At 43.2% G+C, this 72,089-nt stretch overlaps 2 protein-coding genes across 5 annotated transcripts in view; one reads left to right on the top strand and one right to left on the bottom strand.

Annotated features, from left to right (window-relative positions):
- LOC128701743 (regulator of G-protein signaling 7) overlaps positions 1-4,947 on the bottom strand; it is a 114,470-nt gene extending 109,523 nt beyond the window's left edge. The window contains exons 1-2 of one of the 3 annotated variants that reach the window (XM_070105005.1): positions 4,767-4,947; positions 4,562-4,665 (exon numbers count right to left, since the gene is read on the bottom strand). The gene's annotated coding sequence lies outside the window, so the exon portion shown is untranslated. Of the gene's footprint in view, positions 1-4,561 lie in introns of all 3 variants that reach the window. The other 2 variants (XM_070105006.1, XM_070105004.1) reach the window with 2 other exon arrangements.
- Positions 4,948-20,247: 15,300 nt separating this feature from the next.
- On the top strand, positions 20,248-67,823 carry LOC128701745 (golgin subfamily A member 2). 2 transcript variants are annotated; one of them, XM_053795647.2, is made up of 18 exons: positions 20,248-20,303; positions 24,152-24,229; positions 25,883-26,810; positions 27,665-27,783; positions 29,749-29,953; positions 32,626-32,791; positions 43,497-43,638; positions 44,978-45,172; positions 45,839-46,039; positions 50,965-51,183; positions 53,708-53,814; positions 54,742-54,946; positions 59,910-60,042; positions 60,818-61,000; positions 64,109-64,282; positions 64,934-65,061; positions 66,857-66,959; positions 67,199-67,823. In XM_053795647.2, the coding sequence occupies exons 1-18, from the start codon at positions 20,256-20,258 to the stop codon at positions 67,513-67,515; spliced, it is 3,651 nt and encodes a 1,216-aa protein (XP_053651622.2). In that variant the 5' UTR covers positions 20,248-20,255; the 3' UTR covers positions 67,516-67,823. The 2 variants fall into 2 exon arrangements, with proteins under 2 accessions (XP_053651622.2, XP_053651621.2); XM_053795646.2 differs by having other exon boundaries at positions 27,665-27,795; positions 67,199-67,664.
- The last annotated feature ends 4,266 nt before the right edge of the window (positions 67,824-72,089 follow it).

Below are 72,089 nucleotides of genomic sequence, written 5' to 3'. Positions count from 1 at the left end.
CTGGTGTAGTAGATAGACTTTAAACCCCATTAACCAACCTTAATGACCCTGGTGTAGTAGATAGACTTTAAACCCCATTAACCAGCCTTAATGACCCTGGTGTAGTAGATAGACTTTAAACCCCATTAACCAACCTTAATGACCCTGGTGTAGTAGATAGACTTTAAACCCCATTAACCAACCTTAATGACCCTCGTGTAGTAGATAGACTTTAAACCCCATTAACCAACCTTAATGACCCTGGTGTAGTAGATAGACTTTAAACCCCATTAGCCAACCTTAATGAACCTGGTGTAGTAGATAGACTTTAAACCCCATTAGCCAACCTTAATGACAATAGTGAAGTAGATAGACTTTAAACCCCATTAACCAACCTTAATGACCCTGGTGTAGTAGATAGACCTTAAACCCCATTAACCAACCTTAATGACCCTGGTGTAGTAGATAGACTTTAAACCCCATTAACCAACCTTAATGACCCTGGTGTAGTAGATAGACTTTAAACCCCATTAACCAACCTTAATGACCCTGGTGTAGTAGATAGACTTTAAACCCCATTAGCCAACCTTAATGACAATAGTGAAGTAGATAGACTTTAAACCCCATTAACCAACCTTAATGACCCTTGTGTAGTAGATAGACTTTAAACCCCATTAACCAACCTTAATGACCCTTGTGTAGTAGATAGACTTTAAACCCTATTACTCAAGCTTAATGACCCTCGTGTAGTAGATAGACTTTAAACCCCATTAACCAACCTTAGTGACCCTCGTGTAGTAGATAGATTTTAAACCCCATTAACCAACCTTAATGACCCTCGTGTAGTAGATAGACTTTAAAATCCATTAACCAACCTTAATGACCCTTTGTGTAGTAGATAGACTTTAAACCCCATTAGCCAACCTTAATGACAATAGTGAAGTAGATAGACTTTAAACCCCATTAACCATCCTTAATGACCCTTGTGTAGTAGATAGACTTTAAACCCCATTAACCAACCTTAATGACCCTTGTGTAGTAGATAGACTTTAAACCCTATTACTCAAGCTTAATGACCCTCGTGTAGTAGATAGACTTTAAACCCCATTAACCAACCTTAATTACCCTCGTGTAGTAGATAGACTTTAAACCCCATTAACCAACCTTAATGACCCTCGTGTAGTAGATAGACTTTAAAATCCATTAACCAACCTTAATGACCCTTGTGTAGTAGATAGACTTTAAACCCCATTAACCAACCTTAATGACCCTCGTGTAGTAGATAGACTTTAAACCCCATTAACCAACCTTAATGACCCTGGTGTAGTAGATAGACTTTAAACCCCATTAACCAACCTTAATGACCCTGGTGTAGTAGATAGACTTTAAACCCCATTAACCAACCTTAATGACCCTCGTGTAGTAGATAGACTTTAAACCCCATTAACCAACCTTAATGACCCTGGTGTAGTAGATAGACTTTAAACCCCATTAGCCAACCTTAATGACCCTGGTGTAGTAGATAGACTTTAAACCCCATTAGCCAACCTTAATGACAATAGTGAAGTAGATAGACTTTAAACCCCATTAACCAACCTTAATGACCCTGGTGTAGTAGATAGACTTTAAACCCCATTAACCAACCTTAATGACCCTGGTGTAGTAGATAGACTTTAAACCCCATTAACCAACCTTAATGACCCTGGTGTAGTAGATAGACTTTAAACCCCATTAACCAACCTTAATGACCCTGGTGTAGTAGATAGACTTTAAACCCCATTAACCAACCTTAATGACCCTGGTGTAGTAGATAGACTTTAAGCCCCATTAACCAACCTTAATGACTCTGGTGTAGTAGATAGACTTTAAACCCCATTAACCAACCTTAATGACCCTGGTGTAGTAGATAGACTTTAAACCCCATTAACCAACCTTAATGACCCTGGTGTAGTAGATAGACTTTAAACCCCATTAACCAACCTTAATGACCCTCGTGTAGTAGATAGACTTTAAACCCCATTAACCAACCTTAATGACCCTGGTGTAGTAGATAGACTTTAAACCCCATTAGCCAACCTTAATGACCCTGGTGTAGTAGATAGACTTTAAACCCCATTAGCCAACCTTAATGACAATAGTGAAGTAGATAGACTTTAAACCCCATTAACCAACCTTAATGACCCTGGTGTAGTAGATAGACTTTAAACCCCATTAACCAACCTTAATGACCCTGGTGTAGTAGATAGACTTTAAACCCCATTAACCAACCTTAATGACCCTGGTGTAGTAGATAGACTTTAAACCCCATTAACCAACCTTAATGACCCTGGTGTAGTAGATAGACTTTAAACCCTATTACTCAAGCTTAATGACCCTCGTGTAGTAGATAGACTTTAAACCCCATTAACCAACCTTAATGACCCTGGTGTAGTAGATAGACTTTAAACCCCATTAACCAACCTTAATGACCCTCGTGTAGTAGATAGACTTTAAACCCCATTAACCAACCTTAATGACCCTGGTGTAGTAGAGAGACTTTAAACCCCATTAACCATCTTAATGACCCTCGTGTAGTAGATAGACTTTAAACCCTATTAACCAACCTTAATGACCCTGGTTTAGTAGATAGACTTTAAACCCCATTAACCAACCTTAATGACCCTGGTGTAGTAGATAGACTTTAAACCCCATTAACCATCCTTAATGACCCTCGTGTAGTAGATAGACTTTAAACCCCATTAACCAACCTTAATGACCCTAGTGTAGTAGATAGACTTTAAACCCCATTAACCATCTTAATGACCCTCGTGTAGTAGATAGACTTTAAACCCTATTAACCAACCTTAATGACCCTGGTTTAGTAGATAGACTTTAAACCCCATTAACCAACCTTAATGACCCTGGTGTAGTAGATAGACTTTAAACCCCATTAACCATCCTTAATGACCCTCGTGTAGTAGATAGACTTTAAACCCCATTAACCAACCTTAATGACCCTAGTGTAGTAGATAGACTTTAAACCCCATTAACCAACCTTAATGACCCTCGTGTAGTAGATAGACTTTAAACCCCATTAACCAACCTTAATGACCCTAGTGTAGTAGATAGACTTTAAACCCCATTAACCAACCTTAATGACCCTGGTGTAGTAGATAGACTTTAAACCCCATTAACCAACCTTAATGACCCTGGTGTAGTAGATAGACTTTAATCCCCATTAACCAACCTTAATGACCCTGGTGTAGTAGATAGACTTTAAACCCCATTAACCAACCTTAATGACCCTGGTGTAGTAGATAGACTTTAAACCCCATTAACCAACCTTAATGACCCTGGTGTAGTAGATAGACTTTAAACCCCATTAACCAACCTTAATGACCCTGGTGTAGTAGATAGACTTTAATCCCCATTAACCAACCTTAATGACCCTGGTGTAGTAGATAGACTTTAATCCCCATTAACCAACCTTAATGACCCTGGTGTAGTAGATAGACTTTAAACCCCATTAACCAACCTTAATGACCCTGGTGTAGTAGATAGACTTTAAACCCCATTAACCAACCTTAATGACCCTGGTGTAGTAGATAGACTTTAATCCCCATTAACCAACCTTAATGACCCTGGTGTAGTAGATAGACTTTAATCCCCATTAACCAACCTTAATGACCCTTGTGTGATAGACATACTGCTAGGTGAACAGTGACAGCAGGTGTAAGGTGACTAACACCCAGGTACCTACTTACTGCTAGGTGAACATGGACAGCAGGTGTAAGTTAACTAACACCCAGGTACCTACTTGCTGCTAGGTGAACAGTGACAGCAAGTGAAGATTTCCCCAAATTATATTCACAGGAAAGCTCTAAGCCCGTATGTGTCATACAGCACCTGAGTAATGGGATCAGGTTTAATCCGAGGAAAGGGGTTGGTAGCATCAATTCCTAGTATCAAGTTCCCATCCTAAGCATCAAGGTACCTACCTCGAAAGGCATATAATGCCTAAATGATTAATTCTAGTGGCCTTATGGGTATGCCTGATGCCCCAGGTCTTATTAAAGGGGTTTAAAATAGGAGTGTGGTGTAAAATAATGAAAATAGGAGCCTTCTGGGTATACCTTAATGGCCGAGGTCTTATTAAAGGGGTTTAAAATAGGAGTGGGGTGTAAAATAGGGAAAATAGGAGCCTTCTGGGTGTACCTTATGGCCCAGGTCTTATTAAAGGGGTTTAAAATAGGAGTGTGGTGTAAAATAGGGAAAATAGGAGCCTTCTGGGTATACCTTATGGCCCAGGTCTTATTAAAGGGGTTTAAAATAGGAGTGTGGTGTAAAATAGGGAAAATAGGAGCCTTCTGGGTATACCTTAATGGCCCAGGTCTTATTAAAGGGGTTTAAAATAGGAGTGGGGTGTAAAATAGGGAAAATAGGAGCCTTCTGGGTATACGTTATGGCCCAGGTCTTATTAAAGGGATGAATTATAGGAGAGGGATGTAAGATAGGACGGTAAAGAGAGAATAATAGGAATAGGTAGGGTGCGCAGGGTGATGGAGTGAAGGGGTTAGCGAGGGAGATACTGCAAGCTCCCTACCAGCTTCCTTGGAGTTGTTTCAGGGTTGTTGGTGATGTTGGAGGGATGTGATGCAGAGGAATCACGCTGTGAGTGCACCTCTCACCGTCGGGAACACGCGCACACTGCGCAGGAACAAGGTAAGATGGGGCCAAGAAATCAGAGTGCTTGTATTACAGGCTATCATCCTGGAGTCAGATATTGACCCTCTGCGCCATTATCTTACCTGATGGCGCAGGTGTGTGGGTAGTGGGCGTGCGGGTATGTTGAAGGGCGTGATAGGGGCACTGTTATACTAGGGGCAGGAGGCCAGAAGGGCCCTGGATCACAGTTTAGAAGTAACTGTGTGTGGCAGGAAAGGCTAGACCAGCGCTCTGTAGCGATCAATGTTCCGCGCAGCCGCTACCACTGCGCTCTACTGTCCCCCTTCCCTGCACTGCCCCCTGCACTGCCCCCTGCACTGCCCCCTGCACTACCCCCTGCACTACCCCTTGCACTACCCCCTGCACCACCCTCCTGTTGCTGCACCCCCCGTAACCCCCTGTACACACACATATACACATATGCATAGCTTTAAGGAGAGGTACGATAAGCCTCTTGGAGCAGGGAGAGAGAGAGTGGACCCAGTAGCAACCACCGAAGAGGCGGGGCTAGGAGCTGTGGCTCAACACCTGCAACCACACATAGGTGAGCACACACACACACACACACACACACACAGGGATGTTAGGAAGTATTTCTTCAGTCACAGAGTTGTCAGAAAGTGAAACAATCTGGAGAGTGATGTAGTGGAAGCAGGATCCATACATAGCTTTAAGAAGAGGTACGATGAAGCTCATGGAGCAGGAAGAGAGTTGACCTAGTAGCGACCAGTGAAGAGACGGAGCCAGGAGCTGTGATTCGACCCCTACAACCACAAATACATGGGTACAAATAAGTGAGTACAGTCTAGGTGTTCCATATATTGCATGGTAATCATACTGATAATCCTGTTAATTCCTCTTGAGATTTTCTATGTCGTAATCAAGTCTCCCCTTATCCTCCATTCCACCAAGGTCGTCATACTCACTCCTTTCAACCTTCCAGTTCTGGCACCAGTATGACTGCACATGTTTGCACCTCTGCAACCTTAGGTTAGGTAAGGTTTGTCAGGAAACAGGACAAGTGTTTCCTGACTCGGGTCTTAGTCATGTGATGACCTACAGCTGGAGCTTTTGGTCATCTGACCGAGGCCTTCCGCTAGCTTACCAGTCCACCCCTTTAAATATTGTGGTTATGATTATAGCCAAATTTTGCGACCTGTATACGTCTGACTAGGTGTGGGTTGCATGGTGGGGCTGTGTACTCGGTAACTGACCTATGTCGTATATAAAGTTCTGAAGGATTCCGTGTTTAAGTTCCTGAATGCTGTTTTCAATTGTGAGAAAGTTGTATATGCTGATGATGTTGTATGATTTATGTGAATTTCTGGTGATATGCTTGGTGTCATGTTCACCCCCAGGTCTTCCTCTGATATTTGCATCTCTCCTCTCATGATAAGCTGTGTGTGTGTGTGTGTGTGTGTGTGTGTGTGTGTGTGTACTCACCTAATTGTACTCACCTAATTGTGGTTGCAGGGGTCGAGACTCAGCTCCTGGCCCCGCCTCTTCACTGATCGCTACTGGATCCTCTCTCTCTCTGCTTCCCGAGCTTTGTCATACCTTTTCTTAAAACTATGTATGGTCCCTGCCTCCACTACTTCACTTGCTAGGCTATTCCACTTGCTGACAACTCTATGACTGAAGAAATACTTCCTAACGTCCCTGTGACTCGTCTGAGTCTTCAGCTTCCAGTTGTGACCCCTTGTCCCTGTGTCCCCTCTCTGGAACATCCTATCTCTGTCCACCTTGTCTATTCCCCGCAGTATCTTGTATGTCGTTATTATGTCTCCCCTGACCCTTCTGTCCTCCAGTGTCGTCAGTCCGATTTCCCTTAACCTTTCCTCGTACGACATTCCCTTGAGCTCTGGGACTAGCCTTGTTGCAAACCTTTGTACTTTCTCTAACTTCTTGACGTGCTTGACCAGGTGTGGGTTCCAGACTGGTGCTGCATACTCCAGTATGGGCCTAACATACACAGTGTACAGTGTCTTGAACGATTCCTTATTAAGGTATCGGAACGCTATTCTCAGGTTTGCCAGGCGCCCGTATACTGCAGCGGTTATTTGGTTGATGTGTGCCTCCGGTGATGTGCTCGGTGTTATGGTCACCCCAAGGTCTTTCTCCCTGAGTGAGGTCTGTAGTCTTTGTCCACCTAGCCTATACTCTGTCTGTGGTCTTCTTTGCCCCTCCCCAATCTTCATGACTTTGCATTTGGCTGGATTGAATTCGAGAAGCCAGTTGCTGGACCACATGTCCAGCCTGTCCAGGTCTCTTTGCAGTCCTGCCTCATCCTCGTCCGATTTAATTCTTCTCATCAACTTCACGTCATCTGCGAACAGGGACACTTCAGAGTCTATTCCTTCCATCATGTCGTTCACATATATCAAAAATAGCACTGGTCCTAGAACTGACCCCTGTGGGACCCCGCTCGTAACAGGCGCCCACTGTGATACCTCTTCGCGTACCATGACTCGTTGCTGCCTCCCTGTCAGGTATTCTCTTATCCATTGCAGTGCCCTCGCTTTTACGTGCGCCTGATCCTCCAGCTTCTGCACTAATCTCTTGTGGGGAACTGTGTCAAAGGCCTTCCTGCAGTCTAGGAAAACGCAATCTACCCACCCCTCTCTCTCGTGTCTTACTTCTGTTACCTTGTCATAAAACTCCAGGAGGTTTGTGATACAAGATTTGCCTTCCATAAACCCATGCTGGTTTTCATTTATAATCTTGTTCCTTTCCAGGTGTTCGACCACTCTCCTCCTGATAATCTTCTCCATGACTTTGCACACAATACATGTCAGAGACACAGGTCTGTAGTTTAGTGCCTCGTTTCTGTTTCCTTTCTTAAATATGGGGACTACATTAGCTGTCTTCCATTTCTCAGGTAGTTGCCCAGTTTCAAGGGATGTGTTGAAGATTGTGGTTAGAGGCACGCACAGTATCTCTGCTCCTTCTCTAAGGACCCATGGGGAGATGTTGTCCGGTCCCATCGCCTTTGAGGTATCAAGGTCACTTAAGAGCTTCTTCACCTCCTCCTCAGTTGTTCGTATGTCATCCAACACTTGTTGGTATATTCCCTCTTGATGTTCCCTTCTGTGCTGTCTTCCCACAGCCCTTCCTGTCTCTACTGTAAAAACTTCCTTAAATCTCCTGTTCAGCTCCTCAAATACCTCCTGATCATTTCTTGTGAGTTCTCCACCTTCTGTCCTTAATCTGATCACCTGGTCTTTGACTGTTGTCTTCCTCCTGATGTGGTTATACAACAGTTTCGGGTCAGTCTTGATTCTCGATGCTATGTCATTTTCATACTGTCGCTGGGCCTCCCTCCTTACTTACCTGTGCGTACTCATTCCTGGCTCTGCGACTGATCTCCCTATTTTCGTGTGTTCTCTGCCTTCTGTACTTTTTCCATTCTCTATTGCACTTTGTTTTTGCCTCCTTACACCGTCGGGTAAACCAGGGGCTCGTTCTGGTCTTCCCGTTGTTACTGTTGCCCTTGGGAATAAACCTTTCCACTGCCTCCTTGCATTTTGTTGTTACATATTCCATCATTTCATTTACTGGCTTTCCTGCCAGTTCTCTGTCCCACTGGACCTCCCGCAGGAAGTTCTTCAACCCTATGTAGTCCCCTCTTTTATAGTCAGGCTTTTCCCATTCAACTCCTGTTATTCTCTCCACTTGCAGCTCTACTATGTATTCAAAGTGTGTGTGTACTCACCTATTTGTACTCACCTATTTGTGGTTGCAGGGGTCGATTCACAGCTCCTGGCCCCGCCTCTTCGCTGATTGCTACTAGGTTCTCTCTCTCCCTGCCCCATGAGCTCTATCATACCTCGCCTTAAAACTATGTATGGTTCCTGCCTCCACCACATCACTTTCTAGGCTATTCCATGGCCTGACTACTCTATGACTGAAGAAATACTTCCTAACATCTCTTTGATTCATCTGAGTCTTCAACTTCCAATTGTGACCTCTTGTGTCTGTGTCCCATCTCTGGAACATCCCGTCTTTGTCCACCTCGTCTATTCTGCGCAGTATTTTATATGTCGTTATCATGTCTTCCCTGACCCTCCTGTCCTCCAGTGTCGTCAGGCCGATTTCCCCCAACCTTTCTTCATAGGACAATCCCCGTAGCTCTGGGACTAGTCTTGTTGCAAACCTTTGCACTTTCTCTAATTTCTTGACGTGCTTGACTCGGTGTGGATTCCAAACTGGTGCTGCATACTCCAGTATGGGCCTGACGTAGATGGTGTACAGAGTCTTAAACGAATCCTTACTGAGGTATCGGAACGCTATCCGTAGGTTTGCCAGGCGCCCGTATGCTGCAGCAGTTATCTGATTGATGTGCGCCTCAGGAGATATGCTCGGTGTTATACTCACCCCCAGATGTTTTTCCTTGAGTGAGGTTTGCAGTCTTTGGCCATCTAAACTATATTGTGTCTGCGGTCTTCTTTGCCCTTCCCCAATCTTCATGACTTTGCATTTGGCAGGGTTAAATTCAAGGAGCCAGTTGCTGGACCAGGCTTGTAGCCTGTCCAGGTCTCTTTGTAGTCCTGCCTGATCCACGTCCGATTTGATTCTTCTCATTAACTTCACATCGTCTGTAAACAAGGACACTTCTGAGTCTATCCCTTCCGTTATGTCGTTCACATATACCAAGAACTGCACAGGTCCTAGGACTGACCCCTGTGGAACCCCGCTTGTCACAGGCGCCCACTCTGACACCTCGTCGCGTACCATGACTCGTTGTTGCCTCCCTGTCAGGTATTCTCTGATCCATTGATGTGTGTGTGTGTGTGTGTGTGTGTGTGTGTGTGTGTGTGTGTGTGTGTGTATTCACCTATTTTATGGTTACAGGGGTCGATTCACAGCTCCTGTACTTACCTATCCTGCTGGCAAGCCACTACTCTCTGTTTGTTATTCCTTCTAGGTCACTCCTTCTAGGTCACTCCTTCCAGGTCACTCCTAGGTCACTCCTTCTAGGTCACTCCTAGGTCACTCCATCTAGGTCACTCCTTCTAGGCCACTCCTTCTAGGTCACTCCATCTAGGTCACTCCTTCTAGGTCACTCCATCTAGGTCACTCCTTCTAGGTCACTCCATCTAGGTCACTCCTTCTAGGTCACTCCTAGGTCACTCCTATGTCACTCCATCTAGGTCACTCCATCTAGGTCACTCCATCTAGGTCACTCCTAGGTCACTTCATCTAGGTCACTCCTTCTAGGTCACTCCTAGATCACTCCTTCTAGGTCACTCCATCTAGGTCACTCCTAGGTCACTCCTAGGTCACTCCTTCTAGGTCACTCCTTCTAGGTCACTCCATCTAGGTCACTCCTAGGTCACTCCTTCTAGGTCACTCCATCTAGGTCACTCCTGGGTCAATCCTTCTAGGTCACTCCTTCTAGATCACTCCATCTAGGTCACTCCTTCTAGGTCACTCTTTCTAGGTCACTCCTTCTAGGTCACTTCTTCTAGGTCACTCCATCTAGGTCACTCCTTCTAGGTCACTCCTTCTAGGTCACTCCTTCTAGGTCACTCCATCTAGGTCACTCCTTCTAGGTCACTCCATCTAGGTCATTCCTTCTAGGTCACTCCTAGGTCACTCCTTCTAGGTCACTCCTAGGTCACTCCTAAATCACTCCTTCTAGGTCACTCCATCTAGGTCACTCCTAGGTCACTCCTTCTAGATCACTCCTTCTAGGTCACTCCTAGGTCACTCCATCTAGGTCACTCCTTCTAGGTCACTCCTTCTAGGTCACTCCTTCTAGATCACTCCATCTAGGTCACTCCTTCTAGGTCACTCATTCTAGGTCGCTCCTTCTAGGTTACTCCTTCTAGGTCACTCCTAGGTCACTCCATCTAGGTCACTCCTTCTAGGTCACTCCTAGGTCACTCCTGGGTCACTCCATCCAGGTCACTCCTTCTAGGTCACTCCTTCTAGGTCACTCCTAGGTCATTCCTAGGTCACTCTTTCTAGGTCATTCCTAGGTCACTCCTAGGTCACTCCTAGATCACTCCTTCTAGGTCACTCCATCTAGGTCACTCCTAGGTCACTCCTTCTAGGTCACTCCTAGGTCACTCCATCTAGGTCACTCCTAGGTCACTCCTTCTAGGTCACTCCTTCTAGGTCACTCCATCTAGGTCACTCCTAGGTCACTCCTTCTAGGTCACTCCTTCTAGATCACTCCATCTAGGTCACTCCTTCTAGGTCACTCTTTCTAGGTCACTCCTTCTAGGTCACTTCTTCTAGGCCACTCCATCTAGGTCACTCCTTCTAGGTCACTCCTTCTAGGTCACTCCATCTAGGTCACTCCTAGGTCACTCCTAGGTCACTCCTTCTAGGTCACTCCTTCTAGGTCACTCCATCTAGGTCACTCCTTCTAGGTCACTCCTTCTAGGTCACTCCTAGGTCACTCCTTCTAGGTCACTCCTTCTAGATCACTCCATCTAGGTCACTCCTTCTAGGTCACTCCTAGGTCACTCCTAGGTCACTCAATCTAGGACACTCCTTCTAGGTCACTCCTAGGTCACTCCTAGGTCACTCCTAGGTCACTCCTAGGTCACTCTTTCTAGGTCACTCTTAGGTCACTCCTAGGTCACTCCTAGGTCACTCCTTCTAGGTCACTCCTAGGTCACTCCATCTAGGTCACTCCTTCTAGGTCACTCCTTCTAGGTCACTCCTTCTAGGTCACTCCATCTAGGTCACTCCTAGGTCACTCCTTCTAGGTCACTCCTTCTAGATCACTCCATCTAGGTCACTCCTAGGTCATTCTTTCTAGGTCACTCCTTCTAGGTCACTTCTTCTAGGTCACTCCATCTAGGTCACTCCTTCTAGGTCACTCCTTCTAGGTCACTCCATCTAGGTCACTCCTAGGTCACTCCTAGGTCACTCCTTCTAGGTCACTCCTTCTAGGTCACTCTATCTAGGTTACTCCTAGGTCACTCCTTCTAGGTCACTCCATCTAGGTCACTCCTAGGTCACTCCTTCTAGTTCATTCCTTCTAGATCACTCCATCTAGGTCACTCCTTCTAGGTCACTCCTTCTAGGTCACTCCTAGGTCACTCCTTCTAGGTCACTCCATCTAGGTCACTCCTTCTAGGTCACTCCTAGGTCACTCCTTCTAGGTCACTCCTAGGTCACTCCTTCTAGGTCACTCCTAGGTCACTATTAGATCACTCCTTCTAGGTCACTCCATCTAGGTCACTCCTAGGTCACTCCTTCTAGGTCACTCCTTCTAGGTCACTCCTAGGTCACTCCATCTAGGTCACTCCTTCTAGGTCACTCCTTCTAGGTCACTCCTTCTAGATCACTCCATCTAGGTCACTCCTTCTAGGTCACTCCTTCTAGGTCACTCCTAGGTCACTCCTAGGTCACTCCATCTAGGTCACTCCTTCTAGGTCACTCCTTCTAGGTCACTCCTTCTAGGTCACTCCTAGGTCACTCCATCTAGGTCACTCCTAGGTCACTCCATCTAGGTCATTCCTTCTAGGTCACTCCTAGGTCACTCCTAGGTCACTCCATCTAGGTCACTCCTTCTAGGTCACTCCTAGGTCACTCCTTCTAGGTCACTTCTAGGTCACTCCTAGGTCACTCCTTCTAGGTCACTCCTAGGTCACTCCTTCTAGGTCACTCCTAGGTCACTCCATCTAGGTCACTCCTAGGTCACTCCTTCTAGGTCACTCCTAGGTCACTCCTAGGTCACTCCTAGGTCACTCCATCTAGGTCACTTCTTCTAGGTCACTCCTAGGTCACTCCTAGGTCACTCCATCTAGGTCACTCCTTCTAGGTCACTCCTTCTAGGTCACTTCTAGGTCAGCAGAGGTGCTAGGGAGCAGGAGAGTAATGTCCTGCCTCCAGACTTGACATCGAACCCAACACCTTTCGGCTGTGAGTCGAGGAAAGACCTCATTAACCAGGGTATATTGAAGACAAGAGAACTAGCCAGGGTATACTGAAGACAAGAGAACTAGCCAGGGTATATTGAAGACAAGAGAACTAGCCAGGGTATACTGAAGACAAGAGAACTAGCCAGGGTATAGTGAAGACAAGAGAACTAGCCAGGGTATATTGAAGACAAGAGAACTAGCCAGGGTATATTGAAGACAAGAGAACTAGCCAGGGTATACTGAAGACAAGAGAACTAGCCAGGGTATAGTGAAGACAAGAGAACTAGCCAGTGTATATTGAAGACAAGAGAACCAGCCAGGGTATATTGAAGACAAGAGAACTAGCCAGGGTATATTGAAGACAAGAGAACTAGCCAGGGTATACTGAAGACAAGAGAACTAGCCAGGGTATATTGAAGACAAGAGAACTAGCCAGGGTATATTGAAGACAAGAGAACTAGCCAAGGTATATTGAAGACAAGAGAACTAGCCAGGGTATATTAAAGACAAGAGAACTAGCCAGGGTATACTGAAGACAAGAGAACTAGCCAGGGTATAGTGAAGACAAGAGAACTAGCCAGGGTATATTGAAGACAAGAGAACCAGCCAGGGTATATTGAAGACAAGAGAACTAGCCAGGGTATATTGAAGACAAGAGAACTAGCCAGGGTATATTGAAGACAAGAGAACTAGCCAGGGTATATTGAAGACAAGAGAACTAGCCAGGGTATATTGAAGACAAGAGAACTAGCCAGGGTATAATGAAGACAAGAGAACCAGCCAGGGTATATTGAAGACAAGAGAACCAGCCAGGGTATATTGAAGACAAGAGAACCAGCCAGGGTATATTGAAGACAAGAGAACCAGCCAGGGTATATTGAAGACAAGAAAACCAGCCAGGGTATATTGAAGACAAGAGAACTAGCCAGGGTATATTGAAGACAAGAGAACTAGCCAGGGTATATTGAAGACAAGAGAACTAGCCAGGGTATATTGAAGACAAGACAAGAGAACTAGCCAGGGTATATTGAAGACAAGAGAACTAGCCAGGGTATACTGAAGACAAGAGAACTAGCCAGGGTATATTGAAGACAAGAGAACTAGCCAGGGTATATTGAAGACAAGACAAGAGAACTAGCCAGGATATATTGAAGACAAGAGAACTAGCCAGGGTATATTGAAGACAAGAGAACTAGCCAGGGTATATTGAAGACAAGAGAACTAGCCAGGGTATATTGAAGACAAGAGAACTAGCCAGGGTATATTGAAGACAAGAGAACTAGCCAGGGTATATTGAAGACAAGAGAACTAGCCAGGGTATAGTGAAGACAAGAGAACTAGCCAGGGTACATTGAAGACAAGAGAACTAGCCAGGGTATATTGAAGACAAGAGAACTAGCCAGGGTATATTGAAGACAAGAGAACTAGCCAGGGTATATTGAAGACAAGAGAACTAGCCAGGGTATAGTGAAGACAAGAGAACTAGCCAGGGTATATTGAAGACAAGAGAACTAGCCAGGGTATATTGAAGACAAGAGAACTAGCCAGGGTATATTGAAGACAAGAGAACTAGCCAGGGTATATTGAAGACAAGAGAAGAGAACTAGCCAGGGTATATTGAAGTCAAGAGAACTAGCCAGGGTATATTGAAGACAAGAGAACTAGCCAGGGTATATTAAAGACAAGAGAACTAGCCAGGGTATATTGAAGACAAGACAAGAGAACTAGCCAGGGTATATTGAAGACAAGAGAACTAGCCAGGGTATATTGAAGACAAGAGAACTAGCCAGGGTATACTGAAGACAAGAGAACTAGCCAGGGTATATTGAAGATAAGAGAACTAGCCAGGGTATATTGAAGACAAGAGAACTAGCCAGGGTATATTGAAGACAAGACAAGAGAACTAGCCAGGGTATATTGAAGACAAGAGAAGAGAACTAGCCAGGGTATATTGAAGACAAGAGAACTAGCCAGGGTATATTGAAGACAAGAGAACTAGCCAGGGTATATTGAAGACAAGAGAACTAGCCAGGGTATATTGAAGACAAGAGAACTAGCCAGGGTATATTGAAGACAAGAGAACTAGCCAGGGTATACTGAAGACAAGAGAACTAGCCAGGGTATATTGAAGACAAGACAAGAGAACTAGCCAGGGTATATTGAAGACAAGAGAACTAGCCAGGGTATATTGAAGACAAGACAAGAGAACTAGCCAGGGTATATTGAAGACAAGACAAGAGAACTAGCCAGGGTATATTGAAGACAAGAGAACTAGCCAGGGTATATTGAAGACAAGACAAGAGAACTAGCCAGGATTATTGAAGACAAGAGAACTAGCCAGGGTATATTGAAGACAAGAGAACTAGCCAGGGTATATTGAAGACAAGAGAACTAGCCAGGGTATATTGAAGACAAGAGAACTAGCCAGGGTATATTGAAGACAAGAGAACTAGCCAGGGTATACTGAAGACAAGAGAACTAGCCAGGGTATATTGAAGACAAGAGAACTAGCCAGGGTATACTGAAGACAAGAGAACTAGCCAGGGTATATTGAAGACAAGAGAACTAGCCAGGGTATATTGAAGACAAGAGAACTAGCCAGGGTATATTGAAGACAAGAGAACTAGCCAGGGTATATTGAAGACAAGAGAACTAGCCAGGGTATACTGAAGACAAGAGAACTAGCCAGGGTATATTGAAGACAAGAGAACTAGCCAGGGTATATTGAAGACAAGAGAACTAGCCAGGGTATATTGAAGACAAGAGAACTAGCCAGGGTATATTGAAGACAAGAGAACTAGCCAGGGTATATTGAAGACAAGAGAACTAGCCAGGGTATATTGAAGACAAGAGAACTAGCCAGGGTATATTGAAGACAAGAGAACTAGCCAGGGTATACTGAAGACAAGAGAACTAGCCAGGGTATATTGAAGACAAGAGAACTAGCCAGGGTATACTGAAGACAAGAGAACTTGCCAGGGTATATTGAAGACAAAAGAACTAGCCAGGGTATATTGAAGACAAGAGAAGAGAACTAGCCAGGGTATATTGAAGACAAGACAAGATAACTAGCCAGGGTATATTGAAAACAAGAGAACTAGCCAGGCTATATTGAAGACAAGAGAACTAGCCAGGGTATATTGAAGACAAGAGAAGAGAACTAGCCAGGGTATATTGAAGACAAGAGAACTAGCCAGGGTATATTGAAGACAAGAGAACTAGCCAGGGTATATTGAAGATAAGAGAACTAGCCAGGGTATATTGAAGACAAGAGAACTAGCCAGGGTATATTGAAGACAAGAGAACTAGCCAGGGTATATTGAAGACAAGAGAAGAGAACTAGCCAGGGTATATTGAAGACAAGAGAACTAGCCAGGGTATACTGAAGACAAGAGAACTAGCCAGGGTATATTGAAGATAAGAGAACTAGCCATGGTATATTGAAGACAAGAGAACTAGCCAGGGTATATTGAAGACAAGAGAACTAGCCAGGGTATATTGAAGACAAGAGAACTAGCCAGGGTATATTGAAGACAAGAGAAGAGAACTAGCCAGGGTATATTGAAAACAAGAGAACTAGCCAGGGTATATTGAAGACAAGAGAACTAGCCAGGGTATACTGAAGACAAGAGAACTAGCCAGGGTATATTGAAGACAAGAGAAGAGAACTAGCCAGGGTATATTGAAAACAAGAGAACTAGCCAGGGTATATTGAAGACAAGAGAACTAGCCAGGGTATATTGAAGACAAGAGAAGAGAACTAGCCAGGGTATATTGAAGACAAGAGAACTAGCCAGGGTATATTGAAGACAAGAGAACTAGCCAGGGTATATTGAAGATAAGAGAACTAGCCAGGGTATATTGAAGACAAGAGAACTAGCCAGGGTATATTGAAGACAAGAGAACTAGCCAGGGTATATTGAAGACAAGAGAACTAGCCAGGGTATATTGAAGACAAGAGAACTAGCCAGGGTATATTGAAGACAAGACAAGAGAACTAGCCAGGGTATATTGAAGACAAGAGAACTAGCCAGGGTATATTGAAGACAAGAGAACTAGCCAGGGTATACTGAAGACAAGAGAACTAGCCAGGGTATATTGAAGACAAGACAAGAGAACTAGCCAGGGTATATTGAAGACAAGAGAACTAGCCAGGGTATATTGAAGACAAGACAAGAGAACTAGCCAGGGTATATTGAAGACAAGACAAGAGAACTAGCCAGGGTATATTGAAGACAAGAGAAGAGAACTAGCCAGGGTATATTGAAGACAAGAGAACTAGCCAGGGTATATTGAAAACAAGAGAAGAGAACTAGCCAGGGTATATTGAAGACAAGAGAACTAGCCAGGGTATATTGAAGACAAGACAAGAGAACTAGCCAGGGTATATTGAAGACAAGAGAACTAGCCAGGGTATATTGAAACAAGAGAACTAGCCAGGGTATATTGAAGACAAGAGAAGAGAACTAGCCAGGGTATATTGAAAACAAGAGAACTAGCCAGGGTATATTGAAGACAAGAGAACTAGCCAGGGTATATTGAAGACAAGAGAAGAGAACTAGCCAGGGTATATTGAAGACAAGAGAACTAGCCAGGGTATATTGAAGATAAGAGAACTAGCCAGGGTATATTGAAGACAAGAGAACTAGCCAGGGTATATTGAAGACTAGACAAGAGAACTAGCCAGGGTATATTGAAGACAAGACAAGAGAACTAGCCAGGGTATATTGAAGACAAGAGAACTAGCCAGGGTATATTGAAGACAAGAGAAGAGAACTAGCCAGGGTATATTGAAGACAAGAGAACTAGCCAGGGTATATTGAAGACAAGAGAAGAGAACTAGCCAGGGTATATTGAAGACAAGAGAACTAGCCAGGGTATATTGAAGACAAGAGAACTAGCCAGAGTATATTGAAGATAAGAGAACTAGCCAGGGTATATTGAAGATAAGAGAACTAGCCAGGGTATAGTGAAGACAAGAGAACTAGCCAGGGTATATTGAAGACAAGAGAACTAGCCAGGGTATATTTAAGACAAGAGAACTAGCCAGGGTATACTGAAGACAAGAGAACTAGCCAGGGTATACTGAAGACAAGAGAACTAGCCAGGGTATACTGAAGACAAGAGAACTAGCCAGGGTATATTGAAGATAAGAGAACTAGCCAGGGTATATTGAAGACAAGAGAACTAGCCAGGGTATATTGAAGACAAGAGAAGAGAACTAGCCAGGGTATATTGAAGACAAGAGAACTAGCCAGGGTATATTGAAGACAAGAGAAGAGAACTAGCCAGGGTATATTGAAGACAAGAGAACTAGCCAGGGTATATTGAAGATAAGAGAACTAGCCAGGGTATATTGAAGATAAGAGAACTAGCCAGGGTATAGTGAAGACAAGAGAACTAGCCAGGGTATATTGAAGACAAGAGAACTAGCCAGGGTATATTGAAGACAAGAGAACTAGCCAGGGTATACTGAAGACAAGAGAACTAGCCAGGGTATACTGAAGACAAGAGAACTAGCCAGGCTATACTGAAGACAAGAGAACTAGCCAGGGTATACTGAAGACAAGAGAACTAGCCAGGGTATATTGAAGACAAGAGAACTAGCCAGGGTATAGTGAAGACAAGAGAACTAGCCAGGGTATATTGAAGACAAGAGAACTAGCCAGGGTATATTGAAGACAAGAGAACTAGCCAGGGTATATTGAAGACAAGAGAACTAGCCAGGGTATATTGAAGACAAGAGAACTAGCCAGGGTATATTGAAGACAAGAGAACTAGCCAGGGTATATTGAAGACAAGAGAACTAGCCAGGGTATGTTGAAGACAAGAGAACTAGCCAGGGTATACTGAAGACAAGAGAACTAGCCAGGGTATATTGAAGACAAGAGAACTAGCCAGGGTATATTGAAGACAAGAGAACTAGCCAGGGTATAGTGAAGACAAGAGAACTAGCCAGGGTATTTTGAAGACAAGAGAACTAGCCAGGGTATTTTGAAGACAAGAGAACTAGCCAGGGTATATTGAAGACAGGACAAGAGAACTAGCCAGGGTATATTGAAGACAAGAGAACTAGCCAGGGTATACTGAAGACAAGAGAACTAGCCAGGGTATATTGAAGACAAGAGAACTAGCCAGGGTATACTGAAGACAAGAGAACTAGCCAGGGTATATTGAAGACAAGAGAACTAGCCAGGGTATATTGAAGATAAGAGAACTAGCCAGGGTATATTGAAGACAAGAGAACTAGCCAGGGTATATTGAAGACAAGAGAACTAGCCAGGGTATATTGAAGACAAGAGAACTAGCCAGGGTATACTGAAGACAAGAGAACTAGCCAGGGTATATTGAAGACAAGAGAACTAGCCAGGGTATACTGAAGACAAGAGAACTAGCCAGGGTATATTGAAGACAAGAGAACTAGCCAGGGTATATTGAAGACAAGAGAACTAGCCAGGGTATATTGAAGACAAGAGAACTAGCCAGGGTATATTGAAGACAAGAGAACTAGCCAGGGTATATTGAAGACAAGAGAACTAGCCAGGGTATATTGAAGACAAGAGAACTAGCCAGGGTATATTGAAGAGAAGTATACATTAGAATCGTGGGAGGTTATAATAGAAGATTTCTTAAGTCTAAATAAGTATATTTAGTATACTTATCATACATAGTGTAAATTACCTAAGATAACTCCAGAAGATCTGGTCATGGACCGGGCCACGGGGGCGTTGACCCCCGGGATACCCTAGGTATATTCCCTCATCATGAGAACAACTATGTGGCTGGCCTGATGTATACATTTAACAACCTACAGGTATACATGGTATACTCCAGGTATACGTGGTGTATTCTACCTGTACACAAATAACCCGCACATAAAAGACAGAAGCTTACGACGACGTTTCGGTCAGACTTGGACCATTGACGTAAGCTTCTCTCTTTTATGTGCGAGTTATTTGTGTATCGTTCCAGTCACCCACACCAGTCCACTAACACCCAGGTACCTATTTGCTGCTAGGGTGAACAGGACAACAGGTGTTAGGAAACGTGCCGAAATGTTTCCACCCGCCGGGAATCGAACCCGGGCCCACCCTCCGTCAGGTAATTGAAGCGGGAGGGGCTTTAGCCACCAGGGCCACCCGGGCCACCCAGAAGTAGTAGTAGTGAGTAGTAGTGGCAGCGAGGGACCAGTGTGAGTAGTAGCTTGGATGGTAGGTGGCAGGAGCACGGTAGGTAGTAGGTAGGTAGTAGGCAGGACAGGGCAGTGGTGGTGGTGGTAGGTGGTAGGCGAGGACGGTGGTGAGGTGGTGGTAGGTGGTGAGGTGGTGGCCGGTGGTGGTGGCCCAGGGACGGTGGGGCCCAGGTGGTGGTGGTGGTGGCCAGGGACGGTGGTAGGTGGTGGTAGGTGGTGGTGGTGGTGGCCCAGGGACAGGCCGGTGGTGGTGGTGGTGGTGAGTGGTGGCAGGGCCCAGGCGTAGTAGTAGTAGTAGTAGTAGTAGTTGCAATAGTAGTAGTAGCAGTGGTAGTAGTAGTAATCGTACTAAGAATTGTAGTAATAGTAAAAGCACCCACCACCACACATCCTCCCAAAAAAATAAATAATCCCCAGCAACAAACTCAATATAAACAAAAAAATGTTCATAATAATTACAAAAATAATATTTTAGTACTGTTTCCCCCTTAAGTTCCAACATGGCAGACTCTGAGAGGAAGCACAAGCTCGCTGCCGCCAGGAAAAAGGTGGAAAATAACCTCAAATTGCTCTTGAATTGGGTAGTTTGCAACGGGAAATGATAGTTTGGTGACTGGTTGTTAGTGGTGTGGTTGGTTGTTGGTGATTTAGGGTGATTCGTGGCTGTTATGATGGAAATAACTAGAGGTGTTTTGGGATGTAAACATTGAGGGGGGGGGGAGATCAGCTGATGTTGACATGCTGGGTCGCCCCTGCGGGTTTGCCGCTTTTTTCTTCGTTGTTTGAAATAAGGCAGAAAATCCTTGATGATACACTGGCTTTCCTGGTTATCCTGGGTGGCTAACACCCCCTACCCTGGGTTATCCTGGGTGGCTAACACCCCCTACCCTGGGTTATCCTGGGTGGCTAACACTCCCTACCCTGGGTTATCCTGGGTGGCTAACACTCTACCCTGGGTTATCCTGGGTGGCTAACACTCCCTACCCTGGGTTATCCTGGGTGGCTAACACTCCCTACCCTGGGTTATCCTGGGTGGCTAACACCCCCTACCCTGGGTTATCCTGGGTGGCTAACACTCCCTACCCTGGGTTATCCTGGGTGGCTAACACTCTCTACCCTGGGTTATGCTGGGTGGCTAACACTCCCTACCCTGGGTTATGCTGGGTGGCTAACACTCCCTACCCTGGGTTATGCTGGGTGGCTAACACTCCCTACCCTGGGTTATCCTGGGTGGCTAACACTCCCTACCCTGGGTTATCCTGGGTGGCTAACACTCCCTACCCTGGGTTATCCTGGGTGGCTAACACTCACTACCCTGGTTTATCCTGGGTGGCTAACACTCCCTACCCTGGGTTATCCTGGGTGGCTAACACCACCTATCCTGGGTTATCCTGGGTGACTAACACTCCCTGTATTGGTTATCCTGGGTGGATAACACTCCATATCCTGGGATATGCTGGGTGACTAACACTCCCTACTCTGGGTTATCCTGGGTGGCTAACGCTCCCTATCCTGGGTTATCCTGGGTGGCTAACACTCCCTATCCTGGGTTATCCTGGGTGGCTAACACTCCCTACCCTGGGTTATCCTGGGTGGCTAACACTCCCTACCCTGGGTTATGCTGGGTGGCTAACACTTCCTAGCCTGGGTTATGCTGGGTGGCTAACACTCCCTACCCTGGGTTATGCTGGGTGGCTAACACTCCCTACCCTGGGTTATGCTGGGTGGCTAACACTCCCTACCCTGGGTTATGCTGGGTGGCTAACACTCCCTACCCTGGGTTATGCTGGGTGGCTAACACTCCCTACCCTGGGTTATGCTGGGTGGCTAACACTCCCTACCCTGGGTTATGCTGGGTGGCTAACGCTCCCTACCCTGGGTTATCCTGGGTGGCTAACGCTCCCTACCCTGGGTTATGCTGGGTGGCTAACACTCCCTACCCTGGGATATGCTGGGTGGCTAACACTCCCTACCCTGGGTTATGCTGGGTGGCTAACACTCCCTACCCTGGGTTATGCTGGGTGGCTAACACTCCCTACCCTGGGTTATGCTGGGTGGCTAACACTCCCTACCCTGGGTTACCCTGGGTTACCCTGGGTGGCTAACACTCCCTACCCTGGGTTATGCTGGGTGGCTAACACTCCCTACCCTGGGTTATCCTGGGTGGCTAACACCCCCTACCCTGGGTTACCCTGGGTGGCTAACACTCCCTACCCTGGGTTATCCTGGGTGGCTAACACTCCCTACCCTGGGTGGCTAACACCCCCTACCCTGGGTTATCCTGGGTGGCTAACACTCCCTACCCTGGGTTACCCTGGGTGGCTAACACCCCCTACCCTGGGTTACCCTGGGTGGCTAACACTCACTACCCTGGGTTATCCTGGGTGGCTAACACTCCCTACCCTGGGTTATCCTGGGTGGCTAACACTCCCTACCCTGGGTTATCCTGGGTGGCTAACACTCGCTACCCTGGGTTATCCTGGGTGGCTAACACTCCCTACCCTGGGTTATCCTGGGTGGCTAACACTCCCTACCCTGGGTTATCCTGAGTGGCTAACACTCCCTACCCTGGGTTATCCTGGGTGGCTAACACTCCCTACCCTGGGTTATCCTGGGTGGCTAACACTCCCTACCCTGGGTTATCCTGGGTGGCTAACGCTCCCTACCCTGGGTTATCCTGGGTGGCTAACACTCCCTACTCTGGGTCATCCTGGGTGGCTAACACCCCCTACCCTGGGTTATCCTGGGTGGCTAACACTCCCTACCCTGGGTTACCCTGGGTGGCTAACACTCCCTACCCTGGGTTACCCTGGGTGGCTAACACTCCCTACCCTGGGTTATCCTGGGTGGCTACCCCTCCCTACCCTGGGTTTGGGTGGCTAACACTCCCTACCCTGGGTTATCCTGGGTGGCTAACACTCCCTACCCTGGGTTATCCTGGGTGACTAACACTCCCTACCCTGGGTTATCCTGGGTAGCTAACACTCCCTACCCTGGGTTATCCTGGCTGGTTAACACTCCCTACCCTGGGTTATCCTGGGTGGCTAACACTCCCTACCCTGGGTTATCCTGGGTAGCTAACACTCCCTACCCTGGGTTATCCTGGGTGGCTAACCCTCCCTACCCTGGGTTATCCTGGCTGGCTAACACTCCCTACCCTGGGTTATCCTGGCTGGTTAACACTCCCTACCCCGGGTTATCCTGGGTGGCTAACACCCCCTACCCTGGGTTATCCTGGGTAGCTAACACTCCCTACCCTGGGTTATCCTGGGTTGCTAACCCTCCCTACCCTGGGTTATCCTGGGTGGCTAACATTCCCTACCCTGGGTTAGCCTGGGTGGCTAACACTCCCTACCCTGGGTTATCCTGGGTGACTAATACTCCCTACCCTGGGTTATCCTGGGTGACTAATACTCCCTACCCTGGGTTATCCTGGGTGACTAACACTCCCTACCCTGTGTTATCCTGGGTGGCTAACACTCCCTACCCTGGGTTATCCTGTATGGCTAACATTCCGTACCCTGGGTTATCCTGGGTGGCTAAGACTCCCTACCCTGGGTTATCCTGGGTGACTAACACTCCCTACCCTGGGTTATCCTGGGTGGCTAACACTCCCTACCCTGGGTTATCCTGTATGGCTAACATTCCCTACCCTGGGTTATCCTGGGTGGCTAACACTCCCTACCCTGGGTTATCCTGGGTGACTAACACTCCCTACCCTGGGTTACCCTGGGTGACTAATACTCCCTACCCTAGGTTATCCTGGGTGGCTAGCACTCCCTACCCTAGGTTATCCTGGGTGACTAACACTCACTACCCTGGGTTATCCTGGGTGGCTAACACTCCCTACCCTAGGTTATCCTTGGTGGATAACACTCCCTACCCTGGGTTATCCTGGGTGGCTAACACTCCCTTCCCTGGGTTATCCTGGGTGACTAATACTCCCTACCCTGGGTTATCCTGGGTGACTAATACTCCGTACCCTAGGTTATCCTGGGTGGCTAACACTCCCTACCCTGGGTTATCCTGGGTGGCTAATACTCCCTACCCTAGGTTATCCTGGGTGGCTAACACTCCCAACCCTAGGTTATCCTGGGTGGCTAACATTCCCTACCCTGGGTTATCCTGGGTGGCTAACATTCCCTACCCTGGGTTATCCTGGGTGGCTAACACTCCCTACCCTTGGTTATCCTAGGTGGCTAACCCTCCCTACCCTGGGTTATCCTGGGTGGCTAACACTCCCTACCCTGAGTTATCCTAGGTGGCTAACCCTCTGGGGTTAAAAATCCCACCAGAATCTTGTCATATTCATTACCCTGCTAGTTTGTCAATTTAAATTTTAAAAGATATAATGTTTGTATTCTTCTAATACACATTTCTTCCAAATTTCTTGCAGCTAAGGCAATTCCAAAAGAAAAAAGGCACAAAGCATATGATCGAAGGCGGCAGCAAGGATGGCACTTCAGAGGTGGAGGTATTGTATGTTGCTGCGGCAACCTTAAGTGTGTCACAGCATGCACTTTGCTGATAAATTTCCTTTAGGTGCCTTGATGCCAGTGAGGGAGTTTTGATCCAAGGAACCAGAGCTATCCTTCCCTTCATTGGATTGAACCTGAATGCCTCCCATTTCCCAGGCACTGTATTACCCCTACAGGTTTAGCACTTTCTGTTGCTTATAATTATAATTTGTGTGCACTTGCTCATGCAAGCAAATTACAATGGTACCTTGAGTTTCGAACAGTTCCCAAATTACAATGGTACCTTGACTTTCGAACAGTTCCCAAATTACAATGGTACCTTGACTTTCGAACAGTTCCCAAGTTACAATGGTACCTTGAGTTTCGAACAGTTCCCAAATTACAATGGTACCTTGAGTTTCGAACAGTTCCCAAATTACAATGGTACCTTGAGTTTCGAACAGTTCCTAAATTACAATGGTACCTTGAGTTTGGAACAGTTCCCAAGTTACAATGGTACCTTGAGTTTCGAACAGTTCCCAAATTACAATGGTACCTTGAGTTTCGAACAGTTCCCAAATTACAATGGTACCTTGAGTTTCGAACTGTTCCCAAATTACAATGGTACCTTGAGTTTCGAACAGTTCCCAAATCAAATAATTATGTAAGTGTATTTTTGGGGGGTCTGAAATAGACTAATCTAATTTACATTATTCCTTATGGGAACAAATTCGTTTGGTATCGGCACCTGAACAGCCTTCTTGAACGAATTTAATTCGTAACTCGAGGTATCACTGTATAATTATAATTATTATAATTATAATTATTTTTTACGGGTTTAGCGCTTCCCCCTTGATTATAATAATAATCCATTTATTTAGATTTTAAGAAACTCTGTTTGATAGAGTTCCTCATAAATGATAATTTAGAAACTGAAGTGGATCAGTGTTTTTTTATATTGATTCACATAAATGCTATGTTAGTTACAGTATTTATGTGTAAAATAGTGTTTGTTTAGTAAATTAAAATATACAAAATAACTGTATATTTCTATAAGTAACTGTATATTTCTATAAGTACAAAAATAACAAAAATAATAGTTGGTTGTATAATGGCTAATGTTCTTTGAGATGAGATATGCTAGATAAAAATGGTTTAAACTAGGGCTGTAGAGTCAGTACATAAAACCTTCAACTCTAGTTCCTTTATTTATGGCACCCCCATGTCTGATGCCTTTAATTTCATTTTACCAACTCCAAAAAAAAAACAATGGTTATAAATGAACATAATTTTTAAAGGGGTGGACCGGTAAGCCAGCGGAAGGCCTCGGTCAGATGACCAAAAGCTCCAAAGGCGGGTCATCATCTGACTAAGACCCGCGTCAGGAAACATTTGTCCTGTTTCCTGACGAACCTTACCTAACCTAACCTAACCAACTCCAACTCTGACTCCAGTAACTCAAGAATTGCTTCCAACTCTGTCTCCACAGCTCAGGTTTAAGCATTGGTTTTTTCAGCTTAAATTTATATCGGGTGATCCTGGAAAGTGCTATTTTCTGAAGAATTTCATTTTTGGGGCTTTTAATATTGAGCATTTGCTCTACCTTTGTTTAGAAGATTTTTGTATGATAGGTCAGATTTCTGTTTAATGCATATTGTGATCATTTACAGGGAAGTCTGACAGAAGAGTCAAGTCTACAGTCAGAATCAGGCACCCTCTCTTCACGTGCATCGTCAGTTGATCTGGTGTCAGAGGAATTTACAGAAATTATGGAGGATGATTCTCTTGTCTCATCTCATGATTTACAGTCATATCCTCAGACTCTGATCAGTGAAGAGAATGGGAGCTGTATGACACAGATACATCCTCCTGGTGGCTATGACCCAGGAACACACATTACAGAAGGGGAAACAGAGACAGGAGTGTCATCACCTCCTTCGGCAATAGAAGATACAGTACAAGTGACACAGAATAGGATTAAATATACAGAAGTAGTGTCAACTATGGAAGTCGAAAATGCAAGGTATGATGTCGCGGCCAACAGAACTGTCTCAGCGGATGATGAACAAGCACAGGAGGAAGAAAATACTCCTTTAAACAACATTGATTATTCTTTTCAACCTCTGGTGGTAGAAAGTGAAGTTACTAACCATGATTCATGTTCAGTAGCCTCTGATAATACAGACTCACCTGATTTACTGCAAAATGAATTGTTTACTTTAAAACAAGAGGCCGTCACAAATGCTGCATTTATCCAGATACCTGAACCAAATGAACAGAATACATATGTAAATAACAGGAAAGCTGCTAGGCAGCAAGTAAGTTTTTCGAATCCAATCATACCAGAACTCCCCAAAGATGAACCGGATACTGAGGCTCTTCCCAGTGACCTTGATTCTGTATCTGAACAGACAAATGCCCCTGATGTGTTTGAGAGAGAAGGTTCAGTCAGCTCTGAAACTACCGCAAGTGTAACAACAGCGATACATGTATCTACGGGGGAGACTCAAGGTGAACCTCTTCTGAAATCTTCTTCGGAGAGTTTGCGACAGATCTCCCTGCAACTCAGCGGCCTTATGAGTGAAAGTGAGGGATCAGGTAAAGTAATATGTTTTAAAAAATATAGATAGGAGTGAGTGGAGACGAATGGTCTTTGGGATTTAATGAGCTGTTGGAGTATGAGCAGGGTAATATTTTGTGAAGGGAAGCATGGAACCTGGTTAGCTGGACTTGAGTCATGGAGGTGGGAAGTACAGTGTCTGCACTCTAAAAGGTGGGGGGATATTTGCTGTTTACAGGGACATGTAAATTGCCATATCTGCATGCCTCTGGCAAGACAGAAGACAGTGATAGTTTAAATGATGGTGAAAGTGTTTCTTTTTTGGTCATCCTGCCTCAGTGGGAGACAGCCAGTGTGTTTATTTTACACCACGGAGTAATAAGGTACGGTGTTCAATAAATTACGAGTGGTAGCTTGGAATGAGATGCAGAACGTTAATAACCTGATTATAATGTAGAAATGGGTATTAGAAAATTAATGAAAGGATGACCCCTTGAACCTGCTGCTGAATCATGATCCACTTAGATCAAACCTGATTATCTCCCATTCCTAGGCACTGTATGACCCTCATGGGTTTAGAGCTTCTCCATGAATAAAATAAGAATGAAAGTCATAATTACAGAAAAGTATAGGAAAATACAGTGGACCCTCACATAACAATATTAATTGGTACCTGAGAACGAATATCGTTAAGCGAGTTTTTTAACGTTATCCGAGGGAAAATGTTAGCGTTAAAAGTATCGTTATGCGAATTTAACGTTATGTGATGCCAACGTTATGCGAGGGTCCACTGTATCTTGTAATATTTTTGGATATTTTTGTCATTGCTACATTGTACGATTTTACACAAAACTTTAAAGCGATGAATTATACAATTTTTGTTTTTCCTCAGCGCCAGGATTGCCTGACTTGACAATCTCTGAACTAGAGCGACGGAACGCTGAGTTGGCAGCACTGCTTCAGAAGGAGTGTGAAAACTCACAGCAACAGACACAGCACACCATTCAGCTGGCGAGTTGTAATGTAGAGAACCTGGTGCACTGCTTAACTTTGTACCTGGTGCCCTTTTTTGTGTGTGTGTGTGTGTGTGTGTGTGTGTGTGTGTGTGTGTGTGTGTGTGTGTGTGTGTGTGTGTGTGTGTGTGTGTGTGTGTGTGTGTGTGTGAGAGTGTGAGAGAGAGAGAGAGAGAGAGTGAGAGAGTGAGTGCGAGTGCACGCACCTTGTGGCATGTTGAGTTTTAACTTTTCAGCAGACGCTAGATGGTCACGTGACTTGTAATATTGTTGCACTTCTGGAAAGCTTGTATGGTAACGTTCTCACTTCACACTTAGTGTCCGTGGTTCGATCCCTGACACGGGTGGAAATGTTGAGCATATTTCCTTGCATCTGCTGTCCCTGTTTACCTAGTAGCAAGTAGGTACCTGGGTGTTAGTCAACTGGTGTGGGTGGCATCCTGGGGAACAAGACTGAAGGACCACAATGGAAATAAGACACATGCCTCAATGGCGCACTGAATTTTTCTTGGGTTATCATGGGTGGCTAACCCTCCATGTTAAAAATCTGAACAGATCTTATTTTCTCTTATCCTTCTTTTGGGCCATCTTACCCCAGTGGAAAAATGGCTGATGTAATAAAAAAAAATGTAATTATGGCTAAATAAAAGAATCTTCCCTGTTAGAAGGTCTGTAGCTCAACGGTATAGTGTTGGAGCTGTCCATCCCAGGACCACAGTTCAAGCTTCCTGTCCATCATTCTGTTTATTCATAAGATAATAAAATTACTGAGAGAAGCCTATTATAGATGTTACAGCATTATGACGATAAAATTTTAACTATGGTAAATTTATTGCAAATAAAGACATTTAATATTGGGTCACCCTGCCTCAGTGAGAGACAGCCAATGTGTTAAAAAAAGAGCTTGTATGGTAATAAGATACTTGAGACATTGATGTGTAATAACACATTGCTTCCCTATCCACCCTATCATGTGCCTTTTTTAAATCCATAAAAACAATGAAAATTCTGTACCTTTATCTCAATTTATTTTATTTTATTAACACACTGGCTGATTCCCACCAAGGCAGGGTGGCCCGAAAAAGAAAACCTTAAACCATCATTCACTCCATCACTGTCTTGCCATAAGGGTGCTTTACACTACAGTTTTTAAACTGCAACATTAACACCCCTCCTTCAGAGTGCAGACACTGTACTTCTATCTCAATATTGTTCACTTATATGCTTCAATAAGTGTACAATATTGTTCAGTTATATCCTTCAATAAGTGTACAATATTGTTCAGTTATATCCTTCAATAAGTGTACAATATTGTTCACTTATATCCTTCAATAAGTGTACAAGTCCTGGAGGTGGGAAGTACAATGCCTACACTCTTAAGGAGGAGTTTGGGATATTTGCTGTTCAGAGTGACATCTAAACTGTCATATCTGCACGCCTCTGGTAAGACAGTAACAGTGTGAATGATGGTGAAACTGTTTATTTTTCGGGTCACCGTGCCACAATGGGAGATGGCCGATATGTTGAAAAAAAAAATTTGCACTTAAAGGGGAAAGGTGCTTTAATGCTGGAAAATTTGATGAAAAAAAATTTCAGCTGCTCTCCCCTGATTACCTCCCATTTCCCTATAGGTTTAGTGCTTCCTCATGAGTATAATAATCTGCACATTCTGTATCTGAAAAAGATATACAGTGGACCCCCGACTTACGATCAGCTCCCTACTCGAACAACTATTTAAGTGTATTTTTGTAAGTGCTTTTGTAAGTGTATTTTGGGGGGTCTGAAACGGACTAATCTAATTTACAATATTCCTTATGGGAATAAATTTGTTTGATAACGGCACCCGAACAGCCTTCTGGAACGAATTAATATCGTAAGTCGGGGATCCACTGTATAATAACAGTAATGTTTTGCAATAATAATAATGTTTGGCATGTAATAAAATCCTTCCACAACCCCGTAGAAAGCCCAGCTGGAGAGGCTGGAAGCGGAGTTAGCTGCTGCCCACGCTGTCTTGAACTCTGCTGCCGGTGGAGGTGCAAGGGAGGTAGAAAGCTTGAGGGAGCAACTGCAGGTGCACATTCAGACTATAGGCATCTTAGTGTCGGAGAAGTCCGAGCTGCAGTCCAACCTTACTCATGCCAATTATGCTCTTAAACAGAAAGCAGGTGGGTATAATAAGTTTTTGTAAATAGGCTTTATGCTTAACAGTATTTTATGACATGTAAGTTACATGTTGTATACTGTGCAAAAGAAATAAAAATTTTAATTTTGAATTTGAATTAAAAACTCAGTACTACTTCCTCCATAAGCCATGTGTGTGATAAGAGGTGGCTAAAATGCCAGGAGCATTTTTTCTTTTTTTGGGTCACTCTGCCTTGGTGGGAAGTGGCCAGTGTGTTAGAAAAATATATAAAAAATTTAAACAAGCTGGCATCTGCTGAGGTGGGGGTGACCCCAAAAAGATAATACACATTGTCCATCATATCATAGCTATTACATTAATGATAATGAATACATTTCCACTTCTTTTAGGTCAACCTGCTTCAGTGGGAGACAGCCAACGTGTTAAAAAATATATATTAAAATATCCAGTAGCTAGTTGAGTTCCACTGAGCTTTGGAAGTCAAATTATGCTATCTTCTTCCCATTGCAGTTTTAACGTCTACATGTGGGATACTCTTCAACATTAACAAATGTTCATTACACTTATCAGTCAGGGAAATGAATAAGATTTTTTGAGAATAAAGAATAAATTATTTACTGATGTATACAGCAATTCATTTTGATAAATCTCTCCCCATTTCTGTTTGACCAGATGTCTTACTATTCTCACATCTATAAAATGGTGTGGAAGAAGACACTTAAGTACAGATCAGGACATTTATTAAAGGAAACGTTTCGCCACGAGTGGTGAAACTAATAGTGTTGTTCGGTACCTTATTAGATTTGATTTTCTACAGTGCTCTTCTTCTTTATAATGCACATTTCATTACACAAACCTAATTTAATATGGAATTTACTAACTATGAATAACAAAATCTAGGTAGTAGGTTGGTAGACAGCAACCACCCAGGGAGGTACTACCGTCCTGTGGTAGTAGGTTGGTAGACAGCAACCACCCAGGGAGGTACTACTGTCCTGTGGTAGTAGGTTGGTAGACAGCAACCACCCAGGGAGGTACTACCATCCTGTGGTAGTAGATTGGTAGACAGCAACCACCCAGGGAGGTACTACCGTCCTGTGGTAGTAGGTTGGTAGACAGCAACCATCCAGGGAGGTACTACCGTCCTGTGGTAGTAGGTTGGTAGACAGCAACCACCCAGGGAGGTACTACCATCCTGTGGTAGTAGGTTGGTTGACAGCAACCACCCAGGGAGGTACTACCATCCTGCCAAGTGAGTGTAAAACGAAAGCCTGTAATTGTTTTACATGATGGTAGGATTGCTAGTGTCCTTTTTTTCTGTCTCATAAACATGCAAGATTTCAGGTACGTCTTGCTACTTCTACTTACACTTAGGTCACACTACACATACATGTACAGTGGAACCTAAAATATCAAACTTTCTTCGGTCCAGATGTCTGTTCGAGTGCCTTTACCGAATGAATTTATTCCCATCAGGAATAATGTAAATTAGATTAGTCCATTTCAGACCCTTAAAAATACACTTATAAAAGCACTTACAAAAATACACTTACATAATTGGTTGTGTTGGGAGCAGTTCGATTTTTGAGGTTCCACTGTACAAGCATATACAGTGGACCCCCGGTTAACGATATTTTTTCACTCCAGAAGTATGTTCAGGTGCCAGTACTGACCGAATTTGTTCCCATAAGGAATATTGTGAAGTAGATTAGTCCATTTCAGACCCCCAAACATGCACGTACAAACGCACTTACATAAATACAGTGGACCCCCGCATAACGATCACCTCCGAATGCGACCAATTATGTAAGTGTATTTATGTAAGTGCGTTTGTACGTGTATGTTTGGGGGTCTGAAATGGACTAATCTACTTCACAATATTCCTTATGGGAACAAATTCGGTCAGTACTGGCACCTGAACATACTTCTGGAGTGAAAAAATATTGTTAACCGGGGGTCCACTGTACACTTACATAATTGGTCGCATTCGGAGGTGATCGTTATGAGGGGGTCCACTGTATATACACACCCCTCTGGATTTTCTTCTATTTTCTTACTAGTTCTTGTTCTTGTTTATTTTCTCTTACCACCATAGGGAAGTGGAACAGAATTCTTCCTCCGTAAGCCATGCGTGTTGTAAGAGGCAACTGAAATGCCAGGAGCAAGGGGCTAGTAACCCCTTCTCCTGTATGTATTACTAAATGTAAAAGGAGAAACTTTCGTTTTTCCTTTTGGGCCACCCTGCCTTGGTGGGATACAGCCGGTGTGTTGAAAGAAAGAAAGAATAACTAAATAACAAAAAAGCACAATACCGTGACTGGAACAATTGTCCAACTCAAACCGAAGCATTGTCATAAGCTCCTCTCTTCTATGTGTGGGTTAATTGTGTACTAACTATGGTTATGTTGAAGAACAAAAAGGAACATTACTATGACCGGAACAAAATACAAATAACCAGCACATAGGAGAAGGAAATTTATTACAATGTTCCCGTCCAACTTGGAGTAGTTAATGGTCTAAGTCAGACTGAAACATCGTCAGAAGTTTCTTTCTATGTGCTGGTTATTTGTGTATGCTATGTTATTTTGAAACCATGATAAAAAAAAAAAGTTTGTAATCCTTACAAAATTTTGGTTTGATTACAATGTACATTCCATCCTAAGATGAATATTTGACATGTATGCTTGCGTTCAGGAGAGGTAATAGAACTGGATGGGCGACTGAGTGCTTCTCGCCAGCGAGTGGGAGAGCTGGAAGCTAGCCTTAAAGATCTAACCTCCCAGTGCACAGCTGCCAAGTCACTACAGGACACACTTTCAAAGGAACTGGATGCTACCAAGATGACAAATTTCAAAACAAAGTAAGCAGAAATGCATATTTTTTTTAAAGTATGTAAGCCATTAAATTAAGTCTGCCCATAATGCCTAGGCATGGTAGTAGCTCTCTTTGCACTGTATCTCATTGTAATTTCATAATCTAATTGTAACCTTGCAGAGGAATAAAATTTTGTTTGTTTTGTTTGTTTGTTTAAAAATTTAATGAATAACATTGAATGACGAGTGATTACAGTGGACCCCCGGTTTACAATCACCTCCCAATGCAACCAATTATGTAAGTGTATTTATGTAGGTGCATTTGTACGTGTATGTTTGGGGGTCTGAAATGGACTAATCTAATTCACAATATTCCTTATGGGAACAAATTCGTTCAGTACTGGCACCTGAACATACTTCTGGAATGAAATAATATCGTAAACCGGGGGTCCACCGTATTTGGATTGTGAAGCCTGTGCACTTCTGGCCACACAGCTATTGAATGAGTGATCATGAATGTGTTTTCTTCTCTCTGGAACACCCTACCTTGGTCTGAAATGACCTATGAAATAAAGTTAATGAGTTATAGACATCCTTAAAAAAAGGTAGATGCTGGTTTTAAAGAAAAGGAAATAGACTATTATAGCTATGTTTTATGGCTTGGCTTTTTAAACATGTTTCAGGTATTTATTTACCACTTTTATATTGCAGATATTTAAGGAGTTGTAGGTAGTAGGTTGGTAGACAGCAACCGCCCAGGGAGGTACTACCGTCCTGTGGTAGTAGGTTGGTAGACAGCAACCACCCAGGGAGGTACTACTGTCCTGTGGTAGTAGGTTGGTAGACAGCAACCACCCAGGGAGGTACTACCGTCCTGTGGTAGTAGGTTGGTAGACAGCAACCGCCCAGGGAGGTACTACCGTCCTGTGGTAGTAGGTTGGTAGACAGCAACCACCCAGGGAGGTACTACCGTCCTGTGGTAGTAGGTTGGTAGACAGCAACCACCCAGGGAGGTACTACTGTCCTGTGGTAGTAGGTTGGTAGACAGCAACCACCCAGGGAGGTACTACCGTCCTGTGGTAGTAGGTTGGTAGACAGCAACCACCCAGGGAGGTACTACCGTCCTGTGGTAGTAGGTTGGTAGACAGCAACCACCCAGGGAGGTACTACCGTCCTGTGGTAGTAGGTTGGTAGACAACAACCACCCAGGGAGGTACTACCGTCCTGTGGTAGTAGGTTGGTAGACAGCAACCACCCAGGGAGGTACTACCATCCTGTGGTAGTAGGTTGGTAGACAGCAACCACCCAGGGAGGTACTACCGTCCTGTGGTAGTAGGTTGGTAGACAACAACCACCCAGGGAGGTACTACCATCCTGTGGTAGTAGGTTGGTAGACAACAACCACCCAGGGAGGTACTACCATCCTGTGGTAGTAGGTTGGTAGACAACAACCACCCAGGGAGGTACTACCATCCTGTGGTAGTAGGTTGGTAGACAGCAACCACCCAGGGAGGTACTACCGTCCTGTGGTAGTAGGTTGGTAGACAACAACCACCCAGGGAGGTACTACCGTCCTGTGGTAGTAGGTTGGTAGACAACAACCACCCAGGGAGGTACTACCGTCCTGTGGTAGTAGGTTGGTAGACAACAACCTCCCAGGGAGGTACTACCGTCCTGTGGTAGTAGGTTGGTAGACAACAACCACCCAGGGAGGTACTACCATCCTGTGGTAGTAGGTTGGTAGACAACAACCACCCAGGGAGGTACTACCGTCCTGTGGTAGTAGGTTGGTAGACAACCACCCAGGGAGGTACTACCGTCCTGTGGTAGTAGGTTGGTAGACAGCAACCGCCCAGGGAGGTACTACCATCCTGTGGTAGTAGGTTGGTAGACAACAACCACCCAGGGAGGTACTACCATCCTGTGGTAGTAGGTTGGTAGACAACAACCTCCCAGGGAGGTACTACCATCCTGTGGTAGTAGGTTGGTAGACAACAACCACCCAGGGAGGTACTACCATCCTGTGGTAGTAGGTTGGTAGACAACAACCACCCAGGGAGGTACTACCATCCTGTGGTAGTAGGTTGGTAGACAACAACCACCCAGGGAGGTACTACCGTCCTGTGGTAGTAGGTTGGTAGACAACAACCACCCAGGGAGGTACTACTGTCCTGTGGTAGTAGGTTGGTAGACAACAACCACCCAGGGAGGTACTACCATCCTGTGGTAGTAGGTTGGTAGACAACAACCACCCAGGGAGGTACTACCATCCTGTGGTAGTAGGTTGGTAGACAGCAACCACCCAGGGAGGTACTACCGTCCTGTGGTAGTAGGTTGGTAGACAACAACCACCCAGGGAGGTACTACCGTCCTGTGGTAGTAGGTTGGTAGACAACAACCACCCAGGGAGGTACTACCGTCCTGTGGTAGTAGGTTGGTAGACAACAACCTCCCAGGGAGGTACTACCGTCCTGTGGTAGTAGGTTGGTAGACAACAACCACCCAGGGAGGTACTACCATCCTGTGGTAGTAGGTTGGTAGACAACAACCACCCAGGGAGGTACTACCGTCCTGTGGTAGTAGGTTGGTAGACAACAACCACCCAGGGAGGTACTACCGTCCTGTGGTAGTAGGTTGGTAGACAGCAACCGCCCAGGGAGGTACTACCATCCTGTGGTAGTAGGTTGGTAGACAACAACCACCCAGGGAGGTACTACCATCCTGTGGTAGTAGGTTGGTAGACAACAACCTCCCAGGGAGGTACTACCGTCCTGTGGTAGTAGGTTGGTAGACAACAACCACCCAGGGAGGTACTACCATCCTGTGGTAGTAGGTTGGTAGACAACAACCACCCAGGGAGGTACTACCATCCTGTGGTAGTAGGTTGGTAGACAACAACCACCCAGGGAGGTACTACCGTCCTGTGGTAGTAGGTTGGTAGACAACAACCACCCAGGGAGGTACTACTGTCCTGTGGTAGTAGGTTGGTAGACAACAACCACCCAGGGAGGTACTACCATCCTGTGGTAGTAGGTTGGTAGACAACAACCACCCAGGGAGGTACTACCATCCTGTGGTAGTAGGTTGGTAGACAACAACCACCCAGGGAGGTTCTACCATCCTGTGGTAGTAGGTTGGTAGACAACAACCACCCAGGGAGGTACTACCATCCTGTGGTAGTAGGTTGGTAGACAACAACCACCCAGGGAGGTACTACTGTCCTGTGGTAGTAGGTTGGTAGACAACAACCACCCAGGGAGGTACTACCGTCCTGTGTAGTAGGTTGGTAGACAACAACTACCCAGGGAGGTACTACCGTCCTGTGGTAGTAGGTTGGTAGACAGCAACCACCCAGGGAGGTACTACCGTCCTGTGGTAGTAGGTTGGTAGACAACAACCACCCAGGGAGGTACTACCATCCTGTGGTAGTAGGTTGGTAGACAACAACCACCCAGGGAGGTACTACCGTCCTGTGGTAGTAGGTTGGTAGACAACAACCACCCAGGGAGGTACTACTGTCCTGTGGTAGTAGGTTGGTAGACAGCAACCACCCAGGGAGGTACTACCGTCCTGTGGTAGTAGGTTGGTAGACAACAACCACCCAGGGAGGTACTACCGTCCTGTGGTAGTAGGTTGGTAGACAGCAACCACCCAGGGAGGTACTACCGTCCTGTGGTAGTAGGTTGGTAGACAGCAACCACCCAGGGAGGTACTTCCGTCCTGTGGTAGTAGGTTGTTAGACAACAACCACCCAGGGAGGTACTACCATCCTGTGGTAGTAGGTTGGTAGACAGCAACCACCCAGGGAGGTACTACCGTCCTGTGGTAGTAGGTTGGTAGACAACAACCACCCAGGGAGGTACTACCATCCTGTGGTAGTAGGTTGGTAGACAGCAACCACCCAGGGAGGTACTACCGTCCTGTGGTAGTAGGTTGGTAGACAACAACCACCCAGGGAGGTACTTCCGTCCTGTGGTAGTAGGTTGGTAGACAACAACCACCCAGGGAGGTACTACCGTCCTGTGGTAGTAGGTTGGTAGACAGCAACCGCCCAGGGAGGTACTACCGTCCTGTGGTAGTAGGTTGGTAGACAACAACCACCCAGGGAGGTACTACCATCCTGTGGTAGTAGGTTGGTAGACAACAACCACCCAGGGAGGTACTACCGTCCTGTGGTAGTAGGTTGGTAGACAACAACCACCCAGGGAGGTACTACCATCCTGTGGTAGTAGGTTGGTAGACAACAACCACCCAGGGAGGTACTACCATCCTGTGGTAGTAGGTTGGTAGACAACAACCACCCAGGGAGGTACTACCATCCTGTGGTAGTAGGTTGGTAGACAACAACCACCCAGGGAGGTACTACCGTCCTGTGGTAGTAGGTTGGTAGACAACAACCACCCAGGGAGGTACTACCATCCTGTGGTAGTAGGTTGGTAGACAACAACCACCCAGGGAGGTACTACCATCCTGTGGTAGTAGGTTGGTAGACAACAACCACCCAGGGAGGTACTACCATCCTGTGGTAGTAGGTTGGTAGACAACAACCACCCAGGGAGGTACTACCGTCCTGTGGTAGTAGGTTGGTAGACAACAACCACCCAGGGAGGTACTACCGTCCTGTGGTAGTAGGTTGGTAGACAACAACCACCCAGGGAGGTACTACCGTCCTGTGGTAGTAGGTTGGTAGACAACAACCACCCAGGGAGGTACTACCGTCCTGTGGTAGTAGGTTGGTAGACAACAACCACCCAGGGAGGTACTACCATCCTGTGGTAGTAGGTTGGTAGACAACAACCACCCAGGGAGGTACTACCGTCCTGTGGTAGTAGGTTGGTAGACAACAACCACCCAGGGAGGTACTACCGTCCTGTGGTAGTAGGTTGGTAGACAACAACTACCCAGGGAGGTACTACCGTCCTGTGGTAGTAGGTTGGTAGACAACAACCACCCAGGGAGGTACTACCATCCTGTGGTAGTAGGTTGGTAGACAACAACCACCCAGGGAGGTACTACCGTCCTGTGGTAGTAGGTTGGTAGACAACAACCACCCAGGGAGGTACTACTGTCCTGTGGTAGTAGGTTGGTAGACAACAACCACCCAGGGAGGTACTACCGTCCTGTGGTAGTAGGTTGGTAGACAACAACCACCCAGGGAGGTACTACCGTCCTGTGGTAGTAGGTTGGTAGACAGCAACCACCCAGGGAGGTACTACCGTCCTGTGGTAGTAGGTTGGTAGACAACAAAGTAGGTTGGTAGACAGCAACCACCCAGGGAGGTACTACCGTCCTGTGGTAGTAGGTTGGTAGACAACAACCACCCAGGGAGGTACTACCGTCCTGTGGTAGTAGGTTGGTAGACAGCAACCACCCAGGGAGGTACTACCGTCCTGTGGTAGTAGGTTGGTAGACAGCAACCACCCAGGGAGGTACTTCCGTCCTGTGGTAGTAGGTTGTTAGACAACAACCACCCAGGGAGGTACTACCATCCTGTGGTAGTAGGTTGGTAGACAGCAACCACCCAGGGAGGTACTACCGTCCTGTGGTAGTAGGTTGGTAGACAACAACCACCCAGGGAGGTACTACCATCCTGTGGTAGTAGGTTGGTAGACAGCAACCACCCAGGGAGGTACTACCGTCCTGTGGTAGTAGGTTGGTAGACAGCAACCACCCAGGGAGGTACTTCCGTCCTGTGGTAGTAGGTTGGTAGACAACAACCACCCAGGGAGGTACTACCGTCCTGTGGTAGTAGGTTGGTAGACAGCAACCGCCCAGGGAGGTACTACCGTCCTGTGGTAGTAGGTTGGTAGACAACAACCACCCAGGGAGGTACTACCATCCTGTGGTAGTAGGTTGGTAGACAACAACCTCCCAGGGAGGTACTACCGTCCTGTGGTAGTAGGTTGGTAGACAACAACCACCCAGGGAGGTACTACCATCCTGTGGTAGTAGGTTGGTAGACAACAACCACCCAGGGAGGTACTACCATCCTGTGGTAGTAGGTTGGTAGACAACAACCACCCAGGGAGGTACTACCGTCCTGTGGTAGTAGGTTGGTAGACAACAACCACCCAGGGAGGTACTACCATCCTGTGGTAGTAGGTTGGTAGACAACAACCACCCAGGGAGGTACTACCATCCTGTGGTAGTAGGTTGGTAGACAACAACCACCCAGGGAGGTACTACCATCCTGTGGTAGTAGGTTGGTAGACAACAACCACCCAGGGAGGTACTACCATCCTGTGGTAGTAGGTTGGTAGACAACAACCACCCAGGGAGGTTCTACCATCCTGTGGTAGTAGGTTGGTAGACAACAACCACCCAGGGAGGTACTACCGTCCTGTGGTAGTAGGTTGGTAGACAACAACCACCCAGGGAGGTACTACCGTCCTGTGGTAGTAGGTTGGTAGACAACAACCACCCAGGGAGGTACTACCGTCCTGTGTAGTAGGTTGGTAGACAACAACTACCCAGGGAGGTACTACCGTCCTGTGGTAGTAGGTTGGTAGACAGCAACCACCCAGGGAGGTACTACCGTCCTGTGGTAGTAGGTTGGTAGACAACAACCACCCAGGGAGGTACTACCATCCTGTGGTAGTAGGTTGGTAGACAACAACCACCCAGGGAGGTACTACCGTCCTGTGGTAGTAGGTTGGTAGACAACAACCACCCAGGGAGGTACTACTGTCCTGTGGTAGTAGGTTGGTAGACAGCAACCACCCAGGGAGGTACTACCGTCCTGTGGTAGTAGGTTGGTAGACAACAACCACCCAGGGAGGTACTACCGTCCTGTGGTAGTAGGTTGGTAGACAGCAACCACCCAGGGAGGTACTACCGTCCTGTGGTAGTAGGTTGGTAGACAGCAACCACCCAGGGAGGTACTTCCGTCCTGTGGTAGTAGGTTGGTAGACAACAACCACCCAGGGAGGTACTACCATCCTGTGGTAGTAGGTTGGTAGACAGCAACCACCCAGGGAGGTACTACCGTCCTGTGGTAGTAGGTTGGTAGACAACAACCACCCAGGGAGGTACTACCATCCTGTGGTAGTAGGTTGGTAGACAGCAACCACCCAGGGAGGTACTACCGTCCTGTGGTAGTAGGTTGGTAGACAGCAACCACCCAGGGAGGTACTTCCGTCCTGTGGTAGTAGGTTGGTAGACAACAACCACCCAGGGAGGTACTACCGTCCTGTGGTAGTAGGTTGGTAGACAGCAACCGCCCAGGGAGGTACTACCGTCCTGTGGTAGTAGGTTGGTAGACAACAACCACCCAGGGAGGTACTACCATCCTGTGGTAGTAGGTTGGTAGACAACAACCTCCCAGGGAGGTACTACCGTCCTGTGGTAGTAGGTTGGTAGACAACAACCACCCAGGGAGGTACTACCATCCTGTGGTAGTAGGTTGGTAGACAACAACCACCCAGGGAGGTACTACCATCCTGTGGTAGTAGGTTGGTAGACAACAACCACCCAGGGAGGTACTACCGTCCTGTGGTAGTAGGTTGGTAGACAACAACCACCCAGGGAGGTACTACCATCCTGTGGTAGTAGGTTGGTAGACAACAACCACCCAGGGAGGTACTACCATCCTGTGGTAGTAGGTTGGTAGACAACAACCACCCAGGGAGGTACTACCATCCTGTGGTAGTAGGTTGGTAGACAACAACCACCCAGGGAGGTACTACCATCCTGTGGTAGTAGGTTGGTAGACAACAACCACCCAGGGAGGTTCTACCATCCTGTGGTAGTAGGTTGGTAGACAACAACCACCCAGGGAGGTACTACCGTCCTGTGGTAGTAGGTTGGTAGACAACAACCACCCAGGGAGGTACTACCGTCCTGTGGTAGTAGGTTGGTAGACAACAACCACCCAGGGAGGTACTACCGTCCTGTGTAGTAGGTTGGTAGACAACAACCACCCAGGGAGGTACTACTGTCCTGTGGTAGTAGGTTGGTAGACAGCAACCACCCAGGGAGGTACTACCGTCCTGTGGTAGTAGGTTGGTAGACAACAACCACCCAGGGAGGTACTACCATCCTGTGGTAGTAGGTTGGTAGACAACAACCACCCAGGGAGGTACTACCGTCCTGTGGTAGTAGGTTGGTAGACAACAACCACCCAGGGAGGTACTACTGTCCTGTGGTAGTAGGTTGGTAGACAGCAACCACCCAGGGAGGTACTTCTGTCCTGTGGTAGTAGGTTGGTAGACAGCAACCACCCAGGGAGGTACTACCATCCTGTGGTAGTAGGTTGGTAGACAGCAACCACCCAGGGAGGTACTACCGTCCTGTGGTAGTAGGTTGGTAGACAACAACCAACCAGGAAGGTACTACCATCCTGTGGTAGTAGGTTGTAGAGAGCAACCACCCAGGGAGGTACTACCGTCCTGTGGTAGTAGGTTGGTAGACAGCAACCACCCAGGGAGGTACTACCGTCCTGTGGTAGTAGGTTGGTAGACAGCAACCACCCAGGGATGTACTACCGTCCTGCCAAGTGAGTGTAAAACGAAAGCCTGTAATTGTTTTACATGATGGTAGGATTGCTGGTGTCTTTTTTCTGTCTCATAAACATGCAAGATTTCAGGTATGTCTTACTACTTCTACTTACACTTAGGTCACACTACACATACATGTCTTCTTTCTTTCAACACACCGGCCGTATCCCACCGAGGCGGGGTGGCCCAAAAGGAAAAACGAAAGTTTCTCCTTTTACATTTAGTAATATATACAGGAGAAGAGGTTACTAGCCCCTTGCTCCCGGCATTTTAGTCGCCTCTTACAACACGCATGGCTTACGGAGGAAGAATTCTGTTCCACTTCCCCATGGAGATAAGAGGAAATAAACAAGAATAAGAACTAGAAAGAAAATAGAAGAAAACCCAGAAGGGTGTGTATATATGTGCTTGTACATGTATGTGTAGTGTGACCTAAGTGTAAGTAGAAGTAGCAAGACGTACCTGAAATCTTGCATGTTCATGAGACAGAAAAAAGGACACCAGCAATCCTACCATCATGTAAAACAATTACAGGCTTTCGTTTTACACTCACTTGGCAGGACGGTAGTACCTCCCTGGGCGGTTGCTGTCTACCAACCTACTACCTATAACACATACATGTACAAGCATATATTACCTGGAGTTTACCTGGAGAGAGTTTCGGGGGTCAACGCCCCCGCGGCCCGGTCTGTGACCAGGCCTCCTGGTGGATCAGCGCCTGATCAACCAGGCTGTTGCTGCTGGCTGCACGCAAACCAACGTACAAGCCACAGCCCGGCTGATCAGGAACTGACTTTAGGTGCTTGTCCAGTGCCAGCTTGAAGACTGCCAGGGGTCTGTTGGTAATCCCCCTTATGTGTGCTGGGAGGCAGTTGAACAGTCTCGGGCCCCTGACACTTATTGTATGGTCTCTTAACGTGCTAGTGACACCCCTGCTTTTCATTGGGGGGATGGTGCATCGTCTGCCAAGTCTTTTGCTTTCGTAGTGAGTGATTTTTGTGTGCAAGTTCGGTACTAGTCCCTCTAGGATTTTCCAGGTGTATATAATCATGTATCTCTCCCTCCTGCGTTCCAGGGAATACAGGTTTAGAAACCTCAAGCGCTCCCAGTAATTGAGGTGTTTTATCTCCGTTATGCGCGCCTCTGAGTTTTCTTCTATTTTCTTTCTAGTTCTTATTCTTGATTATTTCCTCATATCTCCATGGGGAAATGGAACAGAATTCTTTCTCCGTAAGCCATGCGTGTTGTAAGAGGCGACTAAAATGCCAGGAGCAAGGGGCTAGTAACCTCTTCTCCTGTATATATTACTAAATGTAAAAGGAGAAACTTTCGTTTTTCCTTTTGGGCCACCCCGCCTCGGTGGGATACGGCCGGTGTGTTGAAAGAAAGAATTGTATTTAAAGAGCAGTAGAAAGATATAATAAAAAAAGTTTTTATTTTTGTGAGGTTTCCCCCATGGGATTTTTTGTGAAGTACACTGAGCTTCATACACTGAATTAGCACTGTACAGTGGAACCTCAAAAATCGAACTGCTCCCAACTCAACCAATTATGTAAGTGTATTTTTGTAAGTGCTTTTATAAGTGTACTTTTTAGGGTCTGAAATGGACTAATCTAATGTATATTATTCCTGATGGGAATAAATTCGTTCTTTAGCGACACTTGAACAACCTTCTGGACCGAAGAAAGTTCTATGTTTGAGGTTCCATTGTATGAAGTCCACAGTGGATGAAGGTTAGGTTAGGTTAGGTAAAGTTTGTTAGGAAACAGGGCAAGTGTTACCTGACGTGGGTCCTAGTCATATGATGACCCGCCACTGGAGCTTTTGGTCATTTGACCGAGGCCTTCTGCTGGCTTACCCGTCCACCCTTTAAAAATTATGGTTATAATTATAACTATTAGGAATTAATTGAAACCTTGTTTAAATAAAAGGGTTTTATTATAAGGATCTTTCTGTTATCATTTGATATCTTACACACATTATTCCACAAAACTGCATTTCAAAATGATCTTCTTCTTCTTTCAACGTACCAGCTGTATCCCACTGAGGTGGGGTGGCCCAAAAGAAAAAACTGAAGTTTCTCCTTTTAAATTTAGTAATTTATACAGGAGAAGGGGTTACTAGCCCCTTGCTCCCGGCATTTTAGTCGCCTCTTACGACACGCATGGCTTACAGAGGAAGAATTCTGTTCCACTTCCCCATGGAGAAGCATATACATATGCTTATATATATATGCATATACATATGATCTTTGCAGCAAAGTTTGCGAAGAGCTGAAGGCTAGCGTGGCAGAGTTGACTGAACGTCTCAGTGTGAAAACTGGCGATTACGACACATTATGTTCCCAGCTCACCGACACCAAGAGCCAGCTGGCAATGGCACAACTTCATGTCCAGCAAGTAAGTTCAGGGGAGTACCTTGACACTGGTCAAGGGTTCTTGATCTAAAGAATTAGATCTGTCTTCCTATTGGATTAAATCTGGTTATCTCCCATTTCTCAGGTGCTGTTTGACCCTATGGATTCATTACTTTCTTATGACTATAATAATTATAATATTAGATTTTGTTTATTATGTAAGATACAAAGCATAAACTGTTTCTTGTTTAGTTGCTCAATCAAAATAATGTATATAGAATAAGAGGTGAATGTAAGAGGAAGAGTTGTGGAGGTGGAAAGTACAGTGCCTGCACTCTGAGGGAAGGGTGGGAATATTTGCAGTTTTGAATTGTAGTAGAGGCACGCCTCGGGCAAGACAGTGAAACAGTGAGTGATGGTAAAAGCGTTTCTTCTTTTTTGGGGGGCCACCTTGCCTCGGTGGGACTTGGCCATTGTATTAAAAAAATCTGAAAATTATAGAACAGGCCATTACTGAGGCCTCTTCTATGAAAATTAACTAATACTGATTCCTATTAAGGAAGGTTCCTTGATGCCAGTGAGGAGCTCTTGATGCAAGGAATGGGACCCATCTTGCCATTCATTGGATTGAACCTGATTGCCTCCCATTTTTCCCAGGTTTTTTATGACCCCTGTGGGTTTAGCACATCCCCCTAATTTTTTTTTTTTTTTTTTTTTTTTTTTCAACAAGTCGGCCGTCTCCCACCGAGGCAGGGTGACCCAAAAAAAGAAAGAAAATCCCCAAAAAGAAAATACTTTCATCATCATTCAACACTTTCACCACACTCACACATTATCACTGCTTTTGCAGAGGTGCTCAGAATACAACAGCTTAGAAGCATATACGTATAAAGATACACAACATATACGTATAATAATAATCATCTCGTACTATATATAAAGCTAAATTTTAGCTTTAATTACCAGTGAATATTGATTGTGAGGCTCATTTCTTGTGATTCTTTTGGTTTTAGCTGAACCTAATTTCAAGCACACTATAATCATAAATCTTCTATGATTTCAGTATGAAAGTGCAACTCATTATATTGGCAGTGAATATTTATTACTGTAAAATTATTTGTTGATTTCCTGACTACAACATATCTCATTTTGTACATTGAATTTATTTTTTATTAACGCTTCAGCAGTTTCCCACCAAGGCGGGTAACTCGAAAAAGAAGAAACACTTTCATCATCATTCACTATCTTGCAGAGGCATGCCTACACTACAGTTAAAAAAACGGCAACATATCTTTACCCGTCCTTCAGAGTGCAGGCACTGCAGTATATGTTGTGTTTAATGGTACAGCTCGGTGTGTTTTTAATATGTGTATTACAACCAGCTGAGAGATGGTACGAGTGAGGAGATCCAGTGCCAGCTGGAACAGGTGCAGGCAGCTCATCTAGAGAGCCAGAGACAGCTTCAAGCAACCCAGACAGCTCTCTCCCAGGCACATGCTGACAACGCCAAAGTGGCTCTGCACTACCAGCAGTACACCACGCAGTTAGCATCACAAACTCAGAGTTTGCAAGAGCAAGTAAGCTGCACTATATACTTCACTACACAGCTAACCCACAGATTGAAGATACAATGGTACCTCGAGTTACGAACTTAACTCGTTCCAGAAGGCTGTTCGAGTGCCGATACTGAATGAATTTGTTCCCATAAGGAATAATGTAAATTAGATTCCTCTGTTTCAGACCCCCAAAAATACACTTACAAAAGCACTTACAAAAATACACTTACATAATTGTTCGAGTTGGGAGCTGTTCGAAACTCTGGGTACCTGTGTAATATTTACATGAAACATTAAACCCATGTGGGTCATGTAAGGACTAGCAGATACTCAACCCTCTGTCCATTATTTGTGAAACAAATTCTGCTCTTAGGTTGAAGACAGGAATATGGTGATAAAAAGTGGAAATCAATTTCTACAATAAAGTTTTCAAAGTGGGTGTTGTTAAGACACTGGAATTTACTAGTCTAATTACTCAGGATGGACTGAAAAATGTCGTTGAACACTTGTCTCAAAATTGTAGGCTAGTTATGAGGTGTTCCAGTCACATTCTTATGGCTCTTATTCTTTATACAGTTCAATATATACACACATAAAGCATATACTAACGTTAGTTGTATCACTTTATTTTGCCTGATGAAATTTTAGTTTTGTATTCTGACATGACTTTAATAATATATTTTGTAGATTAAACACTTGATTGTGGAAAAAGAAGAATTATCAGCAGCTCTTGAAGATACCAAAGATAAACTTGAGGCTGCTTCAACACCAAGTCCTTCACCAGATTTCAACCGTGATGAAATGGTCGCCGAGAAGGAGCATCTGAAGCAGACTGTTACAACTTTACAAGATGAGATACTTCAGCTAAAAGAACAAAATGCTGCTATGGTATATAACTTTATAGTTGTTAACACCATTGAACTGCTGTTAAACATTAGTCCCCCCTGTATCCGCAATTGACGTTTTCTAAGTCCTACCCGAAACCACTGAGAGTAGCGAGCTCTATGTATGAGCCATTTTTCGTTGACATACATACAAATTTAATGCTTTTTTCATCTTAACTAATACCTTATCATGTACTGTAGATGTAACTGTTGCAGTTTGAGGTGCCACAGCAAAGCTAGACCGAGTTTTTATTTTGTTCATCACAGAAACAGAATTTGTTGATACAGGGGTTTTACTGTACTTGTATCTGTTATCTTCATATATAATATTATACAGGTGCTCCTTGGCTTACGATGGTTTGACTTACGATATTTTGACTTTACGATGGTGCAAAAGCAGCTACTTTGGAGTTGAAATTTAAGATAATCATGCAGCATGAAAGTGGCAAGTTAGTAACTTTTTTTTTTTTTTTTCAACAAGTCGGCCGTCTCCCACCGAGGCAGGGTGACCCAAAAAAGAAAGAAAATCCCCAAAAAGAAAATACTTTCATCATCATTCAACACTTTCACCACACTCACACATTATCACTGCTTTTGCAGAGGTGCTCAGAATACAACAGCTTAGAAGCATATACGTATAAAGATACACAACATATCCCTCCAAACTGCCAATATCCCAAACCCCTCCTTTAAAGTGCAGGCATTGTACTTCCCATTTCCAGGACTCAAGTCCGACTATATGAAAATAACCGGTTTCCCTGAATTTTTTTTTTTTTTTTTTTTTTTAAACAAGTCGGCCGTCTCCCACCGAGGCAGGGTGACCCAAAAAAAGAAAGAAAATCCCCAAAAAGAAAATACTTTCATCATCATTCAACACTTTCACCACACTCGCACATTATCACTGTTTTTGCAGAGGTGCTCAGAATACAACAGTCTAGAAGCATACACATATAAAGATACACAACATATCCCTCCAAACTGCCAATATCCCAAACCCCTCCTTTAAAGTGCAGGCATTGTACTTCCCATTTCCAGGACTCAAGTCCGACTATATGAAAATAACCGGTTTCCCTGAATCCCTTCACTAAATATTACCCTGCTCACACTCCAACAGATCGTCAGGTCCCAAGTACCATTCGTCTCCATTCACTCCTATCTAACACGCTCACGCACGCTTGCTGGAAATCCAAGCCCCTTACCCACAAAACCTCCTTTACCCCCTCTCTCCAACCCTTTCGAGGACGACCCCTACCCCGCCTTCCTTCCCCTATAGATTTATATGCTTTCCATGTCATTCTACTGTGATCCATTCTCTCTAAATGACCAAACCACCTCAACAACCCCTCTTCTGCCCTCTGACTAATACTTTTATTAACTCCACACCTTCTCCTAATTTCCACACTCCGAATTTTTTGCATAATATTTACACCACACATTGCCCTTAGACAGGACATCTCCGCTGCCTCCAACCGTCTCCTTGCTGCTGCATTTACCACCCAAGCTTCACACCCATATAAGAGTGTTGGTACTACTATACTTTCATACATTCCCTTCTTTGCCTCCATAGATAACGTTTTTTGACTCCACATATACCTCAACGCACCACTCACCTTTTTTCCCTCATCAATTCTATGATTAACCTCATCCTTCATAAATCCATCCGCCGACACGTCAACTCCCAAGTATCTGAAAACATTCACTTCTTCCATACTCCTCCTCCCCAATTTGATATCCAATTTTTCTTTATCTAAATCATTTGACACCCTCATCACCTTACTCTTTTCTATGTTCACTTTCAACTTTCTACCTTTACACACATTCCCAAACTCATCCACTAACCTTTGCAATTTTTCTTTAGAATCTCCCATAAGCACAGTATCATCAGCAAAAAGTAACTGTGTCAATTCCCATTTTGAATTTGATTCCCCATAATTTAATCCCACCCCTCTCCCAAACACCCTAGCATTTACTTCCTTTACAACCCCATCTATAAATATATTAAACAACCATGGTGACATTACACATCCCTGTCTAAGACCTACTTTTACCGGGAAGTAGTCTCCCTCTCTTCTACACACCCTAACCTGAGCCTCACTATCCTCATAAAAACTCTTTACAGCATTTAATAACTTACCACCTATTCCATATACTTGCAACATCTGCCACATTGCTCCTCTATCCACTCTATCATATGCCTTTTCTAAATCCATAAATGCAATAAAAACCTCCCTATCTTTATCTAAATACTGTTCACATATATGCTTCAATGTAAACACCTGATCTACACATCCCCTACCCACTCTAAAACCTCCTTGCTCATCCGCAATCCTACATTCTGTCTTACCTCTAATTCTTTCAATTATAACCCTACCGTACACTTTTCCTGGTATACTCAGTAAGCTTATTCCTCTGTAATTTTTACAGTCTCTTTTGTCCCCTTTCCCTTTATATAAAGGGACTATACATGCTCTCTGCCAATCCCTAGGTACCTTCCCCTCTTTCATACATTTATTAAACAAAAGTACCAACCACTCCAACACTATATCCCCCCCTGCTTTTAACATTTCTGTCATGATCCCATCAGTTCCAGCTGCTTTACCCCCTTTCATTTTACGTAATGCCTCACGTACCTCCCCCACACTTACATTCTGCTCTTCTTCACTCCTAAAAGATGGTATACCTCCCTGACCAGTGCATGAAATTACTGCCTCTGTTTCTTCCTTAACATTTAAAAGTTCCTCAAAATATTCTCGCCATCTACCCAATACCTCCATCTCCCCATCTACTAACTCCCCTACTCTGTTTTTAACTGACAAATCCATATTTTCCCTAGGCTTTCTTAACTTGTTTAACTCGCTCCAAAATTTTTTCTTATTTTCATTAAAATTTCTTGACAGTGCCTCTCCCACTCTATCATCTGCTCTCCTTTTGCACTCTCTCACCACTCTCTTTACCTTTCTTTTACTCTCCATATACTCTGCTCTTCTTATAACACTTCTGCTTTGTAAAAACCTCTCATAAGCTACCTTTTTCTCTTTTATCACACCCTTTACTTCATCATTCCACCAATCACTCCTCTTTCCTCCTGCCCCCACCCTCCTATAACCACAAACTTCTGCCCCACATTCTAATACTGCATTTTTAAAACTATTCCAACCCTCTTCAACCCCCCCACTACTCATCTTTGCACTAGCCCACCTTTCTGCCAATAGTCGCTTATATCTCACCCGAACTTCCTCCTCCCTTAGTTTATACACTTTCACCTCCCTCTTACTTGTTGTTGCCACCTTCCTCTTTTCCCATCTACCTCTTACTCTAACTGTAGCTACAACTAAATAATGATCCGATATATCAGTTGCCCCTCTATAAACATGTACATCCTGGAGCCTACCCATCAACCTTTTATCCACCAATACATAATCTAATAAACTACTTTCATTACGTGCTACATCATACCTTGTATATTTATTTATCCTCTTTTTCATAAAATATGTATTACTTATTACCAAATTTCTTTCTACACATAGCTCAATTAAAGGCTCCCCATTTACATTTACCCCTGGCACCCCAAATTTACCTACTACTCCCTCCATAACATTTTTACCCACTTTAGCATTAAAATCCCCAACCACCATTACTCTCACACTTGATTCAAAACTCCCCACGCATTCACTCAACATTTCCCAAAATCTCTCTCTCTCCTCTACACTTCTCTCTTCTCCAGGTGCATACACGCTTATTATAACCCACTTTTCACATCCAATCTTTATTTTGCTCCACATAATCCTTGAATTAATACATTTATAGTCCCTCTTTTCCTACCATAGCTTATCCTTCAACATTATTGCTACTCCTTCTTTAGCTCTAACTCTATTTGAAACCCCTGACCTAATCCCATTTATTCCTCTCCACTGAAACTCTCCCACCCCCTTCAGCTTTGTTTCACTTAAAGCCAGGACATCCAGCTTTTTCTCATTCATAACATCCACAATCATCTCTTTCTTATCATCTGCACAACATCCACGCACATTCAGACTTCCCACTTTGACAATTTTCTTCTTCTTATTCTTTTTAGTAATCTTTACAGGAAAAGGGGTTACTAGCCCATTGTTCCCGGCATTTTAGTTGACTTTTACAACACGCATGGCTTACGGAGGAAAGATTCTTATTCCACTTCCCCATGGATATAAAAGGAAAATTAATAAGACCAAGAACTATTAAGATAAAATCAAAGAAAACTCAGATGAGTGTGTATAAATAAATGTGTACATGTATGTGTAGTGTGACCTAAGTGTAAGTGAATCCCTTCACTAAATATTACCCTGCTCACACTCCAACAGATCGTCAGGTCCCAAGTATCATTCGTCTCCATTCACTCCTATCTAACACGCTCATGCACGCTTGCTGGAAGTCCAAGCCCCTCACCCACAAAACCTCCTTTACCCCCTCTTTCCAACCCTTTCGAGGACGACCCCTACCCCGCCTTCCTTCCCCTATAGATTTATATGCTTTCCATGTCATTCTACTTTGATCCATTCTCTCTACGGTTCAGATTTCCCTCTGATGTGCTGCTGGAGTGTGAGCAAGGTAACATTTATGAAAGAATTCAGGGAAACTGTTTATCCGGACTTGAGTCCTGGAGGTGGGAAGCACAGTGCCTGCTCTCTGAAGGAGGGATGAGGATGTTGCAGTTCGGAAGGTTATCTGAACTCTGATGTCAGCACACTTCTGGCAAAACAGTATTTGAATGGAAGTAAATGGGTTTCTTTCTACAGGTCACCCTGCCTTGGCAGGAGACAGTCATTGAGGTAAATAATAAAAAAAAAAAGTTTTAACACGCTGGCCATCTCCCACCAAGGCAGGGCAACCTGAAAAAGAAACACTTTCACCATCATTCACACTATAATTTTATTACTCCTCACCATGCAGACAAATGACAACAGACAACTCTCTAAACTGGTGGATCAGCTGTCTTGCAACGTGGAGGAACTGGAGATGAAGATAGAACGAAGCCACACTGAAGAAGTGGACACATCGCAGCTGCTTGCCGCCATGCAGAGTGACAAGGTTGCTGCTGCTCGTGCCCTTACTCAAAATAAACAGCTTAAAGAGCAGCTGGAAGAACTACAGAGTGGTTTTATTATAATGGTAAGTAAAGATTTCGTGTAGAATGAAAGATACAATACCATGGCTGGATTATTATTAATATAATCAGGGAAATTTTTTCCCAGTTAAAGTAGGCCTTAGACAAGGATGTGTGATGTCACCGTGGTTGTTTAATATATTTATAGATGGGGTTGTAAGAGAAGTAAATGCGAGGGTCTTGGCAAGAGGCGTGGAGTTAAAAGATAAAGAATCACACACAAAGTGGGAGTTGTCACAGCTGCTCTTTGCTGATGACACTGTGCTCTTGGGAGATTCTGAAGAGAAGTTGCAGAGATTGGTGGATGAATTTGGTAGGGTGTGCAAAAGAAGAAAATTAAAGGTGAATACAGGAAAGAGTAAGGTTATGAGGATAACAAAAAGATTAGGTGATGAAAGATTGAATATCAGATTGGAGGGAGAGAGTATGGAGGAGGTGAACGTATTCAGATATTTGGGAGTGGACGTGTCAGCGGATGGGTCTATGAAAGATGAGGTGAATCATAGAATTGATGAGGGAAAAAGAGTGAGTGGTGCACTTAGGAGTCTGTGGAGACAAAGAACTTTGTCCTTGGAGGCAAAGAGGGGAATGTATGAGAGTATAGTTTTACCAACGCTCTTATATGGGTGTGAAGCATGGGTGATGAATGTTGCAGCGAGGAGAAGGCTGGAGGCAGTGGAGATGTCATGTCTGAGGGCAATGTGTGGTGTGAATATAATGCAGAGAATTCGTAGTTTGGAAGTTAGGAGGAGGTGCGGGATTACCAAAACTGTTGTCCAGAGGGCTGAGGAAGGGTTGTTGAGGTGGTTCGGACATGTAGAGAGAATGGAGCGAAACAGAATGACTTCAAGAGTGTATCAGTCTGTAGTGGAAGGAAGGCGGGGTAGGGGTCGGCCTAGGAAAGGTTGGAGGGAGGGGGTAAAGGAGGTTTTGTGTGCGAGGGGCTTGGACTTCCAGCAGGCATGCATGAGTGTGTTTGATAGGAGTGAATGGAGACAAATGGTTTTTAATACTTGACGTGCTGTTGGAGTGTGAGCAAAGTAACATTTATGAAGGGATTCAGGGAAACCGGCAGGCCGGACTTGAGTCCTGGAGATGGGAAGTACAGTGCCTGCACTCTGAAGGAGGGGTGTTAATGTTGCAGTTTAAAAACTGTAGTGTAAAGCACCCTTCTGGCAAGACAGTGATGGAGTGAATGATGGTGAAAGTTTTTCTTTTTCGGGCCACCCTGCCTTGGTGGGAATCGGCCAGTGTGATAAAAAAAAAAAAAAATCAGGGGGCAATTTAGCGATTGAATTATTACACTTGTTTCTCTTTTTTGGGGAGTCACTTTACCTCGGTGAGAGACACCAATGTGTTCACCACTGGTGAACACAATCTAGGTTGAGGGACTGATTACCTCATCATCTACTATCTCCAGTTTCAACACCTTCAAATAACCTCTGTGCTGAATTGATAAAGCCACTAACTGGCAAAACTTTTCTTTCTTTCAATAAACCGGCCGCATCCCACTGAGGCAGGGTGGCCCAAAAAGAAAAACAAAAGTTTCTCTTTTTAAATTTCGTAAAGCAGGCAAAACATCTTCATAATAAAGATACTCAAGTGTTGTACATATGTCTTATTCATTGTTTATTATTATTATTATTATTATTATTATTATTATTATTATTATTATTATTAATGTGGGTTATTCAGCACACAACGTGGTAGGGGCTGGATCCCACATATGCTAATTGAAGACACTACTACGAAACATACACATTTGTGGTAATGTTGAGAGAGAGAGAAATTAGATTTTTTTTTTCTTTTCAACAAACTGGCCGGGTGGTCCAAAAAGAAAAACGCAAGTTTCTCTTTTTAAATTTAGTAATTTATATAGGAGAAGGGGTTACTAGCACCTTGTTCCCAGCATTTTAGTCTCCTCTTACAACACACATGGCTTATGGAGGAAGAATTCTGTTCCACTTCCCCATGGAGATAAGAGGAACTAAACAAGAAAATGAACTAGAAAGAAAATAGAAGAAAACCCAGAGGGGTGTGTATATATATGCTTGTACATGTATGTGCAGTGTGACCAAAGTGTAAGTAGAAGTAGCAAGACATACCTGAAATCTTGCATGTTTAAGAGACAGAAAAAAGACACCAGCAATCCTACCATCATGTAAAACAATTACAGGATTCCGTTTTACACTCACTTGGCAGGACGGTAGTACCTCCCTGGGTGGTTGCTCTCTACCGACCTACTTTTTTTTTTTTCACCAAGTCGGCCGTCTCCCACCGAGGCAGGGTGACCCAAAAAAGAAAGAAAATCCCCAAAAAAGAAAATGCTTTCATCATCATTCAACACTTTCACCACACTCACACATTATCACTGTTTTTGCAGAGGTGTTCAGAATACAACAGTTTAGAAGCATATACGTATAAAGATACACAACATATCCCTCCAAACTGCCTACTACCTACAAAAAATTAGATTTACATTGTCTGGATTTTTCATACATCTTAAGCTTATTGTATGAAATTTTTCAGAGTAACAAGAAACTAGAGCTGACAGAAAAATTGGAGAAGGAATTGCATGTAAGAAAAGCTCTCAACCAGGAGATTGCAACATTGAATGAGGATATTACAAACATGAAGTAAGTCTTCTCTTTAGTGCATTGCAAAAAAGTTGACTAACATTTAAAAACTGAAGCTGGTATTTAAATCACTTCATCAGCTGCAAGTCTTAAGTTTTTTAATTCCACACTGGTAATCAGTAGCTGTTACACTTGTACTGTCGTGAAAATAAGTTATACACGTACGTATACAGTGGACCCCCGCTTTACGATCAGCTCCCAATGCGACCAATTATGTAAGTGTATTTATGTAAGTGCTTTTGTACGTGTATGTTTGGGGGTCTGAAATGGACTAACCTAATTCACAATATTCCTTATGGGAACAAATTCGTTCAGTAATGGCACCTGAACATAATTCTGGAATGAAATAATATCGTAAACCGGGGGTCCACTGTACTGTCATGAAAAATTAGTCACAGTTCTGTAGCTGGAACCATTCACACCTCAGACTTGATATATCACAATTTGTGGGTTAGTTTTGATCTTTACTCTATCACTGAGGGTCAGGATCCATGCACTTAAAACACCTGTGTGAAGTTCAGTTAAATTTCTAGTTTTTTCTTTACCGGGAGTGGGATGAGGCTCAGGATAAGCTTTAGTAACATTACGGTGTTCTGTAACTGGGTTGGTAGTGTACTCAGCTCACACACTACACACTAAGGTTCGTGGTTCGATCACTGGTAAAGGTGGATACATTAGGGTGTGTTTCCTTAAGACACCTGCTGTCCCTGTTTACCTGGGTGTTAGTCAGCTGGTGTGAGTTGCATCCTGGGGACAAAATGAACCTAATTTCCCCAAAATGCTCTGCATAACCATCGACTTTCTATATAGTATGACATTGATTAACTATGGTCTGTATATTTGTGCATATAGAAATTATTATTATTATTATTATTGTTATTATTATTAACCTTTGTATTTCTAGTGTTTCTTTTCATTGTTAACCAGGCAGCAGTTAGTTGAAAAAGATAGAGATATTACAGTCTTGAGAGAAAATGGAGAATCTCTCGGTGCACATCTGATGTCAATAAACCAAAGTCAACATCAGACTGACGTAAACCAGATGATGCAGGCCATGGAACAATTATCCAAGGAAAATACAACATATGAAGAACATGTGAGCAAACTAGAAGAAAAACTAAGACTCTCTCAGGTAAACTAAAATACTTACTTTTGTAAGAAAAAAGATTTTCTTCTTTTAATATTGCAAGATGGAGCCATGTTGAAATGTGTGTTTCTAGTTCCAAAATTTATAATAAATGATAGTTTTTGCAAATAGATTTCAGGTATGTCTTGCTACTTCTACTTACACTTAGGTCACACTTCACATACATGTACAAGCATATATATACACACCCCTCTGGGTTTTCTTCTATTTTCTTTCTAGTTTTTGTTCTTGTTTATTTCCTCTTATCTCCATGGGGAAGTGGAACAGAATTCTTCCTCCGTAAGCCATGCGTGTTGTAAGAGGCGACTAAAATGCCGGGAGCAAGGGGCTAGTAACCCCTTCTCCCGTATAAATTACTAAATTTAAAAAGAGAAACTTTTGTTTTTCTTTTTGGGCCACCCTGCCTTGGTGGGATATGGCCGATGTGTTGAAAGAAGATGAAGAAGTTTTTGAAAATGTACAAAAAGTGAGGTAGAGATTGATAGAAGAGTTTGGAAAGATATATAAAAGAATAAAGTTGAAAGTGAATACAGAAAAGAACAAGGTTATGAAAATAAATAACATTATTCTCAACAGAATGAGAGATTACAGGAAACAGTATAGAGGAAGTAAATGTCTGTTGATGCTTGTGAGTAAATGTCTATGAACAATAAGGTGTATTGCAGAATACATGAGGGAAAGAAGTTACAGAAGTGTTGAGAAATCTGTGGAAAAAAGCTTCAGTGGATGCAACAGGAAAACGTATCAGAGTATAATGGTGTAGATACATTTATATAGGTATGATGCAGTGGGAGATTTTTTATACATCAGCTGTGTCTCTCATCAAGGTACAGTGACCCGAAAAAGAAGAAGCAAAAATTTTTCTTCTTTTTACATTTAGTAATTTATACAGGAGAAGGGGTTAGTAGCCCCTTGTTCCTGGCTTTTTAGTTGCTTCTTACAACACACGTGGCTTATGGAGGAGATATTCTCCTCCACTTTCCCATGGAGGAGCAGTGAGAGATGTTTTGTGCTAAATTAGTACAGTGGACCCCCGGTTTACGATATTATTTCATTCCAGAAGTATGTTCAGGTGCCAGTACTGACCGAATTTGTTCCCATAAGGAATATTGTGAATTAGATTAGTCCATTTCAGACCCTCAAACATACACATACAAACGCACTTACATAAATACACTTACATAATTGGTCGCATTGGGAGCTGATCGTAAACCGGGGGTCCACTGTATTTGGTTTGAATATTCAGAGAATACAAAATTAGAAGATGGTGTGATGGTATGAAATGTTTAATTCAGAGTATGAAGGAGTAGTGGCTGAGATGGTTCATTTATGTAGGAAGTTAAATATAAGGTAGTATTAGTCTGGTCTGGATATAAGGATGTATGAGGAACATCCAAGGAAGGATTTTATAAATGACATGCAGCAGATTGATACACTTGTTAGATCAGAGTGAGTGGAGGCAGGTGGCTTTCAGGGTTTGAAGCCCTGTTGGAGTGCAAGCATGGTAATATCTAAAAAAAAAAAAAAAAAAGATTCTAGGAACCTGAAGGATTGGTGAGAAAGATGCTGTTTGGAAGGTCATTGAAACTGTGATGTCTGGCAAGACAGCTATTGAACAAGTGATGGTGAATGTGTCAGTTTTGAGGATTGCACGTGAGTATTATAATACAGTGAACCCCCGCCTTATGAACGCATCGCGTTACGTTAAATCCGCCATACGAAGCATTTGAATGCAAAAATTTTGCCTCGCCTCATGATAAAAAACTCGCCTTACGTGATTCGTCCGGGACGCCTCAGCGCCAGTGTTTACAAGCCAGCCAGTGGCCTCAGCGCCAGTGTTTACAAGCCAGCCAGTGTAGTCACATCTACGCATACATTCGGTACATTTCACATTATCCCAGTGTTTTTAGTGCTTGTAACTGCAAAATAAGTCACCATGGACCCCAAGAAAGATTCTAGTGCCATCCCTGTGGTAAAAAGGGCGAGAATTAGTATGGAATTGAAAAAAGAGATTAAGGAAATGTGTGCAAAGTGGGTTGAACTGCAAACCTTTACAGATGAAAATCACCCTGACACAGCTACTGCAAGCCATGTTGGCAACCTGTACAATGACAATGTTATGGCCCATTTTAGGAAAGTCTTAAAGGAACGGGAGGTACAGAGCTTTATGAACAGATTTGTTGTGTGACAGAGGTCCAGCGACTCTCAAGCTGGTCCTAGTGGCATTAAAAGAAGGGAAGTAACCCCGGAAAAGGACTTGCTACCTCAGGTCCTAATGGAAGGAGATTCCCCCCCCTAAACATTAACACCATCCACAGTCTCCCCTCCTCCCATCCCATCAATCATCACCAGATCTTCAATAAAGGTAAGTGTCATGTATCCTATTCTTAGTAGAGTAGTAATTGTGCATGTCTTCTTCAGTTTGTGTGTTATTTTTTTTTTATTATCACACCGGCCGATTCCCACCAAGGCAGGGTGGCCCGAAAAAGAAAAACTTTCACCATCATTCACTCCATCACTGTCTTGCCAGAAGGGTGCTTTACACTACAGTTTTTAAACTGCAATATTAACACCCCTCCTTCAGAGTGCAGGCACTGTACTTCCCATCTCCAGGACTCAAGTCCGGCCTGCCGGTTTCCCTGAATCCCTTCATAAATGTTACTTTGCTCACACTCCAACAGCACGTCAAGTATTAAAAACCATTTGTCTCCATTCACTCCTATCAAACACGCTCACGCATGCCTGCTGGAAGTCCAAGCCCTTCGCACACAAAACCTCCTTTACCCCCTCCCTCCAACCCTTCCTAGGCCGACCCCTACCCCGCCTTCCTTCCACTACAGACCGATACACTCTTGAAGTCATTCTGTTTCGCTCCATTCTCTCTACATGTCCGAACCACCTCAACAACCCTTCCTCAGCCCTCTGGACAACAGTTTTGGTAATCCCGCACCTCCTCCTAACTTCCAAACTACGAATTCTCTGCATTATATTCACACCACACATTGCCCTCAGACATGACATCTCCACTGCCTCCAGCCTTCTCCTCGCTGCAACATTCATCACCCACGCTTCACACCCATATAAGAGCGTTGGTAAAACTATACTCTCATACATTCCCCTCTTTGCCTCCAAGGACAAAGTTCTTTGTCTCCACAGACTCCTAAGTGCACCACTCACTCTTTTTCCCTCATCAATTCTATGATTCACCTCATCTTTCATAGACCCATCCGCTGACACGTCCACTCCCAAATATCTGAATACGTTCACCTCCTCCATACTCTCTCCCTCCAATCTGATATTCAATCTTTCATCACCTAATCTTTTTGTTATCCTCATAACCTTACTCTTTCCTGTATTCACCTTTAATTTTCTTCTTTTGCACACCCTACCAAATTCATCCACCAATCTCTGCAACTTCTCTTCAGAATCTCCCAAGAGCACAGTGTCATCAGCAAAGAGCAGCTGTGACAACTCCCACTTTGTGTGTGATTCTTTATCTTTTAACTCCACGCCTCTTGCCAAGACCCTCGCATTTACTTCTCTTACAACCCCATCTATAAATATATTAAACAACCACGGTGACATCACACATCCTTGTCTAAGGCCTACTTTTACTGGGAAAAAATTTCCCTCTTTCCTACATACTCTAACTTGAGCCTCACTATCCTCGTAAAAACTCTTCACTGCTTTCAGTAACCTACCTCCTACACCATACACTTGCAACATCTGCCACATTGCCCCCCTATCCACCCTGTCATACGCCTTTTCCAAATCCATAAATGCCACAAAGACCTCTTTAGCCTTATCTAAATACTGTTCACTTATATGTTTCACTGTAAACACCTGGTCCACACACCCCCTACCTTTCCTAAAGCCTCCTTGTTCATCTGCTATCCTATTCTCCGTCTTACTCTTAATTCTTTCAATTATAACTCTACCATACACTTTACCAGGTACACTCAACAGACTTATCCCCCTATAATTTTTGCACTCTCTTTTATCCCCTTTGCCTTTATACAAAGGAACTATGCATGCTCTCTGCCAATCCCTAGGTACCTTACCCTCTTCCATACATTTATTAAATAATTGCACCAACCACTCCAAAACTATATCCCCACCTGCTTTTAACATTTCTATCTTTATCCCATCAATCCCGGCTGCCTTACCCCCTTTCATTTTACCTACTGCCTCACGAACTTCCCCCACACTCACAACTGGCTCTTCCTCACTCCTACAAGATGTTATTCCTCCTTGCCCTATACACGAAATCACAGCTTCCCTATCTTCATCAACATTTAACAATTCCTCAAAATATTCCTTCCATCTTCCCAATTAATTAATATTTCATGTGGTAAATTTTTTTTTTTCATACTTTCGGGTGTCAGGAATGGATTAATTTGATTTCCCTTATTTCTTATGAGGAAAATTAATTCAGCTAACGATAATTTCGGCTTACGATGAGCTCTCAGGAATGGATTAATATCATAAGGCGGGGGTCCACTGTATATACAAATAATCCTGTCATAGGAGAGAGAGAGAGAGGCTTACACAGATGTTTCAGCCCAACTTTGGCCATTTGCTAGTGGGTTACCAGTAAGTGAATTTTTGGCAGGTTATTGAAGCTGTGCCATATGTTTGGAGTATTGTCTTTGCCATTCCAAATGGAACAAAATTAGCATTGAAAAAAACAATTACAAAAACAATGTGGATCAAGGATTGCTTTTTCTTTATTTAAAAGATTGATATAATTTTTTCTGTGTTCTTTACTGTAGTTAGAAATGAATTGTGGATAATGGTTTAATAAAGTACATAAATTGTGTAAATTACTGTATATAAATTTTTCATCATTCCAATTAACATTTTGTTTTTAAATCGCTACTTGTTTTTTCTCTTGCAAACCTTCACGTTCTCTTAAATCTCCTCTCATATATTAAATTTTCACTCTTAGGTTGAAACAGAAGAATTGTCAAGACAGAACTCAAAACTCCATAACCTTATAACAGAATATAGTTCTCAGACAACAAGGAATGAGAATTTACAGTCAACCACTGTAAACACTTCAGATGAAATGAATTCCGAAAGTAAGTTATTAATTAATTCATCTACATTATTTATCTACATAATGTTTGTGATATCTCATGTCCTTTGTTCCATTATCTATTATCCTTAGTGGAAAATCGCCATTTTTTTTTTTTTTTACACATTGGCCATTTCCCGCCAGGATGACCCAAAAAAAAGAAGAAACACTTTCATTATCACTCACTCCATCACTGTCTTGCAAGAGGTATACCTGCACTACAGTTCAGAAACAGCAAAATATCTCACCCCCCTCCTTATAGAGTTGATGGAATACTATTAAGATTATGAGGTTAATACTGTTAGCATGGTATGCGTATTGAGCATCTAGCAGGCTGTGAAGCTTACTTTTGTGAAGTGAGCGCAGACAAGTAGTTGTTTATCTTGGTGTGCTGTTGGAGTGTGAACATTGCAACATTTATGGAGTCATGGAAACCAGTTAGCCAGACTTGAGTCCTGGAGGTGGGGAAGTTCAGTGTCTGTGTTCTGAAGGAGGGTTGGGGATATTGCTTTTCAGATGGTCATATGAATGGTGATGTCTGCAAAGTTTTGGCAAGATAGCTATTGCATGAGCAGTGTTGCATGTGTTTCAAGTTTTGGATTGCCCTACCTTGGTGGGCAATGGCCAGTGTGTTTAAAAATGCAAATTATAATGACAACTTACTGCATAATAATTTTGTGACAGTTTTGTGTAAAAAAGGGACAAATTAGCAGTAATATTATATAGATTAGGGGTAAGTAAATAGGCAATAGTAGCAGTAATATTTGATTTTGTTACAGATAATGAGGGAAGTAGTAATTTATTATCCGAAATTGCTAGCCTTACGGCATTAGTGAGCAAACTTGAGCTGGAGCGCAACAACTTGCAGTCTCAGCTTAATTCCGAGAGGACCAAATGTGCCAAGTTGTCACAAGATGCTGCACAAGAGCTCCCACAGACTGTAATAACCTCTCAACCAACAGGTAAATTACCATTAGCAAATTCCTCACATATAATTTTAATATAGAATAAAAAGTGCCAGTATCGTGGCTGGAACAACACACAATCCACACTCGGGAGATTGAAACTCATGTCTATGTTTCAGTCTTCTAAGTGTGAGTTATTTTTGTATAATTTTAATATCTTTCAAATGGGTAGTGTGTACAGTATCCAGAAAGTTTTGCTACCATCCATATGCTCTATTTTGTTACTGGGATTTGGCAGAAATGAATCATTTTAAAGTCAGAGTTTCTTTCCACATGAAACAGAGATGGGTGACATTTGATTTCATGCAGAAAGCCCATGGTTATGCAGAGCATATCAGGCAAGCTTAAGTCTCACTTAAGACTACAATGGCAATAAACATTTACATATATGTATTTTTTTTTTTCAACAAGTTGGCCGTCTCCCACCGAGGCAGGGTGACCCACCGAGGCAGGGTGGCCCAAAAAAGAAAGAAAATCCCCAAAAAGAAAATACTTTCATCATCATTCAACACTTTCACCACACTCACACATTATCACTGCTTTTGCAGAGGTGCTCAGAATACAACAGTTCAGAAGCATATACGTATAAAGGTCATTAAATGCACACAACTAGGTATTAGTAGGTTGGTAGACAGCAACTGCCCAGGGAGGTACTACCATCCTGCCAAGGCCTGTAATTGTTTTACATGATGGTAAGATTGCTGGTTACAGGTAGTAGGTTGGTAGACAGCAACCTTCCAGGGAGGTACTACTGTCCTACCAAGTGAGTGTAAAACAGAAGACCGTAATTGTTTTATATGATGTTCGGATTGGTGGTGTCTTTTTTCTGTCTCATGAACATGCAAGATTTCAAGTACGTCTTGCTACTTCTACTTACACTTAGGTCACACTACACATGCATGTACAAGCATATATATACACACCCCTTTGGGTTTTATCCTTTTTCTTACTAGTTCTTGCTTATTCCTTCTTGTCTCCATGGGGGAGTGAAGCAGAATTCTTCCTCCGTAAGCCATGCGTGTAGTAAGAGGCGACTAAAATGCTGGGAGCAAGGGGCTAGTAACCCCTTCTCCTGTATACATTACTAAAGTTAAAAAAGAAAACTTTTCTTTTTCTTTTTGGGCCACTCTGCCTCGGTGGGATACAGCCGGTACACTGAAAGAACAAGAAGAAATGTGATTACATATGAATGATAGTGAAAGTGTTGATTTCTTTTTTGAGTCACCCTGCCTCGGTGAGTATGGCCAGTTTGTTGAAAAAAAATGTAAGTAGATTAACCCTTTGACTGTTTAGGCCGTATATATACGTCTTACGAGCCAGTGTTTCGGATGTATATACATGTATACTCAATAATTCGGTTTATTAGCAGTTTGGAGGGATATGTTGTGTATCTTTATATGTATATGATTCTAAACTGTTGTGTTCTGAGCACCTCTGCAAAAACAGTGATTATGTGTGAGTGAGGTGAAAGTGTTGAATGATGATGAAAGTATTTTTTGGGGGGGATTTTCTTTCTTTTTTGGGTCACCCTGCCTCGGTGGGAGACGGCCGACTTGTTGAAAAAAAAAAAAATCAAGCTTCAAAAAAAAAAATCAGGCTTCAAATTCATATGAAACCAACCCTTGTGGGTCATTGAATACAAGTAATAGTGGAGGCTTAATCCTTTGTTTGCTAATCATTTAGAACGCATTCTAATTGCATTAATTTGCTTGCTCTAAATTCTATTCTCTGGTTGTCTAATGAGGGAATTTCCATTTATGTACATGTATCTATATAATTTTTGTTCGGATTACTTAAAACTTCCACTACTTTTGGCTGGTGGAAGGAGACTGAAAATATTCTTACATGGTCCTTTGGCCAAGCATCTCTTGGGTTTGAAACTTACATGCAGTGGGTAACACTGTTATTTAAAATTATTAAAACATTTTGGCATGGTCAAGGTGGTCATTGATCTGTGTTTGAGTCTTGGAACATGCATGCACATACGGAAGGGCCCTGCATATACAGCTTCTTTTCGGTGTTCCATGTTTTCGTTAGCTTCAAATTGAGCCATTGTTCGTTATGTTCCACACGCTGGCAGTTGTCACGCCGGTGCGTGGAACATAATGAACAATGACTCAGTTGAAAGCCATTGAAAATATGGAACATCGAAAATAAGTGCTGTATATATGGGACCTTCCTGTACACACAAAACAAAAATATTGGTTATGAAGAAGGGCTGTTAAAAGGGTACAAGGAGACATGATAACCACATTCAGGATATGAGAGGATATACAGTTGACAAGGAAAACTTGTAACTTCATCAACTGGCATAACAAAAGGCCATAAACTACAATGTTAAAAGAGAAAAGCTACTGAAAGAACACTAGAAAGTTTTATTTACAGAACATTAGATCAATGAAATGTGCTAGAGGAGAGAGTAGTAGTTAATACTACCATTGGAAATTTCATTAAAAAGCTTTAAGATCTATGAAATACTGAAGACTGGACACCACAAGCATAACTGTGTTCCTGTAGTTACATACAGGTAATCACAAATATGTATTTGCATGTAGTTTTTCCCACAATCTTTATTCTCTTCTTTTAGACTGTGTCTCTTATGTACCAGAGGAGGTACACTGTACCCCCCATACATATTTACTTGGTACTGGTGCTGAACTCTCGGCAGTGTAAAAAACTTAACTTGCCCTTTAACCTTAAGAGTTGGTTATTAATACAACTGGCAATTGCAAGACTGTGAGTCCTGGAGGTGGAAAGTATGATGCCAGCACTCTGAAGGTGGGATGGAGATTTTTTTTATTATTATCACACCGGCCGATTCCCACCAAGGCAGGGTGGCCCGAAAAAGAAAAACTTTCACCATCATTCACTCCATCACTGTCTTGCCAGAAGGGTGCTTTACACTACAGTTTTTAAACTGCAACATTAACACATATGTTGCAGTTTTTAACTGGAGTGTAGGCTCGCCTCTGGCAAGACAGTGATGGTGTTAATGATGATGAAGGTATTTCTTCTTTTTTGGGTCACCCTGCCTCGGTAGGAAACAGCCAATGTGTTAATAAAAAATAGTTTACAGTAATTGATGTCAGCTGCATTACATTTCAGCGACACAACCAAGCAAAGAATTGTCAGTCGAGAGTTTCCTCAGCTTGCAGGAAGCACATAAAGCTCTGGAAGACAGATTTAGCCGAAGTATGAAGCAAGTAGCGGAGTTGAGCGATGACAAGCAGCGTCTGGAGCACGTAATCCAGCAACTGCAGGTTGAAACTGAAACTATAGGCAAGTATCTTGGTTCAGAGTTGCAGTTCTTTTTTTTTCTCAGGGTAATCAGGTGATCAAGGCAAGCAGCCGTATAGAAGACCATGCTCATACATGCTTGTGGCTTTCTTTGTGTCCACAATATTTTATTACATGTAAACTACACACTGTATAATATGTAAAGACATAACAATTTTGAATTCTGAATTGGAATTTCAAATGCCTGTTTCTGTACAAGGGCAGGCCAATAGAGGCAAATGTTTGCTTAACATTCCTTTGTTGATGGTGACTGCCTGTAATCTGAAGTAAATTTAGTATGTAAAGTATTCAGTTGAAATTTGTGTGATGGGATGAAGAGCTGGATCTCAACTCCCTTCAAACATCTAGAAACATCAGACACGTTTCCTTGTACCTATTGTCCCTGTTGACCTGATAAGTACCAATGTTATGTACTGTTGCAGATCTCATCCTGATAAACAGGACTTAAACCAGAATGATTGTCTTTTATATTTGAGTTACTCCTGGTTTCTTTCCCTCTGGATTGGTAATATAAATAAAATATTCTCTAAAGTTTTTCACCAATACACAAAAATTTTTTTATATAAGATTTAATTTTATTAACACCATATTCCACTGTTTTGTTGTAACTGGTATTCCTTTTTCCTTTTTCAGGAGATTATATCACAATTTACCAGTTCCAGCGAGGGGTAATGAAACAGCAGGCACGAGAACGTGAATTGGAGTTGTCTAGCCTCTTGCATGAACGAGAGGAAATGAGGATTAAGCTTGCAACTTTACAAGTTAGAACATTTTGTACTTAATTTTTTTATATATCAAGAAATTAATACATTATTATTATTATAATCAAGGGGGAAGCGCTAAACCCGGAGGATTATACAGCAGAAATTAATACAGGTGTCCCTTGTTTTTATGTTGTAGCTGCATTTCGAGCCCATGATAACTGTACTATACTCACAGAGGCCTAATACACTTATTTCCCATCTGAGTTTGGATCTATTTTCTTAATAGTTCTTGTTCTTCTTCATTTCCTTTCATCTCTTTGGGAACTGGAAAAGAATTTTTCCTTCCTAAGCCATGCGTGTTGTAAGAAGCAACAAAGGTGCAGGGAGTAAGGGGCTAGTAACCCCTTCTCCTGTATACATTACTAAAGTTGAATAAGAGAAGCTTTTATTTTTATTTTCGGGCTACCCTGCTTCAGTGGGATGCGGCCGATTTGTTGAAAGAAAGAAAGAAAAGAAGGAAACTTTTATATAGCGAATCCTCATTAATCAAGGGACACCCATATTTGTTTAGTGCGTAAATATAAAAATAATAATGGCATGTGTCTTTTTGTATTCATGCATCATGAGAAAGCAAATAGCACTGAAAATTCATATAAAAATAATAATAATTCTATAATAATAAAAGGTGGGTGGTGTGTTGAAGCATTTGTGGAAAGAAAGTTTATGGAGGTAAAAAGGGAAGTAAAGGTTAGAGGGAGGGGGTAAAGGAGGTTTTGTGTGCGAGGGGCTTGGACTTCCAGCAGGCATGCGTGAGCGGGTTTGATAGGAGTGAATGGAGACAAATGGTTTTTAATACTTGACGTGCTGTTGGAGTGTGAGCAAAGTAACATTTATGAAGGGGTTCAGGGAAACCGGCAGGCCGGACTTGAGTCCTGGAGATGGGAAGTACAGTGCCTGCACTCTGAAGGAGGGGTGTTAATGTTGCAGTTTAAAAACTGTAGTGTAAAGCACCCTTCTGGCAAGACAGTGATGGAGTGAATGATGGTGAAAGTTTTTCTTTTTCGGGCCACCCTGCCTTGGTGGGAATCGGCCAGTGTGATAATAAAATAAATAAATACTAGTGTAGTGGTATAAACAGTTTTATATAAGTGAGGCATGGGATTTGAATGCTGCAGCAAAAAGGAGGCAAGAGGCAGTGGCGATGCCCTGTTTGAGAGCAGTGTGTGGGGTGAATATCATGCAGGGAATTTGGAGTGTAGAAATTGAAAGGTGATGTGGGGTGACCAGGGGTTTAAAAGAGCCAAGGGGTTGTTGAGGTGGTTTGGGCATGTAAAGAGGATGGGCAGGGATAGGTTGACGAAGAGAGAGTATAAATTCGAGCTGGATAGTAGAAAGGAAAAGGGTCATTTCAAGAATAGCTTGAGTGAGGGGGTACAGGAGGCTTTGAGTTTTACAGGCTTGAACATTCAGCAGGCTTTGTTGAGCGAGTTAGATAGGAGTGGGTGGAGACAAGTGGAGACAAGTGGTTTAAGGGACGTGCTGTTGGAGTGCAAGCATAATAACTTTTATGAAGGAATTCAGGGAAAACTGGTTAGCCAAAGGTGGGAAGGGCAGTGCCTGCACTCTGCAGGAGGAGTGGGGATGTTACTCTCAGAGGGGTAATAATGATAACAGAATAGACAAGATGTAGAGCTGCACATAAAGGCTCTTTAAGTAATTGGAGTTACCCTTCCCTTGGATGAAACCTGATTGTCTCCCATTACCCAGGAACTTTAAGACCCATGCAGGTATAGCTCTTCCCATGTTGTCTGTAATGGTAATGATTCAATACTTCATGATGGTTATATTTCAGGACTTAGTGTCAACTCTAGCACTGGAGAAGGGGCCAGACCACGAGAAGGTGATCAAGATGACCAATGTTATCAAGAGTCGGTCTTCAGTCCCTCATGGTGTAGGTAAGTTCAATTTAATGCTGAATTCTTACACAAAGTGCCAGTGGTAGCACCAAAGGTAGACTTTGCTTGTCCTGTGTAAATTTGTATATGTAATATCCAATACAGTATATGTAATATTTAGTTCATACAATATCCAATACATGTAATATCCAGTACATGCAATATTTAGTTCATGTAATGTCCAACACATGTAATATTTACTTCAGGTAATATCCAGTATATATATGTTTTCTTAACAGAGAAGGGTGTACCCACGCTGGTTAATGGTACAGCTGCTGAAGAGACTACAGTTGATGTAACAGAAAGCACAACTCATGCTGTGAATGGGGAAGACCAATCACTTGGAGAAGATACGAGATCTCCCACGAGTGACTCTGGCATACCAGCACGTCCTGATGTGTATCACCTTGGAGAAGGCTATTCAAAGAAAAGCCCAACTGTACAGAGAATATTGGACCTCTTAAATGAAATGGAAGCAACCAGTCAGGTTGAGCACTGTGGTTTGCAGAAGTTCCATCCATGTCCTTTATGCTCTGGGAAACTTATAACTGTATGAAAAGAAGAATTATACAGTAATAACTTTTTTTAGTAGTGCAAGATGTTGGAAAGGAATAATTTTTTAAATTTAAAGTTCTAGATCAGTGCTTCACTTATAATTTTCCTTCTTCAAGACTACTAAAGTGTCCAACTTGTGTTATTTTAACACGCCTGTCATAAGTACCAACACTTATGCTTTGTCATAACCTCATTCAGTAATTTTCTATTGATGATTTAAACTGCATTTATCCAGCAGTGAACTATTTATTATAAGTTAGTGGTGTCAGTTGTGTAAAGATATTATATTTATTCAAATGCTACTTTTGTGTACTTATGTATGCATATATACCAGTATTAAGAGGTTTATGAATTCCCCTGTTTCCTAATATCATGTTTTTTTTTCCCCTATAATCTACCTTGTCCATAATTACTATCACATTTCCTTTGTCTGCAGACAAAGCAAATGCAATAGTAATTATGGACAAGGTAGATTTTAGGGGAAACTAACATATTATTGGAAGATGGGGGACCTGATGTGTCCCTCGATGCATCTAGTAAAGGAAATCCTGAGAGCCAATCTTGCAGTCAGGCTGTTGTTACTTGCACACACAACAGCTGTGCCACAAAATTAAAAACATTTCCAGATGCAGTACTGGGGAAAGATGTCATGAAGTGCCCCAGTTGTTGTCACTAGTTCTGTGATGTCACAGACTTCACAGTAATGCTTGTGTTTGCAATTGAAATTTCACAATTTTGTGGAACTAGCACACAGTGTTGGACACATGAGCTAGATGTTGACAGTATTAAAATCCCTGTGCAATACTGGAATTTTCTGTAAACCAAATCGGTTATGGTCTCAGTAGTAGTAACCAGTTACCAGTAACCAGTGTACCAACTTTATTCCGAAACGTTTCGCCTACACAGTAGGCTTCTTCAGTCGAATACAGAAAGTAGGCAGGAACAGTAGAGATGTGAAGACGATGTAATCAGTCCATCACCCTTAAAGTCGTAGAATTTGAGGTTGTCAGTCCCTCGGCCTGGAGAAGTTCAGTTCCATAGTCAGGAACTATGGAACTGAACTTCTCCAGGCCGAGGGACTGACAACCTCAAATTCTACGACTTTAAGGGTGATGGACTGATTACATCGTCTTCACATCTCTACTGTTCCTGCCTACTTTCTGTATTCGACTGAAGAAGCCTACTGTGTAGGCGAAACGTTTCGGAATAAAGTTGTCTAACTGTTGCATATGTGTCTTACCTAACAACCTGTCGGTATTGTATACCATTTTGATGTTCAACCAGTGTACCAGTAGATGACTCACTACCAACCGTCTCTGCCTGAGTCACTGTCTGTATTCATATTGTGCTGACCACAGCAGTATTCAAAGACCCCCCCCACATGATAAATGGGCATCCCACCGCTGCCACCATTTATCATGTGGGGGGGTCTTTGAATACTGCTGTGGTCAGCACAATATGAATACAGACAGTGACTCAGGCAGAGACGGTTGGTAGTGAGTCATCTACTGGTACACTGGTTACTGGTAACTGGTTACTACTACTGAGAATGGCAACAGCTGGATCATTTCACAAATGTGCACTTATAAATCAGCAAGTGGAAATCTCTTGGCTGTCACCTCTTAGTCGAGTACACACCTGGCAAATCGTGAGATTGACCCTCAGAAATCCCTTACTTTTGTGATATTGTAAAATCCCAGGTGCATAGACTGTGTATTCATTGCATATTTCCCAAGTGATACTCCCAGTGCTTGTGTGATGTCAGACTTTCTTTAAGAAGTGATTATTACTATGTTACTGGGGAAATGATAAACCCATAAAAGTCATACAGTGCCTGGAAGGTAATCAAGTTTGATCCAATAAGGGAGGGGGGAGGGATAGTTCAGTTTCCTTGGATCAAGAGACCTTTGATATTAAGGCATTTTCTTGAAGGATGTACAAAAATGAGAGTGTGGTAGTAATATAAGCTCTTAACAAGTCATTTCATTTCTAAGGTTAGTGTTTTAGAAACATCTTGACATTAATGACCTATATGGCTAAGTCTTGATAGCACCTTTCAAGATCCCATCTTCACATTTTTTCTCTTATAATGCAACATTCTGAAATTTTAGTTATATATATTAATGATTAATCTGTCTGTTAATGTGAATGTAGAAAAATAAAACACTCTGACTGCGGGTTCAATCCCGGCCGGGGTATGGTTTGTCAGAAAAATAAAAATTGTGGAATGGGTGAGGCTTGAACCTGTGGCAGGTGAGTGCTAAAATGCACAGGCTAGTGTGCACTGTGCAGTGTGCACTGCAGTGTGCACTGTGCACTTGCCATGAGTTCAAGCTCCACCCATTCCGTGATTTGTTTGCAATTAAGTTATGATTTTTAAGAGTCGTGAATGAAAAAGATCTTGATGTGAAGCATTTGCCTTTTTGGGTGCACACGCAATATGCAAAATCATATCCCTTGCAGTCAGCTGGTTCGTAAAGTTCAGATTCACTAATTTAGTGGTGATTTTTTTACTCCACAATCTCTAATCATGGGATAATGACCACTACTGTGTATTGTAATTTGTCTGCCTGTATCATGTGATAATCATGTTTAGACATGAATACTGTAGTTTGTAAACTGTCTTGGGATTAGGTAAGCTAAATTAATTGAAAACAAGTAGAGATAAAAGTTAAAAGCAAATCTATCTAATGTGTTTTTTTCTGTATTTTTAAACAGTGAATAATTCTCTGTGAAATTTGAGACTTATTTAGCCCGAAAATAACAAATTAATGCCATTACGGGTGAAGCAATGGCTGCTCCAAGAGCATTATTACAAGGGAATGTTATATTCAGTGGGAAGCTTCAGCAGTAAAACTGCAAGACACATTGTAAGCTTTGTATATATTGTGAGGATCCCTTCACCAGTGTCAGGTTCTCCACTTCTTGAAGGTGAATATAACATGTTGAAAACGTATAAAATACCGACAAGTTGATGATTAAGACACACATACAACAGTTGGGTATCTTTATTGTTGAAGCGTTTCACCGACACAGTAGGCTTCTTCGGTCAAATACAAAATCAGCAGGTTTAATAGCGAAGTAAAGATGATATCAGTCCATCAACCTTGGAGAAATAGTATTTGAGGTGATCAGTGCTGAGGTCAGTCCTGACCACCTCGGATACTGTTTTTTCCAAGGTTGATGTACTGATCACATCATCTTTTCTTCGCTACTACAACTGCCGCCTCTATATCTGACTGAAGAACCCTATTGTGTAGGCAAACCCTTTCCAACAATAAAGATACCCAACTGTTGCACATGTCTTAATTATTGTGAATACGGTATACAGTTTAGGCAGCAATAACAAGTATGTGTACTCTGTGCAACTACAGGGGTCAGGCAAAACGTCACTTTGGTCCTTTTTTTTTTTCTACATTTTGTAGCTGTATAGCCCTTGTGGCTTAGTGCTTCTTTTTGATTAGAATAATAATAATCTACATTTTGTAATCAGCATGCACAAGATTATTAATCTACTTACATTAGTCTTCCAAACATGAATGGTTGAAAAATGGTCTGGTGATACCTATAAGATGTGAAAAAAGTAACTTTTCTATAATTCAGGACATTTATTAGAGGAAACATTTCCTCTAATAAATGTGAGCAGGGTAATATTTAGTAAAGGGATTCAGGGAAACCGGTTATTTTCATATAGTCGGACTTGAGTCCTGGAAATGGGAAGTACAATGCCTGCACTTTAAAGGAGGGGTTTGGGATATTGGCAGTTTGGAGGGATATGTTGTGTATCTTTATACGTATATGCTTCTAAACTGTTGTATTCTGAGCACCTCTGCAAAAACAGTGATAATGTGTGAGTGTGGTGAAAGTGTTGAATGATGATGAAAGGATTTTCTTTTTGGGGATTTTCTTTCTTTTTTGGGTCACCCTGCCTCGGTGGGAGACGGCCGACTTGTTGAAAAAAAAAAAAATGTCTGGAATTATACATAAGTATCTTTATCACCCTGCCTCGGTGGGAGACGACCGACTTGTTGAAAAAAAAAAAAAAAAAAAATCTTTATCCACATGAATGGTTGAATACAGTGGCAGATCTCCAACTGTATTCTGTGAAAGTTTTATTATCATATACAATCTGAAACATATTATTTTGTTCATAAATACACCTACCATCCAACTTACGACCTGCTCGTCATATGACCATTCGACTTACGACCTTGTTTTGTATGCCAAATTTCTGGGAAATAGCAACTGTTTGCGTTGTACACAGTGTTTATGCTAAACCTTACAGTATAAAATACAGTACTAACAACATAAAAAGTAAAGTAAAACATGAAATATCAAAATAAATCAATAAAATAAAGTCATTACAAAAATGTGATGTTGATATTCAGTAGTAAGGTTCGACTTACGTCCATTTTGACTTACGACTGGTTGGTTGGAACCGAATTCGTTCGTAAGTTGGATGATACCTGTAGATCCTACTGGCTTAGACTCACTTTATCTTGGTTGCTGTTTTAGAGATTTTTTTTTTTTGTTTTTTTTTTTTTTTCCTCAACAAGTCGGTCGTCTCCCACCGAG

The sequence above is a fragment of the Cherax quadricarinatus genome, chromosome 96, assembly GCF_038502225.1.
Source record: "Cherax quadricarinatus isolate ZL_2023a chromosome 96, ASM3850222v1, whole genome shotgun sequence".
In the NCBI taxonomy this organism is placed as follows: domain Eukaryota; kingdom Metazoa; phylum Arthropoda; class Malacostraca; order Decapoda; family Parastacidae; genus Cherax; species Cherax quadricarinatus.
The sequence above is the reverse complement of the archived record's forward strand: the minus strand, read 5'-3'. Positions and strand labels throughout refer to the sequence as shown.

Excerpts from the sequence above, each read along its gene's own strand:
- LOC128701745 (XM_053795646.2), top strand. The coding sequence starts at position 20,256 with ATGGCAGACTCTGAGAGGAAGCACAAGCTCGCTGCCGCCAGGAAAAAG. Across the intron at positions 43,639-44,977 it reads CACAACTTCATGTCCAGCAA|CTGAGAGATGGTACGAGTGA; the intron begins GTAAGTTCAGGG and ends TATTACAACCAG. Across the intron at positions 61,001-64,108 it reads AATAACCTCTCAACCAACAG|CGACACAACCAAGCAAAGAA; the intron begins GTAAATTACCAT and ends ATTACATTTCAG.